Raw genomic sequence first — 72089 nt, 5'->3', positions numbered from 1 at the left:
AAGTGACAGTATGCCAAAAAGAAAGTGTCATGGCAAAGTGGTTTGGTGAAAGTAAGAAAGGTAGTGACTGCATGAGAAGAAATGCGGCAAAGCAGCTTGAGTGGGCGGGATTGCAGTTGAATCCCTTCAGCAATGGCACTGGAAGCAGATTCAAGTGAGAAACTGTAGAAGCTCGTGCATGAGTTTGAGAGGCGTGCAAAGATAGAGGAAATGCAGAGAGAGAGAGAGAGAGAGACAGATTAGTTTGGTTGTGAGATTGAAAAAAGAGAAAGGACATGAAATGTTTTAGATATGTGCGAGTAGATATGGCAGCAAATGAAAGTGTGGATGCAGAGGTGGGTGTGAGGTTAAAGGTCGAGGGATGGAAATAAAGGTCACAATCTCGGAGGAGGAAGATGTGTATGTCTGATGGTATAATGATCCCAACGGTGCTCCACACATGCGAGGCAAAAGCTGTAGATAAGAATGGAGATGAGAAGGTTAAAATGTTTTAAATGTTTTAGTACATTATGGGGCATGAGGAGAAATGAGTGACTTCGAGATGATAAAGAGAAAGAGGATGTTGCGCCGATGCAGTTTAGACATAGGAAGAGAATGAGTGAGAACAGTTCAGAAAGAGAAAAGATGAATAAATAATGTCTGTGAGAAGTGGAGGGGCAAAGTGAAGGGGGAGACCTAACTTGGCGATGGAAATATGGAGTAGAAAATGTTCTCAGTGCTTGGGGTCCTGAGCATATGTAGGACGGGGAAAGACCGCAAAGGATAAGAGTGAACTGGTGTGATAATGTGCGAGGGCAAGATGCTGTCAGTGAACTAATCGAGGGTATAGGAAAGGATCAAGGAAACCATGGAAGGGTTGGATGAGTCTGGCTGCGGATGGGGGCTGTGATATTGGTGCGTTACACTGTAGTCGACAATGGATGTGTGCACGTGTGGCTTTTTCCTTTGTCCATTCATGGCTCTGCCCTGCTGAAACAGGATATATAGGGGAGAAAGAATACTTGCCACGTATTCCCTGCGTGTCGTAGAAGGCGACTAAAAAGGGGGATGGAGCTGAGGGGGGATGGAAATCCTCCCCTCCCGTTTTTTACTTTTCCAAAAAATAAACAGAGAAGGGAGCCAAGTGAGGATATTACCACTCAGGCTCAGTTTTCTGTTCTTAACACAACCTTGCTAACGCGTGAGATAACGAATATATGTATATATCTATATATCTATTTATATATATATATATATATATATATATATATATATATATATATATATATATATACACGACAAACTATCACTGGATTGAACTAGGGCATGTGAAGCGTCTGGGGTAAACCATGGAAAGTCCTGTGGGGCCTGGATGTGGAAAGGGAGCTGTGGTTTCGGTGCATTACACATGACAGCTAGAGACTGAGTGTGAGCGAATGGGGCCATTTTTGTCTGTTTTCCTGGCGCTACCTCGCTAAAGGGGGAATGCTGTTTCCTGTGGGGCGGGTGTGGCGCCAGAGATGGATGGAGGCAAGCATGAAAATGTTCATGTGTATACATGTATGTCTGTGTATGTATATCTATGTATATGTATGAATATATGCCTGTGTGGGCGTTTATTTATATATGATGTGAGCCATGGAAGGTTGTGTGGGGCCTGGGTGTGGAAAGGGAGCTGTGGTTTCGGGCATTATTGCATGACAGCTAGAGACTGAGTGTGAACGAATGGGGCCTTTGTTGTCTTTTCCTAGCTCTACCTCGCACACATGAGGAGGGAGGGGGATGGTATTCCATGTGTGGCGAGGTGGCGATGGGAATGAATAAAGGCAGACAGTGTGAATTGTGTGCATGGGTATATATGTATGTGTCTGTGTGTGTATATATATGTGTACAGTGAGATGTATAGGTATGTATATTTGCGTGTGTTGACGTGTATGTATATACATGTATATGGGGGTGGGTTGGGCCATTTCTTTCGTCTGTTTCCTTGCGCTACCTCGCAAACGCGGGAGACAGCGACAAAGCAAAATAAAAATAAATAAATAAATATATATATATATATATATATATATATATATATATATATATATATATATATATATATATATATATATATATATAAAGAAGGAACAGAGAAAGGGACCAGTTGAGGATATTCCCACAAAGGCCCAGTCCTCTGTTCTTAACGCTACCTCGCTAACGCGGGAAATGGCAAATAATATGAAAGATATATATATATATATATATATATATATATATATATATATATATATATATATATATATATATATATATATATATATATATATATATATATATATATATATATATATATATATATACATACGCCCAAGCACGCACATATACATATATAAACATGTCAACATATACACATTTACATACATATACATACACAGTGATCATACTTCCCACGTGAGCGAGGTTGTGTCAAGAACATATATTTGAGCCTTAGATGAGAAACTCCTCACTTCGCTCCATGGTCTGTTCCTTCTTTTGGTAAGTAATACAAGATGGAATATCCGTCCACCCACCGCTCACAATCACCCTCTACAACATGGAAGGAATGCGTGGGCAGTACTGTTTCTCCACTAACTACAGGGATATATATATATATATATATATATATATATATATATATATATATATATATATATATATATATATATATATATATATACATACATACATACACTGTGCCGTTAGACGGCAACTGAAGGGAATGGGAGCAGCAGGCTGGAAACCCATCCCTTGTATTTTGGTTTCTGTGAGGTGGTATTAAAGGAGGAGCCAACTAGGCACAGGCTGGGATGTATGTATGAATATGTATGGTTGTAACCAAGATGAAGGGAAAGGAGAGATAGTTCGTACGTCTAAGTGAGTGAAACAGTTAAAAAAAAAAAAGACTAAGAGCAAAGGGGAAGAATGGATTGGGAATGTCTTAGGAGTAGAGTCAGGGGTTGGTGTGAGGGTGAGAACTCACGGAGGGGGTTGCACTACTGCTGAAGCAAGAGTTGTGAGAGTGTTTGACATTGTGTCAGGACATGAACTCCAGATTAATATGGGTAAATATGAGAGATGGGTCATTATCAGCGCTTATGCATCTGGCCTCGAGACGGACAATGAAGAGAGGCAAGTGTTGTGGGATCAGCTGAGTGAGTGTGTTTAGCAAGAAGTTGTGACAAGAGACTGGGTTTTTGTGACGGATGATTTAAATGTGAAGGTATGTAAGGTGGCAATTTAGGGTATTTGGGGGAAGGGGAAGGGACCTGATATTGTGAATACGAATGGTGTACAGCTTGTTGAGTTGTGTGCTGAAAAAAAGAAAAAGGGGTGGTGATGGTTTAGAAAAAGGGAAAATATATAGGTATACATGGTGGGTATATATAGGTATACATAGGTGAGCATATGTAGTTATACATGGGTGAGTGTGTATAGGTATACATGGGTGAGTATATATAGGCATATATGGGCGAGTAGGACAGATAATCACTAGGTATCACTGTTTTACAAATTGATTTGATAGACATTTGGCTGTGGATATAATGAAAAGGGCAGCTGGTTAGATATCCGATATTCACCTTGTGGAGGCAAGGGTCAAGATATCTGTAGGTTTTTAGAAAAGAGGACGTGATATGAGTGAGAAGAGAGGGTTGTTGAAAGCAATCAAGATTGGACAAGAGACCCGTGTGAAAAAATATCAGTAGAGATTGAGGACAGAATGGGGAAAGATGCGAGTAAACGCAGCGAAGGGAATGGGCGTGGAATGGAAGGTGTTTAGTGAAGCAGTGTGAGGAAATGTGTGGCGTGCGAACATTGGGGGGCAGGTGAGCGCAGGGAAGACCTAGTAAAGTTACTAATGAAAGAGAAAAGGCAGGTGTCGAGGCAGTACATACAGGAAAGAAAGGGCAAATGATTGGGGAATACACAAGACAGAATCAGCAGGTACTACTGGTCAACTACTGGTTAGGCAGTCAAATGACCAGAGAGGCATGTGGTTGCACTGCTCTGACCCACGTCTTTTCCTTCCAGCCTCACCACCCACACATGGACTGCTGGCACTCTGTCATATGAAACACCCGACGCCACTTTACTCCCGCTACTCATTCTTCGCAACCATATTTTCCGACCGTGAGCCATGATGGTGCTAGTCGTACCTTTTTGACAAAATGGTTGGAGCGGTAGATAGAAGTAGTAGGTAGGAACATGAGGTAGAAGTAGATAAGAGCCTCTGCAAACACATTGCCAGAGGTGGCCCTGTGTTAAGGGTGGGGCGCTAAGGGCTAAGAAATGACACTGGACTTCATTACTTATGGAGAGACTCTATTGCTGTGGCCATCCCCTTTGAGGGAGTCCCGGGGACTTAGATAGATAGAGAAACACATACAAACCAGCAGGAGGTGAAGAAGAAGGTTGAGGGGCTGAAGAGGGCAAATGAAAATTTGGGGGAAGAAGTATCAGCAGACTTCAGGGAGAATAAGATATATGGAAAGTTATTAGTGTGAGGCAAACTTCAGGGAGAATAAGATATATGGAAAGTTATTAGTGTGAGGCAAACTTCAGGGAGAATAAGATATATGGAAAGTTATTAGTGTGAGGCAAACTTCAGGGAGAATAAGATATATGGAAAGTTATTAGTGTGACGCAAATTAAAGAGCAAATCACAACATGGCTGAAAAGTGCAAATGGGGAAGTGGTATAGCAAACACTGATAAGGTGAAGAGGAGAGGACATGTTCTGGATTAATGTTGAATGTGTTGGATGACAGGAGAACGGCCTGGGTGAGGGTGGTGTGCGAAGTGAGGGGTCATGGCTCATGGTTTGGTGAAGAGAAGAGAGGCAGTGGAATCCTTGGAAAAGGCGGCTTGAGTGCATGGCACTGCTGTTGAATTTCTGGTTGTGGGATGACTCTATCGTTGATTGGTCGGTTAGGATATATTTTGCGTATGTGTGGGTCATGGTAAGGAGCCTGAGGATTGGCAGAGCGCCTATATAGAGTCACCGTACGAAGGCAAGAGGCGGGTATAGATAGTGAGTGTTCAAATTTCAGATATGCCAGTGTGTTGCTTGGACCTGGTAAGTCGTATGGGAGAGTGAGGAACGAGATAGTTGCTGCAGACTGGAACAGCAACATTATCCAGTTTAGACTTCCATCATTCACCCCGTTCACCGCCACGTCCAGTGGATCAGATCTTAACACCGAAGGTGTGCCACATACAAAAGGATTTGTTTGTGGCATTTATACCTCTGGAGAAAACGTAAGATAGGGATGTTTTGTGGAGGGTGTTTGCAAGGTTTGGAAGGAAAGTTATCAGAAGCAGTGAGGAGTGTTTTTATTCAGAGAGGAAGGGAGTTGGTGGAGAGGAGGGTGGACGGTTCCCTGCAAGTCCATGAAAGGGGTGATGTCACCATGACTGTTTAATATGCTTATAGATAGGGAAGTGAGGGAGATAGATGCAAGGATCTAGGTGAAAGGGGCAGGTATGTAATCTTTAGGGGGGGCGTGTGAGGACAGGGGAGTGAACTCGTCCATTGTTGTTTGATGATGGTACAGCATTGGTGGCAGATTTGATGGAGAAACTGCAGAAGTTGATGGCCGAGTTTGCGAGAACATGCAAAAGGAGGAAGTTAAGAGTGAATATAAATAAAGACAAGTTGGGGTGTGAGTATGAATGGATTGTTGTTATCGATACTTGGGAATGGATGTGGCAGCGAATGGAATTATGGAAGTTGAGGTGAGCCACAATGGGTGAAAGGGGAATGGTTCTGGGGGCACTGAGGAATGTGTAGAAAGATAGGTAGATATCTGGGAGGGCAAAAACGAGTATGTTTGAAGATAAAGTAGTCCCAATTATGTGTGGGTACAAGGCATGGACTGTGAATAAGAATTTACGGAGGAGGGTGGATGTGTTAAGGATTAAACATTTAAGAACTATGTGTGAAGTAAGGAGGGTTGATTGAGTAATGTTAGGGTGAGAGAGAGAGAGAGAGAGAGAGAGAGAGAGAGAGAGAGAGAGAGAGAGAGAGAGAGAGAGAGAGTAATAAGAAGAGTATGGTTGTTAGAGAGCTAGAGAGGATGAGCAGAAATGGTTTGGAAATATGGAGAAAATGAGTGAGGAGAGGTTCAGAAAGAGGATACAATGTGTCAGAAATGGAAAGAACAAGGAGACTCAGGAAACCAATTTGGATCTGGAGGGATGTGGAGTGACAACCCTGGATGCTCATGGTCTCAACATGCAGGAGGGTGAGAGGCATGCAAGAGGTAAGAGTAAACTGGAGCAGTGTGGTATATAGAGGAATATATGCTGGTAGTGGACTGAATCAGGGCATATATTGTGGATCCATTTTTTCAGAGTTTGGACACTAAATACAAAAGTGATACAGGATGGTAGAAGGAGGTGAAAGTTGGGTGGTTTTGGAGGTCTTTGGGATTAGTGTCATGTTGGAAAATTTCCAGGAAGTTAGGAATTTTGTTACGTAACCAAGAATAAATGAAAATGTCTGTAAGTCCATGCATTGCAACTGGGCCAGAGTGTTGTATGTGAAGTTTGGATATGTTGTCAAGGGTTGTTGCTAGTTAATTCTCTAGAGGTTTTGAGTGTATTGCTTGTATCAGTGTTTTAGGATGGATTTTATGTTGATTTTTCACGACCTTCTTGTTTAGAGGGAAGGTCGGTTTGTTGTGGTGTCTCACGAGTATGTTCTGCTTGTTCTCTGGGAAAGGGGACGTCATCAGAATTGTTCAGAAGTGTCTCATGAAAAGGGGGGATGGTTTAGTACAATGAATGCGTATGGATCGTCTTTCACCTGCACTAAGGTTGGTGGTTGAGGATCCTGTGGTTCTTAGTGTTGAGGATGGAGTGCCAAATTTCAGATTGCCTTTGCTGTGATTAGGTTTGTCATGGTTTGGCTCAAGAGTTTGGATTTGAAGTGAAAGGTATGCAACGCTGAATGAACGGCAAAAGTGCAAGAGGGGTTCAGAGTGGGAACTGAGGAGGAGTAGGAAGAAGATAGGAAATAGAAGGAGAGAGAGCCAGAAGAAATTCGTGTTGGAGGTCTACATCTAGTATGGAGATGGTAATGTTTACATACATGTAAAAACATGGGAATGGGGTGTAGGGGAAACCAAGGTTGAAGTGGAGTGATAGGTGAAGGGAGGAGTACGAGAATAAGGAGAATATTGTGCTAAAGAACTCATATGCATAAAGAAATTTCTGCTCAAAACTGTCGTAATAATTGATAGTGAGCAATAGCTTAGTGGCTGAAGACTGACATGTTTAGGAAATGAATTGAAATATGAGAACGTTTGAAAGGAAGTCACGACAGAAATTTTAGAGGATTGGTTGTCGTGTGTACTGATGAACTTCCTTTTTTTTATTTTTTTATTGTGATGGTCTAGAAAAGATAAGAATTATGAATAAAAATCAAGGTTTCCTGCATTAGGTCATTCATCAGACAACAAACAGTATTTTCCAAAAACACATAATGCCATTTCCTTTTCTTCTTTCAAATACATTGTCATAAAAGTTTCCTTTCACTGACATATCTTAATTCCCGCAGCTGAGTGTTGTGGACAACAGACTACCAGAAAGCCAGTCCTCCATTCCCTGAGACCCTTTCTTGTGAAGGAAACAGTTCACAAGCAAGGTGCTCAGGCATGGATGGCTGTGCTACATCCTCGAGGGATCATCATGGATGGCTGTGCTACATCATCGAGGGACCATCATGGATGGCTGTGCTACATCCTCGAGGGACCATCATGGATGGCTGTGCTACATCCTCGAAGGACCATCATGGATGGCTGTGCTACATCATCGAGGGACCGTCATGGATGGCTGTGCTACATCCTCGAGGGACCATCATGGATGGCTGTGCTACATCCTCGAGGGATCATCATGGATGGCTGTGCTACAAATTCAAAAGTGACTGTAATCGAGTTTCCTACAATATGCAAGCTCATCTCGACTATGCCACACCACAGAATCCTTTCCATGTCCCAGTAAAAGAATTCCAGTGAAAGATCTTCTAGCCACTTGGGCTTGCTAAGATCTTCATTATTAGATACATAGATTGTCCAATGACTTGTTGGTACTCTCATGATTTTGTTATAAAAGCAAATGTTGATTGGTAAGTTAGTAACAGTTGCACACGAGCTTCACAGATCTTGTGGTTAACATAGTATTACTTCGTGTACTGACACCTTTTTCTGATTCAAAGAAATATGAATTATCCTCTTTTAACTTCTCAAACACTTTCAACATGAACTAATATTAGTCTCGAGTTTAAATACTATTATAGATGGTATAATATTAGGTCAAAGTAACACTCATCAAAATATTTCCCTATCAATCAATTATCCATTTCCCATTTCTAAATTAATGTGTTGAATTGGGTACATACATCCTTAGCACCGTCACTCACACAAGTACTTTCACACACACACACACACACACACACACACACAATGAACTTGGTATGATCTCTGTATTCAGAGTTTTTATACTGAGTTAGGACAGCAGTGTGATGGCAAAGAAAGTTCAACACCTGTGCCCGAACAAGCATAGAGAGTTCCTTTACATACCTTTGGCAAAATGGTAGAAAGATCAAGTGAAAGCAGTTCGTAAAAACACTGACAGGAAGCGTTACAGCAAGAACATTAGACAGGAACCTATGAAAACACTGCACTGAAGTTGCCCTCTGCCATGGACATGTTAAGGGCGACGTATTGAAGGGGTAAGAAGTTCAACATTTATGGGAATTCTTTTGCCCTGGCTTTCCCCTTGATGGAGTTCCCAAAGGAAATGGTCATGCTGGCCTGGAGTCAACTCCCACTCTCGCAGTATTTCTATAATGTAATTTTTTTCTATGTGAAATACATGCACAAGCGGGTCAAACATTATATAGAGATACCCATCTCAAGGACTTGACTAGTAAGTTTACATAAACAAGACTTGCAAAAACTGTGATTCACTTAGTATCAAACAATGTAGCACATCATATCGAAGACTTTTGCCTTGCTCGCCACCGATTTTGCGTCTTATGTCTCTCAAAGTGGTCAGAAAACTTAAGAAAATGGGGAGGCACAGGGAGGAATGAGGCTTGACTCCCCATTTTTCTTTCGCAAATTTGTAAGTATTCTTCTATGAGTAGTTCAGGCGCACCAAATTTCACAACAGTTATGATAAAACAAACTTTCAAGGTAAACATGATATTCCGTCTCTGGTACTGAAATTGCTTTTACACAAATGATGATTAAAACTAAAAAGAATATGTTTCACTAAGTGGAAGTAAGGTGAAGACATTAATTCTGATGTTTTCATATTCATCTCTTAACAAATGTTTCCTGTAGGGACCCCATCAAGGGGATGGCCAGGGCAAAAGAATGCCCATCACTGGTGAACTTCTTACCCTTTCATTGCAACACCTTTAACATGTCATTGGCAAAGAGGTAACTCTTAGTGCAGTGTTTTCAGAGGTCCCTGCCTAATGGTCTTGCTGAGTACTTCAACATGTGTCCACCTAATGTTCCAATCAATTACTTTTACTCAATGCTCCTACCAAATATTCCTACCTACTTCTTATAGTTAATGCTCCTGTCTTATCTTTGTACCTACTACTTCTATCTACTTCTACCATTTTTCCAAAAGGCAGGGCTAGCACATAGCGCTCACCAAACCAACAACGTTCCTTTTCCCCAAAGATAAACTAACATACTCAAGAAATACTGTTCAAAAATTTCCCATAAACCAACTACCTCCCTGAACAGAACATGAGATATATACTGGGGAGGAGCAATGTGGTTTCAGAAGTGGTATAGGATGTGTGGATCAGGTGTTTGCTTTGAACAATGTTTGTGAGAAATAATTAGAAATACAGATGGTTTTGTATGTGGCTTTTATGGATCTGGAGAAGGCATATGATAAGAGTTGATAGAGATGCTTTGTGGAAAGTTTTAAGAGTATATGGTGTGGGAGGTAGGCTGCTAGAAGCAGAGAAAAGCTTTAACCAAGGATGTAAGGCATGTGTAAAAGCAGGAAGAGAGGAGAATGATTGGTTCCCAGTGAAGTTCGGGCTGTGGCAGGGGTGTGTGATATCCACATGGTCGATTCATTTGTGTATGGATGGGGTAGTTAGGGAGGTGAATGCAAGAGTTTTGGAGAGAAAGGCAAATATGCAGTCTGTTGGAGATGACAGGGCCTGGGAAGTGAGTCAGTTGTTCTCCGATGATACAGCACCTGATGGCTGATTCGAGCGAGATACTGCAGAAGTTTGTGACTGAGTTTGGGAAAATGGACTGAGTGTGAACAAATACGGCCTTTTTTGGTCTGTTTTCTTGGCGCTACCTCGCTGAAGCAGTGGTTTGCGATGGCACCCTACTCCCCCCACGCGCGCGCGAGGTAGCGCTAGGAAAAGACAACAAAGGCCACATTTGCTCACTCAGTCTCTAGCTGTCATGTGTAATGCACCGAAACCACAGCTCCCTTTCCACATCCAGACCCCACAAAAGTTTCCATGGTTTACCCCAGACGCTTCACATGTTCTGGTTCATTCCACTGACAGCACGTCGACCCCAGTATACCACATCGTCCCAATTCACTCTATTCCTTGCACGCGTTCCACCCTCCTGTATGTTCAGGCCTCGATCGCTCAAAATCTTTTTCACTCCATCCTTCCACCTCCAATTTGGTCTCCCACTTCTTGTTTCCTCCACCTCTGACACGTATATCCTCTTTGTCAATCTTTCCTCACTCATTCTCTCCATGTGACCAAACCATTTCAATACACTCTCTTCTGATCTCTCAACCACACTTTTTATTACCATACATCTCTCTTACCCTTACATTACTTACTCGATCAAACCACCTCACACCACATATTGTCCTCAAACATCTCATTTCCAGCACATCCACCCTCCTCCGCACAACCTTATCTATAGCCCATGCCTCGCAACCATATAACATTGTTGGAACGACTATTCCTTCAATCATACCCATTTTTGCTTTTCGAGATAACGCTCTCGCCTTCCACACAATCTTCAACGCTTCCAGAACTTTCGCCCCCTCCCCCACCCTGTAACTCACTTCCACTTCCATGGTTCCATCCGCTGCTAAGTCCACTCCCAGATATCTAAAACACTTCGCTGCCTCCAGTTTCTCTCCATTCAAACATACCTCTCAATTAAATTGTCCCTCAACCCTACTGTACCTAATAACCTTGCTCTTATTCACATTTACTCTCAGCTTTCTTTTCACACACTTTACCAAACTCAGTCACCAACTTCTGCAGTTTCTCACCCGAATCAGCCACCAGCGCTGTATCATCAGCGAACAACAACTGTTCTCAAGCCCTCTCATCCACTGCAGACTGCATACTTGCCCTTATCTCCAAAACTCTTGCATTCGCCTCCCTAACAACCCCATCCATAAACAAATTAAACAACCATGGAGACATCATGCACCCCGGCCACAAACCGACATTCACTGAGAACCAATCACTTTCCTCTCTTCCTACTCGTACACATGCCTTGCATCCTTGGTAAAAAAAATTCCACTGCTTCTAGCAACTTACCTTCCATACCGTATATCATTAAAGCCTTCCACAAAGCATTTCCCAGGAATACTCAACAAATTTATGCTTATGTAATTTGAACACTCACCTTCATCCCATTTGCCTTTGTACAATGGCACTATGCATGCATTCCACCAATCTTCAGGCATTTCACCATGATCCATACATACATTGAATATACTTACCAACCAGTCAACAACACAGTCACCTCCTTTTTTTGATAAAATCCACTGCAATACCATCCAAACCCGCCGCTTTGCTGGCTTTCATCTTCCGCAAAGTTTTCACCTCCTCTTCTCTGTTTATCAAACCATTCTCCCTGACCCTCTCACTTTGCACACCACCCCGACCAAAACACCCCACTTCTGCCACTATCATCAAACACATTCAACAAACCTTCAGAATACTCTCTCCATCTCCTTCTCACTTCATCACTCCTTATTACCTTCCCATTTGCCCCCTTCACCGATGTTCCCATTTGTTCTCTTGTCTTACGCACTTTTTTACCTCCTTCCAAAACATCTTTTTATTCTCCCTGAAATTTACGATACTCTCACTCCAACTCTCATTTGCCCTCTTTTTCACCTCTTGCACCTTTCTCATGACATCCTGCCTCTTTCTTTTATACATCTCCAAGTCATTTCCACTACTTCCCTGCAAAAGTCGTCCAAACGCCTCTCTCTTCTCTCTCACTAACAATCTTACTTTTCATCCTTTCTAATCTGCCCACCTCCCACCTTTCTCATGCCACATGCATCTTTTGCTTCCCTAAATACATCCCATTCCTCTCCCACTCCCCTTACGTCATTTGCTCTCACCTCTTGCCATTCTTCATTCAATCTCTCCTGGTACTTCCTCACACGTCTCCTTTCCAAGCTCACTTGCTCTTACCATTCTTTTCACCCCAACATTCTGTCTTCTTTCCTGAAAACCTCTAAAAATCTTCACCTTCGCCTTTACAAGAGAGGGTTCAGACATCCCTGGGCTGTCCCTCTCAGCACATTAACATCGAAAAGTCTCTCTTTTACACGCCTATAAGTTAACACGTAATCCAGTAACGCCCTATGGCTATCTTTCCTGCTCGACTACGTATACCTATGTATATCTCTCTTTTTAAACCAGGTATTCCCAGTCACCAGATCTTTTTCAGCACACAAATCAACAAGCTCTTCACCATTTCCATTTACAACACTGAACATCCCATGTACACCAATTATTCCCTCAACTGCCACATTACTCACCTTTGCATTCAAATCACCCATCACTATAACCCGGTCTCGTGCATCAAAACTACTAACACACTCACTCAGCTGCTCCCAAAACACTTGCCTCTCATGATCTTTCTTTTCATGCCCAGGTGCATATGCACCAATAATCACCCATCTCTCTCCATCCACTTTCAGTTTTACCCATATCCATCTTCAGTTTGCTCTCTTACACTCTATCACATATCACATATACATGCATATACATACATATACATATCAACCTATACATTCACATACGCAGACATTACATACATATACATATCAACATATACATTCACATACGCAGACATTACATTCATACACATGTACCTATTCATACTTGCTTGTTTTCATCCATTCCTGTCACTATCCCGCCCCACGGGGAAACAGCATCACTATCTTCTGCTTCAGCGAGGTAGCGCCATGAATACAGACAACAAGGGCCACATTCGTTCACACTCAGACTCTAACTGTCGATGTATAATGCACCGAAACCACAGCTCCCTTTCCACATCCAGGCCCCACGAAAGTTTCCATGGTTTACCCCAGACGCTTCACATGCTCTGGTTCATTTCATTGACAGCACGTCGACCCCGGTATACCACATCGTTCCAATTCACTCTATTCCTTACACTCCTTTCACCCTCCTGTATATTAAGGCCTCGATCACTCAGAATCTTTTTCACTCCATCCTTCCACCTCCAATTTGGTCTCCCTCTTCACCTTGTTCCCTCCACCTCTGACATATATATATATATATATATATATATATATATATATATTGTCCTCAAACATCTCATTTCCAGCACATCCACCCTCCTGCGCACAACTCTATCCATAGCCCACGCCTCGCAACCATACAACACTGCTGGAACCATTATTCCTTCAAGCATACCCATTTTTGCTTTCCGAGATAATGTTCTCGGCTTCCAAACATTCTTCAAGGCTCCCAGAATTTTCGCCCCCTCCCACACCCTATGATTGACTTCCACTTCCATGGTTCCATCCGCTGCCAGATCCACTCCCAGATATCTAAAATACTTTACTTCCTCCAGTTTCTCTCCATTCAAACTTACCTCCCGATTAACTTGATCCTCAACCCTACTGTACCTAATAACCTTGCTCTTATTCACATTCACTCTCAACTTCCTTCTTTCACACACTTTACCAAACTCAGTCACCAGCTTCTGCAGTTTCTCACATGAATCAGCCACCAGCATTGTATCATCAGCGAACAACAACTGACTCACTTCCCAAGCTCTCTCATCCACAACAGACTGCATACTTGCCCCTCTTTCCAAAACTCTTGCATTCATCTCCCTAACAACCCCATCCATAAACAAATTAAACAAACATGGAGACATCACACACCCCTGCCGCAAACCTACATTCACTGGGAACCAATCACTTTCCTCTCTTCCTACACGTACACATGCCTTACATCCTCGATAAAAACATTTTATGGATCTGGAGAAGGCATATGATAGAGTTGATAGAGATGCTCTGTGGAAGGTATTAAGAATATATGGTGTGGGAGGCAAGTTGTTAGAAGCAGTGAAAAGTTTTTATCGAGGATGTATGGCATGTGTACGTGTAGGAAGAGAGGAAAGTGATTGGTTCTCAGTGAATGTAGGTTTGCGGCAGGGGTGTGTGATGTCTCCATGGTTGTTTAATTTGTTTATGGATGGGGTTGTTAGGGAGGTGAATGCAAGAGTTTTGGAAAGAGGGGCAAGTATGAAGTCTGTTGGGGATGAGAGAGCTTGGGAAGTGAGTCAGTTGTTGTTCGCTGATGATACAGCGCTGGTGGCTGATTCATGTGAGAAACTGCAGAAGCTGGTGACTGAGTTTGGTTAAGTGTGTGAAAGAAGAAAGTTAAGAGTAAATGTGAATAAGAGCAAGGTAATTAGGTACAGTAGGGTTGAGGGTCAAGTCAATTTGGAGGTAAGTTTGAATGGAGCAAAACTGGAGGAAGTAAAGTGTTTTAGATATCTGGGAGTGGATCTGGCAGCGGATGGAACCATGGAAGCGGAAGTGGATCATAGGGTGGGGGAGGGGGCGAAAATTCTGGGAGCCTTGAAGAATGTGTGGAAGTCGAGAACATTATCTCGGAAAGCAAAAATGGGTATGTTTGAAGGAATAGTGGTTCCAACAATGTTGTATGGTTGCGAGGCGTGGGCTATGGATAGAGTTGTGCGCAGGAGGATGGATGTGCTGGAAATGAGATGTTTGAGGACAATGTGTGGTGTGAGGTGGTTTGATCGAGTAAGTAACGTAAGGGTAAGAGAGGTGTGTGGAAATAAAAGAGCGTGGTTGAGAGAGCAGAAGAGGGTGTTTTGAAATGGTTTGGGCACATGGAGAGAATGAGTGAGGAAAGATTGACCAAGAGGATATATGTGTCGGAGGTGGAGGGAACGAGGAGAAGTGGGAGACCAAATTGGAGGTGGAAAGATGGAGTGAAAAAGATTTTGAGTGATCGGGGCCTGAACATGAGGAGGGTGAAAGGCGGGCAAGGAATAGAGTGAATTGGATCGATGTGGTATACCGGGGTTGATGTGCTGTCAGTGGATTGAATCAGGGCATGTGAAGCGTCTGGGGTAAACCATGGAAAGTTGTGTAGGTATGTATATTTGCGTGTGTGGACGTATGTATATACATGTGTATGGGGGTGGGTTGGGCCATTTCTTTCGTCTGTTTCCTTGCGCTACCTCGCAAACGCGGGAGACAGCGACAAAGCAAAAAAAAAAAAATATATATATATATATATATTCCATTCTACACTCAGTCTCTCCTGGTACTTCCTCACACAAGTATTTGCAGTCCAGAGTTTATTGATGATGAGTTTGAGAAAATATATTCTATTGGATCTAAGTTAAAGTACCCTAGATCTTTCAGTGATAAATCCCTTAAGATAGCAAAGAGATCATTTTATAGAGTTGAGCTCAAACCTCCCATTGACACCAAGAATCTTTTAGTTCTCCCTTTTAATAATAATTTTACTTTACTTCCCATGTTGCTTAAATCCTTTAATGTAAATATTGCCTTCAGCAACAATAGTATTAGAAAGAATACCTTAATCAGGAATTCACCAGAAAATCTCCTGGATGCATCTATAAAGTGCCATGTAGAAATTGTGATAAGTTTTGTTGGGCAGACTGGTAAGGATCTTTTTGTTAGACTTAAGCAACATAAATATAGTATAAGAACGGGACAAGAATCAAATGCCTTGTTTAATCACGTTAAAAACTATGATTATTGTACTGCCTGGAGTAATGCTTTTTAGTTATTAAGTCTAACTGTTTTACCACGAGAAATATCATTGAATCTTCTATTATCAAATACACAAAGAATTATTATCTTAATGATGGTGATGGTCTATACAAATTAGATAACTTTATTGTTGATGAAATTTGTAAAATGATGTTTATGAACGCTCGTTGTCTGTCTTGGACAATCACATGTTTACCAAATGGCGTCCTAGCTTCGTCTCTTCGTTGTATATCAACTGACTGTTATATTTCTCTCTTGTGTCTCCCCTGATGATGTGATTATTAAACGAAAGTGCCCTTGGGAACTTACCGTGTTTCATTTTCCCGTGGACTCATAGGAATATCTTGATCACGCGCAAAATTGTGATCCTTTCCAATATATATATATATATATATATATATATATATATATATATATATATATATATATATGAAATGTCCCTGGGGATAAGGGAGAAAGAATACTTCCCACGTATTCCCTGCGTGTCGTAGAAGAGGACTAGAAGGGGAGGGAGCGAGGGGCTGGAAATCCTCCCCTCTCGTTTTTAATTTTCCAAAAGAGGAACAGAGAAGGGGGCCAAGTGAGGATATTCCCTCTAAGGCTCAGTCCTCTGTTCTTAACGCTACCTTGCTAACGCTGGAAATGGCGAATAATATGAATACACACACACACATATATATATATACCAGTGGATGGCACCATCTACCACAAAAGTCTAAAAACCTCGCAACTGACACTGTGTTAATCTCCCCACAATACCGCTAATGGCTACATGTCTTCACTCATCTACATCTATCATATCTAAATTCGGAGTTCCAGTGTCGCACAACACACTTGCTGGGGGGGGAACCCCCCAGAAACTGTAAAATATGAACATGCTAAAGAACCTTATAGTGGATACGATGTTTGTTATCATGCAAAGACAAGACATTATTCATTGTGAAGTGGACTAGACAATCATAAACAGAAAATAGATATTATCTTTAGCATTCCACGAGTCACTACCTTCAGCAGGTCCGATAGAAATATAGAAATGACTTAAAAGTGGACGCCAGAAAAGAAAAGAGTACCTTTCCATGCGTTACCTATTCATGCACATTTGCAATACATGCTCTTAGATATGCGGTAGACATAATAACTGCATTATTCTTTATCAGATTGAGACCTAACTGCTGAATAAAGATTAAACATAAATGAGATTGGCCTTGTAATTACACCAATAACTGTGGTCATTTTGGCCCACCGTTCTATACTTCATTATATTTACCCACTAGTCCCTGGCAACACATTGGTTTTAGGAGGTAAGAATTCACAAAAAGTAAGATAAGTACGGACGGCACGCAAGTAAATTAAAAAACGTGCTGTTAAGTACCAATACTCACACATACACACACACACACACACACACATACACACAATAGTCACCCATGCAAAGGGTAGCTATAACCATTTTCTCTACTAGCTGCCTGCATGATAGAAAACGACTATATTTTCTTTAGTTACCCTTTATCTTAGCTATCTCATGGTTCAATGTATTTATCGGTTTTATATATCATACTTAATCGCCGTCTCCCGCATTAGCGAGGTAGCGCAAGGAAATAGACGAAGAATGGCCCAACCCACCCACATACACATGTATATACATAAACGCCCACACACAGCACATATACATACCTATACATTTCAACATATACATAAACATGCACAGACATACACATATATACACATGTACATATTCATACTTGCTGCCTTCATCTATTCTCGTAACCACCCTGCCACATACGAAATAGCATTACCCCCCTTTCCCAAGTGAGGCAGTGCCAGGAACAGACAACAAAGGCCATATTCGTTCACAGTCTCTAGCTGTCATGCGTAATGCACCGAAACCACAGCTCCCTTTCCATATCCAGGCCCCACAAAACTTTCCATGGTTTACCCCAGACGCTTCACATGCCCTGGCTCAATCCATTGACAGCACGTCGACCGCAGTATACCACATCGTTCCAATTTGCTCTATTCCTTCGCCTTACACCCTCCTGCATGCTCAAGCTCCGATCACTCAAAATCTTTTTCACTCAATCTTTACACCTCCAATTTGGTCTCCCACTTCTCCTTTTTCCCTCCACCTCTGACACATACATCCTCTTTGTGTCCAAACCACTCCAATACACCCTCTTCTGCTCTCTCAACCACACTCTTTTTATTACCACACATCTCTCTTACCCTATTATTACTTACTCGATCAAACCACCTCACACCACATATTGTCTTCAAACATCTCATTTCCAACACATCCACCCTCCTCCGCACAACTCTATATATAGCCCACGCCTCGCAACCATATAACACTGTTGGAACCACTATTCCCTCAAATATACCCATTTTTACTTTCCGAGATAATGTCCTCGCCTTCCACACATTCTTCAACGCTCCCAGAACTTTCACCCCCCTCTCCCACCCTGTGACTCACTTCCGCTTCCATGGTTCCATCCGCTGCCAAATCCACTTCCAGATATCTAAAACACTTCACTTCCTCCAGTTTTTCTCCATTCAAACTTACTTCCCAATTCACTTGTCCCTCAAACTTACTCTACCTAATAACCTTGCTCTTATTCACATTTAGTCTCAGCTTTCTTCTTTCACACACTTTACCAAACTCAGTCACCAGCTTCTGCAGTTTCTCACATGAATCAGCCACCAGCGCTGTATCATCAGCGAACAACAACTGACTCACTTCTCAAGCCCTCTCATCCACAGCAGACTGCATACTTGCCCCTCTCTCCAAAACTCTTGCATTCACCTCTCTAACAACCCCATCCATAAACAAATTAAACAACCATGAAGACATCACACACCCCTGCCGCAAACCTACATTCACTGAGAACCAATCACTTTCTTCCTACTCGTACACATGCCCTCTAAGGCTGTCCTGTCCTTAACGCTACCTCGCTAACGCGGGAAATGGCAAATATATATATATATATATATATATATATATATATATATATATATATATATATATATATATATATATATATATATGTGTGTGTGTGTGTGTGTGTGACTATGTGACTAATAGCAATGTCCAGGCTCCGCCCTTCTCATGACGTCACCAGGGTAGCTCAACGCAGCAACCCAACCTTATGATCTGCTGTTTGGCGCCTCTTCCGCTCACGGAGGCCTTTTTCTCCTCGCTCTGGACATGTCGTCTACCTTCATACATTGAAGTTCTGTCGCATTTTCCTGCCTAAAGCATTCAGAGAGCAGATCATAAGGTACGGTTGCTGCCCTGAGCTACCCGGATGACGTCATGAACAGGGCGGAGCCTTGGGCACGTCATATAGTTTGCTGCTGGTTGATTGGTTGATACATTTGGGGTAAATGAAAACTCAGTTGCTGACAGACGCACGCCAGATACGGACCGAAATGTACAGAGCTGTAGCCATTCTTTCAAGAGTTAGGTTGTGTACCTCATCCTCCTTGCGTTAGCGCTACCCTCGACTTATTTTCAAGGTTTGTGGAAAGTTATTGTTGATCAGTATCTATTATAAGGTCGTTTTGTGCAGAAAAGACATTTCGTTAACGGGTGTCCGAAGGAGAACTTCATCTGACCTTTGCGTGGCTGGCTCCGCCATGAAACCCTTTTTTGTATAAAACAATTGCGTGATTTTTTTTTTGAGGGGGAAGCTAGTGTTTTTTTTTTTCCCTATTATGTGGAGTGGTTTGTCACCCCAGATTTTGGACTCGGGTAAGCCATCCACTGGCCCTGTAGGGAGGTAGTGGTGATAGACCATCTATTAAGAACGAAAAAATGCTGATTTTGTATTGGGGTCATGCGACCAGGGCAAGGACCTTCGCCCTCCCACAATCCTTTCCTAATCAGGAAGGTCATTGATGGATGGTCTGGGCATGTTGAAACGATCAGGAAACTAGTGGGTGGTGATTTGCTGATAAGATGACGAAACAGGTTGCGGAAATATCTGGGCAATTGATTTATCCTGGTCATGGCGGCCGGATATATTCAGTAGATTATTTCAACAACAAAGAAATCTGTTTTAACATTGTCAATATACTCTGGGACAACTCGAGTACTATTGTCTTGCTAAGAGAAACAGAATTGATCCAGATGATGTAAGGTGGTTCGTGGGTTGTTTTCTGTGGCGATGTTGGCTTCGGTGTGAAGCTGCTCCTCCTACTTGGGCTGATCGCATGGTAGGTGGACATGTCCACACATTAGACGGTCGGCCTTGAGGGGAGGTGGTTATCCTCCGGGTCAGCTGCTCCATGGTGTTGAGCCGGTGGATCTACGAATAAATTATCATCTATGTGCATGTCGTGGTGGAGGACTATCTTTCGTCTGTCCTATCTCTTCTCACTCTTGGGTCAACTGCAACTGTGGCTGCTGTGCCGACTGGGCTGTGTTTGCCGCCACGTTGCCTCAATACCCAAAAAATCTTTTCTCATTATTCATAATTAGATTTATCTTTATCATATATAAATTATACTTTGTCTATTTCTTCTATTATTCTTTATTAGAATAGGTATTTAGGGGTGACTTTAATCGTATATCAGATAGGGTTGTAGGACCTAATGACCTTCCTCATAGGTCGATGGCTGTAGAAGCCAACAAAACAAACGTAATCTGCCGGCTTCGTGTTCTCCACTTAGAGTTGATTGCTCTATAAAAAGTGGTCTTGTTTATAGCCAGGTTAATGAGTTATGGGAGACCATTGGCTGTAACCACAGGTGAATGACTGGTCAACTATAGGTGAACATGGAGGTGTAGACAACTCTGTAGTTCCCACAGCAAGAAAATATAGATTGAAGTCATTAGTCAGAAACTTTGGTTTATATTACGACTCGTTTTAATTGCTCACAGTCTTTTGGAACGTCTTACGCCGCCATATAGGTTATTACAGTTATATGGTTGTTTGTGTCAATTACTAGTTTAGCTCAACATTGGAATAATGACTACCTATGTTTTGTATTGTAGTATACAAACAATAAGAGACCAGCTTTTGAAGCTCCTTGTGCTGGTAAATGATGACATACAATTGCATCTTGTTTACCCTAAAGTTTCACAGAACAAGAATTGTAAGGATAACATTGCTAGTGAGAGGCTTTTGGCCTCACAGTTGCCACCAATTTTAAGCATAAATCTAAAGATGGATGATAATAGATTAACTTAGTGTACCCATGACTTAATCTGTATCATGACCCACACATAAACACTGGTAGATGTTTTATAAAACATGTCGTAATTCAACTTAATGTTAATAAAAGATATGCCTTAATGTGTTTAAATTGAAATGGAAATTAAGACACCGTTCATTTCCAGAATTCCAGTCAAACAACGGGTTGGATATGATGACCTTACGACCAACGTCGAGGACCACGTCACCCTCAGTCGCCTGCTGACATCGCAAGAGGGAGGGAGGAAGCCGTCATGACAGCACTCAAGTGTCTTGCCTCAAGGAGGGTGGTACCTCCTTCATGTGTAAGTTTGATAGTGGGGTAAACCTTCGTCGAGTCAAGGAGGGTGGTACCTCCTTCATGTGTACGTTTGATAAGAGGTAAATCTTCGTCGAGTCGAGGCGTGAACCACCGACATAAATGATTGACATGACGGTATGTGGCAGACTGGGACCCTCCCTCTCCGACTTGTGTCAGGGTAGGGAGAATTTGGGAGCGCTGTGCCCTCAGGGTATTATCAGCCGGGAGGCCATAGTTTTGTGTCGGGGAGTGAGGGGCTGTAGCACCCTATGGAGGGAGAGAGAGAGAGATTAAACCCGGCGCGTGGCAGTAAGACACCGTTGTGTGTTAGGGAATGACTCGCTCGTTATGATGTGTCATGCGTCTTCGTCTGTCTTGGAGTGATCTGCCGCCGTGTATCAGGAAGGGACGTGCCAATGCGCCAGGCTGTGAGGTGCTGACGTATGTCAGCTGGTGAGACATCATTGGAAAAAAGCCGTTCTGATGCTACGTACAGTCGTTTTTGTTTAACTGGGAGGCAATACCTTACGTTTCTCAGAGAAGAGACCGTCGTAGTGCATTGTCGTACATGAGGACGTATGTATATATACTCGTGAACAAGATGCTTTGATTACGACATCCAGGTGACCCCCGCTGCCTCGGACACCGTACAAAAAATACAAATCGATCACGACATTTCCCATACGTGTCTTAGAAATTCGCGTCGACAATGGTTGTTTTTGGTAACACTCCATTAAAAGCAGGACGAGCATATTGCTCATGTTTTAGTCTGGTCTGTTAACATTCTTGTGTTGATTCTGTGTCCACTTATTATTACACGTTAGGGAAGTACTATAAATACATATGGGGGTCATTGTAAACCATCGAGGCAATTCCATTTTCAATGGCGAGTGTGGTAAATGGTGATATAGGTTGGTAGTCCTAGCTACAGCCGTCCTGGGAAATGTTCTATCTACAATCGTGATAAAAATGTCGTTGAATTTCCATCATTAAGGACAAAATGTGTTCTTAAGATCACATTTTTTTTTTTGTCTCAGTCGTGGTTGACCATAGAAAGGCAAACAAGTGAAACATTGTTCAGAAATTGACTGACGTCTGAAGAGTCGGGATAGATTATAAACGTAGACGATGTTTGAATCCGAAATGTTACATTGGCTCTGACATGGACGGACTCACGTTTACAATATATTTATATATTCTTTATTATGCAACAAAAATAATTTTCCTGCATAGATTTTGTAGTAACATGTGCATGTAGTACAAATACGTGGAATACTAGTAAGTATATAGTCAAAAACGAACGTTACAAAAATGATAAAAGGCCATGCAAGTCATTTCACTGGATTGAGACGACGCTTTGCCATACAGCGAAGCCCTGCTTCTGCTTCGAGATGGCGGACGAGCGCGTTTATTGTGGAATCGAAGATTACTATGTTTCTGGTTCATACGTTCATTTCCTGGGTTGTTGTGGTGAGTGACGGTATCGCGTTAAGGGTTCCGTGAAGTGTAGTGGTGGAGGAGACTTCAGGAGACTAGAGAAGAGGTAAGGTATTGGTCACTGAGATACCCGGGTCAAACTCAATATGCTGACACAAGTCTTGTGGTGGTGGAAAGGTGAGGATATGTGGCCACAGGTGTCAGGTCGCCGCCGGCTCGGTAGCTGCCAGCTGGCTTCGTGCTCCCGGCTCGGAGTTGAATGATGTTTGCATAAACAAAGTGTCTTATTTCTAGCCAGGTATGAGTAACATTTGGAGATCAATGGTTGTAACCAATGTAGAGTGAGTGGTGAACTATAGTTAGGTGTACTTGATATAATTACCATAGCTAGAAGATGTAGAAAACCTATGAATTCGGTAGACAGACACTTCGAAGTATATTATTATTCACTCAGATGAGAGCTTATGATTATTCATCTTGGAATGTGTCACTCGACATTCACATTATTACAGTTAACATGGTTTTGGTAAACTGGTGGTTTAGCTCATTTGAAAAACTTTTTTTCCCTTTTAGATTTCCAACCTACAAACAGTAACAGACCACCGGGTCCTTTTGAAGCTTCATGTTTCCAGTGAAAGCAATTAGAAATTGCTGTAAGAGTTCGCCCCACTGCCAAATATCCCTTATACGTGGCTACTACATGCGTTCTCACACCAGCAGACCACAAAAATAATGGTACATATCCATTATAATCATGTATTTCTGGGGATGTTAGGTAAGATTTTCATAAGCTACGGTCGGCTGGGCGGGGAGGTACTGCACTGGGTCACGGTGAGGGAGGTTAGTCTAAGCGAGTGAGTGTTGGCGACTGTACGTACTGGGTCACGGTGAGGGAGGTTAGTATAAGCGAGTGAGTGTTGGCGACTGTACGTACTGGGTCACGGTGAGGGAGGTTAGTATAAGCGAGTGAGTGTTGGCGACTGTACGTACTGGGTCACGGTGAGGGAGGTTAGTCTAAGCGAGTGAGTGTTGGCGACTGTACGTACTGGGTCACGGTGAGGGAGGTTAGTCTAAGCGAGTGAGTGTTGGCGACTGTACGTACTGGGTCACGGTGAGGGAGGTTAGTATAAGCGAGTGAGTGTTGGCGACTGTACGTACTGGGTCACGGTGAGGGAGGTTAGTATAAGCGAGTGAGTGTTGGCGACTGTACGTACTGGGTCACGGTGAGGGAGGTTAGTCTAAGCGAGTGAGTGTTGGCGACTGTACGTACTGGGTCACGGTGAGGGAGGTTAGTATAAGCGAGTGAGTGTTGGCGACTGTACGTACTGGGTCACGGTGAGGGAGGTTAGTCTAAGCGAGTGAGTGTTGGCGACTGTACGTACTGGGTCACGGTGAGGGAGGTTAGTCTAAGCGAGTGAGTGTTGGCGACTGTACGTACTGGGTCACGGTGAGGGAGGTTAGTATAAGCGAGTGAGTGTTGGCGACTGTACGTACTGGGTCACGGTGAGGGAGGTTAGTATAAGTGAGTGAGTGTTGGCCACTGTACGTACTGGGTCACGGTGAGGGAGGTTAGTCTAAGCGAGTGAGTGTTGGCGACTGTACGTACTGGGTCACGGTGAGGGAGGTTAGTCTAAGCGAGTGAGTGTTGGCGACTGTACGTACTGGGTCATGGTGACGTAGGGTAGGTTCGGTCAGCCGCGAAGATGTGGCTAGTATACTGGGTCACGGTGAGGTGGCCCAGAGATGGGCGATGAGAGTTGTGGCTACTGTACTAAGTTATGGTGAGGTAGGCTAGGGTCGGCTGGCCAGGGAGTGGCAGCTTGTCTACTGGATCGCGTTGAGGTAGGCTGGGGTCGGTTGGCCAGGGAGTGGCAGCTTGTCTACTGGATCGTGGTGAGGTAGGCTGGGGTCGGTTGGCCAGGGAGTGGCAGCTTGTCTACTGGATCGCGTTGAGGTAGGCTGGGGTCGGTTGGCCAGGGAGTGGCAGCTTGTCTACTGGATCGCGTTGAGGTAGGCTAGGGTCGGCTTGCCGGGGAGTGGCAGCTTATCTACTGGATCGCGTTGAGGTAGGCTGGGGTCGGCTGGCCAGGGAGTGGCAGCTTGTCTACTGGATCGTGGTGAGGTAGGCTAGGGTCGGTTGGCCAGGGAGTGGCAGCTTGTCTACTGGATCGCGTTGAGGTAGGCTAGGGTCGGTTGGCCAGGGAGTGGCAGCTTGTCTACTGGATCGCGTTGAGGTAGGCTGGGGTCGGCTGGCCAGGGAGTGGCAGCTTGTCTAATGGATCGTGGTGAGGTAGGCTGGGGTCGGCTGGCCAGGGAGTGGCAGCTTGTCTACTGGATCGCGTTGAGGTAGGCTGGGGTCGGTTGGCCAGGGAGTGGCAGCTTGTCTACTGGATCGCGTTGAGGTAGGCTAGGGTCGGTTGGCCAGGGAGTGGCAGCTTATCTACTGGATCGCGTTGAGGTAGGCTGGGGTCGGCTGGCCAGGGAGTGGCAGCTTGTCTACTGGATCGCGTTGAGGTAGGATAGGGTCGGCTGGCCAGGGAGCGGCAACTCGTCTACTGGATCGCGTTGAGGTAGGCTGGGGTCGGTTGGCCAGGGAGTGGCAGCTTGTCTACTGGATCGCGTTGAGGTAGGCTGAGGTCGGCTGGCCAGGGAGTGGCAGCTTGTCTACTGGATCGTGGTGAGGTAGGCTAGGGTCGGCTGGCCAGGGAGTGGCAGCTTGTCTACTGGATCGCGTTGAGGTAGGCTAGGGTCGGTTGGCCAGGGAGTGGCAGCTTGTCTACTGGATCGCGTTGAGGTAGGCTAGGGTCGGCTGGCCAGGGGAGTGGCAGCTTGTCTACTGGATCGCGTTGAGGTAGGCTAGGGTCGGCTGGCCAGGGAGTGGCAGCTTGTCTACTGGATCGCGGTGAGGTAGGCTAGGGTCGGCTGGCCAGGGAGTGGCAGCTTGTCTACTGGATCGCGTTGAGGTAGGCTGGGGTCGGCTGGCCAGGGAGTGGCAGCTTGTCTACTGGATCGCGTTGAGGTAGGCTGGGGTCGGCTGGCCAGGGAGTGGCAGCTTGTCTACTGGATCGCGTTGAGGTAGGCTAGGGTCGGCTGGCCAGGGAGTGGCAGCTTGTCTACTGGATCGCGGTGAGGTAGGCTAGGGTCGGTTGGCCAGGGAGTGGCAGCTTGTCTACTGGATCGCGTTGAGGTAGGCTAGGGTCGGCTGGCCAGGGAGTGGCAGCTTGTCTACTGGATCGCGTTGAGGTAGGCTAGGGTCGGCTGGCCAGGGAGTGGCAGCTTGTCTACTGGATCGCGTTGAGGTAGGCTAGGGTCGGTTGGCCAGGGAGTGGCAGCTTGTCTACTGGATCGCGTTGAGGTAGGCTAGGGTCGGCTGGCCAGGGAGTGGCAGCTTGTCTACTGGATCGCGTTGAGGTAGGCTAGGGGTCGGTTGGCCAGGGAGTGGCAGCTTGTCTACTGGATCGCGTTGAGGTAGGCTAGGGTCGGCTGGCCAGGGAGTGGCAGCTTGTCTACTGGATCGCGTTGAGGTAGGCTAGGGTCGGCTGGCCAGGGAGTGGCAGCTTGTCTACTGGATCGCGTTGAGGTAGGCTAGGGTCGGCTGGCCAGGGAGTGGCAGCTTGTCTACTGGATCGCGTTGAGGTAGGCTAGGGTCGGCTGGCCAGGGGAGTGGCAGCTTGTCTACTGGATCGCGTTGAGGTAGGCTGGGGTCGGTTGGCCAGGGAGCGGCAACTCGTCTACTGGATCGCGTTGAGGTAGGCTAGGGTCAGTTGGCCAGGGAGTGGCAGCTTGTCTACTGGATCGCGTTGAGGTAGGCTAGGGTCGGTTGGCCAGGGAGTGGCAGCTTCTCTACTGGATCGCGTTGAGGTAGGCTGGGGTCGGCTGGCCAGGGAGTGGCAGCTTGTCTACTGGATCGCGGTGAGGTAGGCTAGGGTCGGTTGGCCAGGGAGTGGCAGCTTGTCTACTGGATCGTGGTGAGGTAGGCTAGGGTCGGCTGGCCAGGGAGTGGCAGCTTGTCTACTGGATCGCGTTGAGGTAGGCTAGGGTCGGTTGGCCAGGGAGTGGCAGCTTGTCTACTGGATCGCGTTGAGGTAGGCTAGGGTCGGCTTGGCCAGGGAGTGGCAGCTTGTCTACTGGATCGCGTTGAGGTAGGCTAGGGTCGGCTGGCCAGGGAGTGGCAGCTTGTCTACTGGATCGCGTTGAGGTAGGCTAGGGTCGGCTGGCCAGGGAGTGGCAGCTTGTCTACTGGATCGCGTTGAGGTAGGCTAGGGTCGGCTGGCCAGGGAGTGGCAGCTTGTCTACTGGATCGCGTTGAGGTAGGCTAGGGTCGGTTGGCCAGGGAGTGGCAGCTTGTCTACTGGATCGCGTTGAGGTAGGCTGGGGTCGGCTGGCCAGGGAGTGGCAGCTTGTCTACTGGATCGTGGTGAGGTAGGCTGGGGTCGGCTGGCCAGGGAGTGGCAGCTTGTCTACTGGATCGCGTTGAGGTAGGCTAGGGTCGGCTGGCCAGGGAGTGGCAGCTTGTCTACTGGATCGCGTTGAGGTAGGCTAGGGTCGGCTGGCCAGGGAGTGGCAGCTTGTCTACTGGATCGCGTTGAGGTAGGCTAGGGTCGGCTGGCCATGGAATGGCAGTTTGTCTACTGGATCGCGTTGAGGTAGGCTAGGGTCGGCTGGCCAGGGAGTGGCAGCTTGTCTACTGGATCGCGTTGAGGTAGGCTAGGGTCGGCTGGCCAGGGAGTGGCAGCTTGTCTACTGGATCGCGTTGAGGTAGGCTAGGGTCGGCTGGCCAGGGAGTGGCAGCTTGTCTACTGGATCGCGTTGAGGTAGGCTAGGGGTCGGTTGGCCAGGGAGTGGCAGCTTGTCTACTGGATCGCGTTGAGGTAGGCTAGGGTCGGCTGGCCAGGGAGTGGCAGCTTGTCTACTGGATCGCGTTGAGGTAGGCTAGGGTCGGCTGGCCAGGGAGTGGCAGCTTGTCTACTGGATCGCGTTGAGGTAGGCTAGGGTCGGCTGGCCAGGGAGTGGCAGCTTGTCTACTGGATCGCGTTGAGGTAGGCTAGGGTCGGCTGGCCAGGGAGTGGCAGCTTGTCTACTGGATCGCGTTGAGGTAGGCTAGGGTCGGCTGGCCAGGGAGTGGCAGCTTGTCTACTGGATCGCGTTGAGGTAGGCTAGGGTCGGCTGGCCAGGGAGTGGCAGCTTGTCTACTGGATCGCGTTGAGGTAGGCTAGGTCGGCTGGCCAGGGAGTGGCAGCTTGTCTACTGGATCGCGTTGAGGTAGGCTAGGGTCGGCTGGCCAGGGAGTGGCAGCTTGTCTACTGGATCGCGTTGAGGTAGGCTGGGGTCGGCTGGCCAGGGAGTGGCAGCTTGTCTACTGGATCGCGTTGAGGTAGGCTAGGGTCGGCTGGCCAGGGAGTGGCAGCTTGTCTACTGGATCGCGTTGAGGTAGGATAGGGTCGGTTGGCCAGGGAGTGGCAGCTTGTCTACTGGATCGCGTTGAGGTATGCTAGGGTCGGCTGGCCAGGAGTGGCACTTGTCTACTGATCGCGTTGAGGTAGGCTAGGGTCGGTTGCCAGGGAGTGGCAGTTTGTCTACTGGATCGCGTTGAGGTAAGGCTAGGGTCGGTTGCCAGGGAGTGGCAGCTTGTCTAACTGATCGCGTTGAGTAGCTAGGGTCGGTTGGCCAGGGAGCGGCAACTCGTCTACTGGATCGCGTTGATGTAGGCTAGGGTCGGTTGGCCAGGGAGTGCAGTTTGTCTACTGGATCGCGTGAGGTAGGCTAGGTCGCTGGCCAGGGAGTGGCAAGCTTGTCTACTGGAACGCGTTGAGGTAGGCTAAGGGTCGGCTGGCCAGGGAGTGGCAGCTTATCTACTGGATCGCGTTGAGGTAGGCTAGGGTCCGGCTGGCCAGGGAGTGGCAAGCTTGTCTACTGATCGCGTTGAGTAGGCTAGGTCGGCTGGTCAGTACACTAAGATCAGTGAGCCATCCCCTACACTGGTTAAGGTGGGCTGGTCAGTACACTAAGAGTAGTGGGTCATCGTCTACACAGGTGAGGGTGGGCTGATCAGTACACAGGCATGAATGGACTAACCATAGCACAGACAGTGACTCCCCTTGACCACTCCAACTGTCACGCTAAGTGAAGGCCACTTTGTTCAATTCACGTTAATGTAAAGCACATCATTCTCCTGTGGAAAGAAATATTTTCATAATACACTGTGGTGATTGTACTTTAGATAACTATCAGCATTTATCTCTAGGTAAATAAACAGGTACTCGTCTATGTAAGAGAATTTGATTTTCTGTAGATTATCCAAGGGCTTAATATCCTGGGCGGCTCTGAAAATGAGATGATCCGACTTTCCTTTGATTATCATTCCTTTATGATTTCATGATAATGTTTAACTTGCCAAGTATTTGGAAGTGTTCCAAGCTTGTGTAGTTACATTTGAAAATAAATGCTGTGTATCTTAGACATAGTCTCATTATATCCTTCAAAGAACTCAAGGAAGGTGAGTGGAAGGTGAGCAAGAATATTCTAGCTTTAGGGTCCTACAGTCTTTAATACACCACTGATGACAGGAAGCTGTTACAATCCAAGGATTGTACACTTATGACCTGTGCCAAAGTGTATGACATTGCTTGCATAAGAGAGAGATTCGTTCTCACTGTTGCAGCTACGACCCGGAAGGTGAGTTGTTAGTGGAGGATAAGGAGTATTAAGGAAAATATAAGCACAACTCGGCCACAATCAGCAAGAAGCCAATTTCACATCAGTGTCTTTTACACCATCGACTGTATAACTGGACCGAGATGAGCCTTTTTATAAGCTGTCAATACCAGTGTCGGTGTACTGACTGACGTGAGCATTGTTGAAGGAAAATGATGCCACTGAAATACGTCAAATGGCTGCAGGGTTGCAACAGGCATATCCAGAGGACCTGGAGGACTACTTCCCTGATGAGTTCCTTCATTATGTTCAGTGCACAAAGGGCAAGTCACATGTGATGACAAGACCCTTTAATGCACTTCCTGAACTAGACACTTCACAACTGGATATGCTTTTGCCCAACAGATGAGTTGCTTTGAATACTTGTGACTATTATGGCGCTAAATGCTGTAGGTGATCGAGCTATCAAAATATCTAGAAACATGCATTCCACATGAACGTTACTGAATGTTAACCCAGCATGCTATCGACTCCGTGATCAGCTTATATAAGATTTGTGTATAGTGTTATAATTTCATGCTTTAAGTGTGAGGAATTAATGGTTTTAATATAGTGCCTGGGGCCTCAAGGTAGCTTAACTCTCGCAGGGGTTCCACACGTGAACGGAGGTATGAGGTGTCATGTGTTAAGCTTCTGGAGTTGTTTTGTATCTGGTTTTCATACGTGTTACCTACGTCTTTAGAGGATGGAACTTTGATCATATGGCTGGCATATCCGTCCAATCGAGCAAGATCAATTTGGGAAATATTACTCTCCCAGGCTGGTATGGTACCAGTCTATCAAGAAAGTAATATATAGTACTGTACCTCAGCGATCAGGTAGCGTCAAAATAATCACCTGCTCTGCGTGGTGTTAATGGTCACAATAACACCGTAAAAGATAGTATACATATTAATACAATGATCAAAATCAAAGCACATGATTATCAGTATAAGATCGCTTTACCATTAAGGACATTTTACTTCATGTGTCACCTACGAGAAAGTTTAGTTTACCCTAACCGTTCTCTACACGTTTTCCTTTACAAGTTCAAATGTGTGACGTCACATTTTTGTCAGTTAACCCGGAGCACCGGTGGCTTGAGGATGTATCCAGTGTGTCTCTGTGTTTGTACAATGGTTTTAAGCCCGTTTTTTGGACAGTGCAACGGTGTGAGAACTGTTGACATACCAGTGGATATAAGAACAATGACTAATGATCCTAAAACGTCTTCATCTGATGTACAGACATTCAGAGAGTGTAAAATTCAGTTGTCGACGCCGTGAAAATCACCCACACACACAAGCGTTGAGCACAAGAGGCAGCCAAGTGGAGGGCAAAGTATCATACTGCTATACATTTGGATAGAGAGTCATACTGAGGATGTTGCATGACCTGGACGAGGTAAGCAAATTTTCGTTGAAATCATAAGACGTGTTTGAGGCCAGCGGTGAATCACTGAACGGTACCTAGGACGCCAGTGGGTGGTGGAGCTGTTTGCCGTGTGATTTTATCGTCAAATCTTTATTATGCTTTACTTCTGGTGAAATTTATAGACGAAATGAGTGAATAGTTATGTTATCTATACGTAGAAGCTGTACATTTTTACATATGAACATTAAGAATATACTTTGATTACGCGATTACGTATAGAAATATTTAGTTTTTCATATACGTCTATCTAAAAGAAATTCTAAATGAGGTTGTATGATCATTTTGATGAAGAAATAGATAATTTTATCTGAGATAGATCGTATATTATCAGAAAAGACGTCAACATGTTTGGTTGGTAGGGTGAAGTACATGGAGACACCGAGACCGTGAGCGGGTGGGAGGGTGGAAGTCGCCGGCCTTAGACGTGAGTGTTAACACGCCTCTGGATTCCAGCCCAAGTTTTCACCTCAACTTTTTTACACATTGTATGTATATATGTAGGTGACGTCACCTGATGTTGTGACGTCACTGTTCCATGATTAGGTCAGCCTGGTGATGATGGCTTCGAAATGGTTTTGACGTCAGCACAGAAATTTTAGGAAGATTTGATCATATATTTCTTACAGTTCACTATTAATGTTTCCTTCTGTGCTACGTTACATAGGCTGAGTGTATCATCATCTTTTAGACCTGTGGATTTCACTCACGTGTACGTTTTTCTTTTGTTTCATATACAAGGTTTATATTAAGTCTTTATAGTATCCTATAACGTGTAATAAGATGGGATCTTATATAATGATAATTCTTCTTTCTTAACAATACTGCCATTATTTATGACCCCTTGATATACCTTACTATATAGTAACCTGTTGCCCCTTATTGAACCTACAGTACGTCTACAACTGTACCTGTAGGTTGTGTTTCGCTGTAACTACTGGTTATCTTCTGCTGTACCTAATCTTCGTCTTCTACTGTACCTACAGGTCGTCTTCTACTGTGCCCACATGTTATCTTCTACTGTACCTCCAGGTTGTCTTCTACTGTACCTGCAAGTCGTTTTCTGTTGTACCTACAGGTCTTTTTTTGTACCCACAGGTCGTCGTCTTCTGTACCTACAGCTCATCTGCCGTACCCCCAGGTTGTCTTCTACTGTACCTACAACTCATCATCTACTGTACCTACGGGTTGTCTTCAACTGAACCTACAGGTCGTCTTCTATACCTACAGGTCATCTTCTGTACCTACAAGTCGTCTTCTGTATCTACAGGTCTTCTACTGTACCTACAGGTTGTCTTCTACTGAACCTACAGGTCGTCTTGTGTGCCTACAGGTCCTCTTCTGCTGTACCTACAGGTGAGTCTTATACAGTACCTCCAGGTTGTCTTCTACTGTACCTACAGCTCCTCTTCTGGTGTACCTCCAGGTTGTCTTCTACTGTACCTACAACTCATCTTCTACTGTTCCTACAGGTTGTCTTCTACTGAACCTACAGGTCGTCTTCTGCACCTACAGGTCATCTACTGTACCTACAGGTTGTTTTCTACTGTATCTACAGGTGGTCTTCTATTGTACCTACAGGTCGTCTTCTAATGTACCCACAGGTCGTCTTCTACTGTACCTACAGGTCGTCTACTGTACCTCCAGGTTGTCTTCTACTGTACCTACAGGTCATCTTCTAGTGAACCTCCAGGTTGTATTCTACTGTAACTCCAGGTCGTCTTCTACTGTACCTCCAGGTCGTCTTTTACTGTACTACACGTCGTCTTCTGCTGCACCTCGAGCTTTTCTTCTGCTGTACCTTCAGGTTGTCCTCTGCTGTACCTCCAGGTTGTCTTCTGCTGTACCTCCAGGTTGTCTTCTGCAGCACATCTAGGTTGTCTTCTGCTGTACCTTCATGCTGTATTCTGCTGTACCTCCACGTTGTATTCTGCGGTACCTCAAGGTTGTCCTCCGCTGTACCTCCAGGTTGTCTTCTGTTGCACCTCCAGGATGTAATCTGCTGTACCTCCAGGTTTTTCTTCTACTGGACCTCCAGGTTGTCCTTCGCTGTACCTCCAGGTTGTTTTCTGCTGCACCTCCAGGTTGCATTCTGTTGCACCTCCAGGTTGTTTTTCTACTGGACCACCAGGTTGTCTTGTGTTGCACTTACAAGTTGTATTCTGCTATACCTGGATGTTTTCTGCTGTATCTCCAGGTTGTCTTCTGCTGCACCTCCAGGTTGTCTTCTGTGCCCCCAGGTTTTCCTCTGTTCCACCTTCAGGTAGTCTCTGCTAGCACTTACAGGTTGTATTCTGCTGCACCTCGAGGTAGTGCTTTTTTCACTTCCCGATAGTATTATGCTGTACCTCAGGTTGTTTCTGATGTGTACCCCTCTAGGTATCTTTGCTGTACCTTCCAGGTTGTCTTCTGCTGTCCCCCTCAGTTGTCTTCTGCTGTCACCTCCAGGTGTCTGTGACCTTCAGTTGCTTCTGCTGCACTACAGGTGTTTCTCTGCCTCAGTTGTCCTTACCTCTCAGGTGTTCTCTTCTGCACCTTACAATTGTCTTCTGCTATCTCCAGTTGTCTTCTGCTGACTTCCAGGTTGTCTTCTGCTGTACCTCCAGTGTTTTGCTTCACTAGGTTTCGTGTTGACTTTCTACCTCGGTTGTCTTCTCTGTACCTCCAGTTGTCTCGCACCTCCAAGTGTTTCTGCTACCTCAGGTTTCTTCGTGTACTTTAGTTGTCTTGTTACCTCCAGGTTGTCCTCTGCTGTACCTCCAGTTGTCTTTGCTGAACCTCCAAGTTTCTCTGCTGAGGCTGTATTCTGCTGTGCCTTCAGGTTGTCCTCCACTGTACCTCGAGGGTGTCTTCTGCTGCACCTCCAGGTTGTATTTTGTTATACCTCCAGGTTTTTTTCTACTGGACCTCCAGGTTGTCCTCTGATGTACCTATAGGTTTTCATCTGCTGTACTTCCAAGTTCTCCTCTGCTATTCCTCCAGGTTGTCTTCTGCTGCACCATCAGGTTGTCTTCTGCTGCACCTCCAGTTTGCCTTCTGCTGTAACTCAAGGTTCTCTTCTGTTATAGCTCCAGGTTTTCTTCTGCTACATTTTCAGGTTATCTTCTACTGCACCGCCAGGTTGCCTTCTACCTGACCTCCACGTTGCTCTGCAATACCTCCAGGTTTTCTTCTTCTCCATCTTCTGGTTGTTTTCTGCTGCACCTCCAGGTTGTCTTCTGCGATACCTCCAGGTTGTATTCTGCTGTACCTTCAAGCTGTTTGTTTCATCCCCAGGTTGTAGTCTGCTGTACCTCCAGGTTGTCTTTTGCTGCACCTCCAAGCTGTTTCCTCCTCCTCCTCTAGGTTTTCTGCTGCTGTAACTTCAGGTTGTCCCCTGCTGTACCTTCAGGTTGTCCCCTGCTGTACCTTCAGATTGTTTCTGCAATACCTTTAGGTTGCCTTCTGCCGCACCTGTAGGTTGTTTGCTGCACCTCCAGGTTGTCTTCTGCTGTACCTCCGTTGTCTTCTGCTGTACCTCTATGTTGTCTTCTACTGTAACTTCAAGCTGTTTGCTTCACCCCCAGGTTGGCTTCTGCTGTAACTCCAAGTTGTCTTCTGCTGCAACTTTAAGCTGTTTGCTTCACCTCTAGGTTTTTGTCAGCATTACCTCCACGTTCTCATCTTCTGCACCTCCAGGCTGTCATCTGCTGTACCTTCACGTTGTTTTCTGCTGTACCTTCAGGTTGTCTTCTGCTATAAATCTAGGTTTTCTTCTACTCTATCTTCAGGTTGTCTTCTGCTCTACCTCCAGGTTGTCCTCTGCTGCATCTTCAGGTTGTCTTCTTCTCTACCTCCATGTTGTATTCTGCTGTACCTCCACGTTGCATTCTGCTGTACCTCAAGGTTGTCCTCCACTGTACCTCCAGGTTTTCTTCTGCTGCACCTCCAGGCTGTATTCTGCTGTACTTCCAAGTTTTTTCTACTGGACCTCCAGGTTATCCTCAGCTGTACCTCTAGGTTGTCATCTGCTGTATATCCACGTTGTATTCTGCTGTACCTTCAGGTTGTCCTCCACTTTACCTCGAGGTTGTCTTCTGCTGCACCTCTAGGTTGTACTCTGTTGTACCTCCAGGTTTTTTTCTACTGGACCTCCAGGTTGTCCTTTGCTGTACTTTCAGGTTGTCATCTGCTGTACTTCCAAGTTCTCCTCTGCTGTACTTCCAGGTTGTCTTCTGCTGCACTAAGAGGTTGTATTCTGCTATACCTCCTGATTGCTGCACCTCCAGGTTGACTTCTTCTGTACCTCCAGTTTTCCTCTGTTCCACCTTCAAGTTGTCTTCTGCTGCACTTACAAGCTGTATTTTGCTGAACCTCCAGGTTGTCTTCTGCTGCACTTCCTGGTTGGCTTCTTCTGCACATCCAGATTGTATTTTGCTGTACCTCCAGGTTGTCTTATACTGGACCTCCAGGTTGTCTTACAATGCACCACCAGACTGTCCTCTGCTGTACCTCTAGGTTGTCTTCTGCTGAACCTTCAAGTTCTCTTCTGCTATACATTCAGGTTATCTTCTGCTATACCTCCAGGTTGTCTTATACTGAACCTCCAGATTGTCCTCTGCTGTACCTCTATGTTGTCTTCTGCTGAACCTCCAGGTTGTCTTCTGCTGTACCTTCAGGTTGTCTTCTTTTGTAAATTCAAGCTGTTTGCTTCACCCCCAGGTTGTCTTCTGCTGTACCTCCATGTTGTCATCTACTGTACCTTCAAGCTGTCTGCTTCACCTCCAGGTTTCTTCTGCTTCACCTCCAGGTTTTCGTGTGCTGTACCTACAGGTTTTCTCCTGCTGCACCTTTAGGTTTTCTTCTGCAGCACCTCCAGTTTGTCTTCTGGTGCACCTCTAGGTTGTCTTCTGTTAAACCTCTAGTTTTATCTTCTGCTACATTTTCAGGTCATCTTCTGCTGCACCGCCAGGTTGCCTTCTACTGGACCTCCAGCTTGTTCTGCTATACATCCAGGTTGTTTTCTACTCCATCTTCAGGTTGTTGTCTGCTGCACCTCCAGGTTGTCTTCTGCTGTACCTTCAAGCTGTTTGATTCAACTCCTGGTTGTCTTCTGCTGTACCTCCAGGTTGTCTTTTGCTGCACCTCCAAACTGTTTCCTTCTCCCCCAGTTTTTCTGCTGCTGTACCTTCAGGTTGTCCTCTGCTGTACTTTCAGATTGTCTTCTGCTATACCTTTAGATTGCCTTCTGCCGCACCTGTAGGTTGTTTGCTGCATCTTCAGGTTGACTTCTGCTGCACCTCGAAGCTATTTCCTCATCCTCCATGTTTACTGCTGCTGTATCTCTAGGTCGTCTTCTGCTGTACCTTACTCCAGGTTGTCTTCTGCTGTACCTCAATGTTGTCTTCTGCGGTAACTTCAAGCTGTTTACTTCACTCCGACGTTGTCTTCTGCTTTACCTCCGAATTGTCTTTTGCTATACTTTCAGGTTTTCTTCTGCTATAACTTTAGTTGGTCTTCTTCTCCATCTTCATATTGTCATCTGCTGCACCTTCATGTTGTCTTCTCCTTCTCCTCCAGGTTGTCTTCTGCTGTAACTTCAAGCTCTTTGGTTTACCCTCAGCTTGTCTTCTGCTGCACCTCCAGGTTGTCTTCTGCTATACCTACAGGTTGTCTTCTGCTGTAACTTCAGCTGTTTGCTTCACCCCGAGGTTGTCTTCTGCCGTACCTCCAAATTGTCCTCTGCTATACCTTCAAGCTGTTTGCTTCACCTTCAGGTTTTCTTCTGCTTCACCTCCAGGTTTTCGTCTGCTGTACCTCCAGGTTGTCTTCCACTGTACCCCCAGGTTGTCATCTGCTGTACCTCCAGGTTGTTCTCTGCTGTACCTCCGGGTTGTCTTCTGCTGTACCTCCAACTTGGCCTCTGCTGTACCTCCATGTTGTCTTCTGCTGCACTTACAGGTTGTATTCTGCTGTACCTCCAGGTTGGCTTCTTCTGTACCTCCATGTTGTCTTCTGCTGTACCTGCTGGTTGTCTTCTGCTGTACCTCCCAGATGTATTCTGCTGAACCTCCAGTTTGCCTGCTGCACTTTGAAATTGTCTAATGTGAAACCACGTTGTCTTCTGCTGCACCTTCAGGCTGTCTTTACCTTTACCTCCATGTTGTCTGCTTTACCTCCAGGTTGTCTTCTGCTGTACCTCCAGGTTGTCTTCTGCTGTACCTTCAGGTTGTCTTTTGCTGTACCTTCAGGTTGTCTTCTGCTGTACCTTCAGGTTGTCTTTTGCTCTAAATTCAGTTGGTTTTCTGCTCCATCTTCAGATTGTCATCTGCTGCACCTTCATGTTGTCTTCTCCTAAACCTCCAGGTTCTCTTCTGCTGTACCTCCAGGTTGTTTTCCGCTGAATCTCAAGGTTCTCTTCTGCTATACCTCCAGGTTGTCTTCTGTTGCACCTCCATATTTTCTTCTGGTGCACCTCCGGTTTCTCTTCTGCTGCACCTCCAAGTTGTCTTCTGTTATACCTCCAAGTTTTCTTCTGCTCCATTTTCAGGTTACATTCTACTGCACCGCCAGGTTGCATTCTACTGGACCTCCAGGTTGTTCTGCTATACCTCCAGGTTGTCCTTTGCTCCATTTTCAGTTTGTCTTCTGCTGCACCTCTTGGTTGTCTTCTGCTGCACCTCCAGGTTGTCTTCTCATATACCTCCAGTTTGTCTTCTGCTGTGCCCTCAAGCTGTTTGCTTCACCCTCAGGTTGTCTTCTGCTGTACCTCCAGGTGTTCTTCTGCTGCACCTCCAGGCTGTCTTCTGTTGTACCTTCAGGTTGTCTTTTTCTGAACCTCCAGGTTTTCTTCTGCTACACCTCCCGGTTGTATTCTACTGCACCTCCAGATTGTATTTTGCTGTACCTCCAGGTTGTCTTATACTGGACCTCCAGGTTGTCCTCTGCTGTACCTTCAGGTTGTCTTCTGCTGAACATCCAAGTTTTTTTCTGCTGCACCTCCAATTTGTCTTCTGCTGTACTTCCAGGATGTCTTCTGTTACACCTCCAGGTTTTCTCCTGCTCCATCTTTAGGTTATCTTCTGCTGCACCGTCAGGTTGTCTTCTACTGGACCTCCAGGTTGTCTTTTGCTGCACCTCTTAGTTGTCTTCTGGTGCACCTCCAGGTTGCCTTCTGCTGCACCTCCAAGCATTTTCCTCCTCCTCCAAGTTTTCTGCCACTGTATCTTCAGGTTGTCTTCTGGTTTACCCCAGGTTGTTTTCTGCTGTACCTTCAGGTTGTCTTCTGCTCTAACTTTAGGTTCCCTTCTGCTCCATCTTCCGGTTGACTTCTGCTGCACTTCCAGGTTGTCTTCTGCGATACCTCCAGGTTGTCTTCTGCAATACCTCCAGGTTGTCTTCTGCAATAACTCTAGGTTGTCTTCAGCTGTACCTTCAAGCTATTTGTTTCACCCCCAGGTTGTCTTCTGCTGTACCTCCAGGTTGTCTTTTGCTGCACCTACAAGCTGTTTCCTCCCCTTCCTCCAGGTTTTCTGCTGCTCTACCTTCAGGTTGTCCCCTGCTGTATCTTCAGATTGTCTTCTGCTATACCTTTAGGTTGCCTTCTGCCGCACCTCTAGGTTGTTTACTGCACCCCCAGGTTGTCTCCTGCTGCACCTCCAAGCTGTTTCCTCATCCTACAGGTTCTCTGCTGCTGAACGTCCAGGTTGTCTCCTGCTGCACCTCCAGGTTGTCTTCTTCTGTACCTCCGTTGTCTTCTGCTGTACCTCCATGTTATCTTCTACTGTAAGTTCAAGCTGTTTCTTCAACTCCAGGTTTATCGTCAGCGGTACCTCCACGTTGTCTTCTGCTACACCTCCAGGCTGTCATCTGCTGTACCTCCATGTTGTCTTCTGTACCATCAGGTTGTTTTCTGCTATAAATTTAGGTTGTCTTCTACTCCATCTTCAGGTATCTTCTCCTGCACCAACAGTTTGTCTTCTGCGCTACCTCCAGGTTGTCCTCTGCAGCGCCTTCAGGTTGCCTTCTTCTGTACCTCCATGTTGTATTCTGCTCTACCTCCACGTTGTATTCTGCTGTACCTCAAGGTTGTCCTCCACTGTACCTCCAGGTTTTCTTCTGCTGCACCTCCAGGCTGTTTTCTGCTGTACTTCCAAGTTTTTTCTACTGGACCTCCAGGTTATCTCCAACTGTACCTCCAGGTTGTCATCTGCTGTATATCCACGTTGTATTCTGCTATACCTTCAGGTTGACCTCAGCTGTACCTCGAGGTTGTCTTCTGCTGCACCTCTAGGTTGTATTCTGTTGTACCTTCAGGTTTTTTCTATTGGACCTCCACGTTGTCCTTTGCATTACTTTTAGGTTGTCATCTGCTGTACTTCCAGGTTGTATTCTAATGTACCTTCAGGTTGTCTTCTGCTGCACCTCTAGGTTGTATTCTGTTGTAGCTCCAGGTTTTCTTCTAATGGACCTCCAGGTTATCCTTTCCTGTACTTTTAGGTTGTCATCTGCTGTAAGTCCAAGTTCTCCTCTGCTATATCTCCAGGTTGTCCTCTGCTGCACTAACAGAACAGGTTGTATTCTGCTATACCTCCTGGTTCTTTTCTGCTATACTTGCAGGTTTTCTTCTGCCGTACCTCCAGGTTGTCTGTACCTCCAAGTTTTCCTCTGTTCCACCTTTAGGTCGTCTTCTGCTGCACTTACAAGCTATATTCTGTTGTACCTCCACGTTTTTCTTCTAGTGGACCTCCAGGTTGTTTTTTGCTGTACTTTCAGGTTGTCATCTGCTGTACTCCCAAGTTCTCCTCTGCTATACCTCCAGGTTGTCGTCTGCTGCACTAACAGGTTGTATTCTGCTATACCTCCTGGTTCGTTTCTGCTGTACCTCCAGGTTGTTTTCTTCTTTACCTCCAGGTTTTCCTCTGTTCCACCATTGGGTTGTCTTCTGCTGTACGTACAAGCTGTATTCTGCTTTACCTCCAGGTTTTCTTATGCTGTACCTCTAGATTGTCTTATACTGGACCTACAGCTTGTTCTCTGCTGTATGTCCAGGTTGTCATCTGCTGAACCTTCAAGTTCTCTTCTGCTATACATTTAGGTTGTCTTCTGCTGAACCTTCAGGTTTTCTTTTGCTGCACCTCCAGTTTGTCCTCTGCTGCACCTCCAGGTTGTCTTCAGTGATACCTCGAGGTTTTCTTCTGCTCCATTTTCAGGTTATCTTCTGCTGCACCGCCATGTTGCCTTGTACTGGACCTCCAGCCTGTTCTGCTATAACTCCAGGTAGTCTTCTGCTCCATCTTCAGGTTGTTTTCTGCTGCACCTCCAGGTTGTCTTCTACTATGCCTCCAGGTTGTCTTCTACTATGCCTCCAGGTTGTCTTCTGCTGTACCTTCAAGCTCTTTGTTCTGCTATACCTTTAGGTTGTCTTCTTCCGCACCGGTAGGTTATTTGCTGCACTTCCAGGTTCTTTTCTGCTGCTCATCCAAGCTGTTTCCTTATCCTCCAGGTTTTCTGCTGCTGTTGTACCTCCAGGTTGTCTTTTGCTGCACCTCCAGGTTGTCCTCTGCTGTACCTCCAGGTTGTCTTCTGCTGTACCTCCATTTGTCCTCTGTTGTACCCACAGGTTTTCTTCTCCTGTACCCTTACGTTGTCCTCTGCTGTACCCCATACGTGACCTCTGTTGTACCGACAGGTTGTCTTCTGCTGCACTTACAGGTTGTATTCTGCTGTACTTCCAGGTTGTCTTCTGCTTTACCTCCAGGTTCTGTTCTTCTGTGCCTCCAGGTTGTCCTTTGCTCCACCTTCAGGTTGTCTTCTGCTGCACTTACAGCTGTATTCTGCTTTCCCTCCATGTTCTCTTCCGATGCACCTCCAGGCTGTCTTCTCTTGTACCTTCAGGTTGTCTTCTTCTGAGCCTCCAGGTTTTCTTCTGCTACACCTCCAGGTTGTATTCTACTGCACCTTCAGATCGTATTTTGCTGTACCTCCACGTTGTTTCATACTGGGCCTCCAGGTTGTCCTTTGCTGTACCTCCAGGTTGTCTTCTGCTGAACTTCCAGGTTTTCTTGTGCTGCACCTTGAGTTTGTCTTCTGCTGTACCTCCAGGTTGTCTTCTGTTATACCTCTAGGTTTTCTTCTGCTCCATCTTCAGGACTACTTCTGCTGCACCGGCAGGTTGTCTTCCACTGGACCTCCAGGTTGTTCTGCTATACCTCCGGGTTATATTTTGCTGCACATCCAAGCCTTTTCCTCCTCCTTCAGGTTTTCTGCTGCTGTATCTTCAGGTTGTCTTCTGCTTTACCCCAGGTTGTATTCTGCTGCACCTCCAAGTTGTGTTCTGCTATACCTCCAGGTTGTCCTCTGCTCCATCTTTAGGTTGTCTTTTGCTGTACTTACACGTTGGATTTTGCTGTATCTCCAGGTTGTCTTCTGCTGCACCTCGGGGCTGTATTCTGCTGTACCTCCAGGATTTCTTCTACTAGACCTCCAGGTTGTCCTCTGCTGTACCTCCAAATTGTCATCTGCTGTACTTCCAAGTTGTCATCTGCTGTACCTACAAGTCGTCTTCTGCTGCGCTTACAGGTTGTATTCTGCTGTACCTGCAGGTTTTCTTCTACTGCACCTCCAGGCTCTAATCTCCTGTACTCTCAGGTTGTCTTCTTCTGAACCTCCACGTGTTCTTCTGCTACAACTCCAGGTTGTCTTCTACTGCACCTCCAGATTGTATTTTGCTGTACCTCCAGGTTGTCTTACACTGGACCTCCAGGTTGTCCTCTGCTGTACCTCCAGATTATCTTCTGCTGAACCTCCAGGTTTCTTCTGCTGCACCTCCAGTTTGTCTTATGCTGCACCTCGAAGCGGTTTCCTCCCCCTCCAGGTTGTCTGTTGCTGCACCTCCTAGGTGTTTCCTCCTGCTGCAGGTTTTCTGCTGCTGTACCTTCAGGTTGTCTTCTGCTATACCTTTAGGTTCTCTTCTGCTCCATCTTCAGGTTGTCTTTTCCTGCACCTCCAGGCTGTGTTTTGCTATACCTCCAGGTTGTCCTCTGCTCCACCTTTAGGTTGTCTTCTGCTGTACCTCCACATTGTATTCTGCTGTATCTCCACATTGTCTTCTGCTGCACCTCCGGGTTGTATTCTGCTGTACCTCCAGGTTTTTTTCTACTGGACCTCCAGGTTGTTTTCTGCTGTAAGTCGAATTGTCAATTGCTGTACTTCCATGTTGTCTTCTGCTGTACCTCCAAGTTGTCTTTTGCTGCGCTTACAGGTTGTATTCTGCTGTACCTCCGGGTTGTTTTCTGCTGTACTGGCTCCAGGTTGTCTTCTGCTTTACCTCAAGGTATTCTTCTCCTGTACCTCCAGGTTGTCCTCTGCTGTACCTCCAAGTTGTCTTCTGCTGCACTTACAGGGTGTATTCTGCTGTACCTCCAGGATTTCTTCTGCTGTCACCTCCAGGTTGTCTTCTGCTGCACCTTCAGGTTGTCTTGCGCTTTACCTCCTGGTTGTCTTCTGCTGCACCTTCAGGTTGTCTTGTGCTTTACCTTCAGGTTGACTTCTGCTATACCTTTAGGTTGCTTCTGCTCCATATTCAGATTGTCTTCTGTTGCACCTTCAGGTTGTCTTCTCCTGCACCTCCAGGTTGTCTTTTGCTATACCTCCAGGTTGTCCCCTCTTCCACCTTCAGGTTGTCTTCTGCTGTACCTCCAGGTTGCATTCTGCTGTATCTCCACGTTGCATTCTGCTGTACCTCCAGGTTTTCTTATGCTACACCTCCATGTTGTCTTCTGCACCTCCTGATTGTATTTTGCTGTACCTCCCGGTTCTCTTATGCTTTACCTCCAGGTTGGTTTCTGCTGCACCTTCAGGTTTTCTTCTGCAGGACCTTCAATTTGATTTCTACTGCACTTCCAGGTTGTCTTCTGTTAAACCTCCTGGTTTTCTTCTGCTATATGTTCAGGTTATCTTGTGCACCGCCAGGCTGCCTTCTACTGGACCTCCAGGTTGTTCTGCTATACCTCCAGGTTGTTTTCTGCTCCATCTTCAAGTTGTCTTCTGCTGCACCTCCAGGTTGTATTCTGTTGCACCTCCAGGCTTTCTTTTACTGGACCTCCAGGTTGTCCTCTGCTGTACCTCCAGGTTGTCATCTGCTGCAACTCCAACTTGACATCTGCTGTACCTCCAGGATGTCTTCTACTGCGCTTACAGGTTGTATTCTAGTTGTACCTCAAGGTTGTCTTCTACTGTACTTCCATGTTGTCTTCTGTTTTTACCTCCAGGTTGTCTTCTTTTGTACCTCCAGGTTTTTCTCTGCTCCAGCTTCAGGTTATTTTCTGTTGCATTTACAGGTTGTATTGTGCTTTATTTCCAGGTTTTTTTTTTTTTTTTTTTTCTCCACCTTCAGGTTGTCTTGTACTGCATTTACTGGTTTTATTCAGCTGTACCCCCAGGATTTCTTCTGCTGCACCTCCAGGTTGTCTTCTCCTGTATCTTCAGGTTGTCTTCTTCTAAACCTCCAGGTTTTCTTCTCCTACACCTCCAGGTTGTCTTATACTACACCTCCAAATTATATTTAGCTGTACTTCCAGGTTGGCTTATAATGGACCTCCAGGTTGTCCCCTGCTGTACCTCCAGGTTGTCATCTGCTGTACCTTCAACTTGACCTCTGCTGTACCTCCAGGTTTATCATCTGCTGCACTTACAGGTTGTATTCTGCTGTCCCTCCAGGTTGTCTTCTGCTGTACTTCCAGGTTGTCCTCTGCTTCACCTCCAGGTTTTTTATCTTCTGCACCTCCAGATTGTCCTGTCCTCCACCTTCAGGTTGTCTTCTGCTGCGCCTACAGGTTGTATTCTGCTTTACCTCCAGGTTTTCTTCTGCTCCGCCTTCAGGTTTTCTTTTGCTCCACTTACAGGTTGTACTCTGCTGTACCTGCAGGTTGTCTTCTGCTGCATCTATAGTTTGTCTTCTAATGCACCTCCTGCTTGTATTTTGCTGTACCTCCAGGATGTCTTATACTGTACCTCCAGGTTGTCTTATACTGGACCTCCAGGTTGTCCTCTCCTGTACCTCCAGGTTGTCTTCTGCTGAACCTTCAGGTTTTCTTCTGCTGCACCTCTAGTTTGTCTTCTGCTGTACCTTCAGGTTTTCTTCTGTTATACCTCCAGGTTTTCTTCTGCTCCAACCTCAGGTTTATCTTCTGCTGCACCGCCAGGTTGTCTTCTGCTGGACCTCCAGGTTGTTCTGCTATACCTCCATGTTGTCTTTTTCTGCAACTCTTGGTTGCCTTCTGCTGTACCTCCAGGTTGTCTTCTGCTGCACCTCCAGGTTGTCTTCTGCTGCACCTCCAGGTTGTCTTCTGCTGTACCTCCAGGTTGTCTTCTGCTGTGCCTCCAGGTTGTCCTCTGCTGTACCTCCAGGTTGTCTTCTGCTGTACCTTCAAGCTGTTTGCTTCACCTCCAGGTTTTCTTTTGCTTCACCTCCAGGTTTTCGTCTGCTGCACCTACAGGTTGTCTTCTACTGTACCTCCAGGTTGTCATCTACTGTACCTCCAGGTTGTCTTCTGCTGTACCTCCAGGTTGTCTCCTACTCTACCTCCAGGCTGCCTTCTACTGTACCTGGAGGTTGTCTTCTACTGTACCTCCAGGTTGGTCATCTGCTGTACCTCCAGGTTGGCTTCTTCTGTACCTCCAGGTTGTCTTCTACTGTACCTCCATGTTGTCATCTGCTGTACCTCCAGGTGTTTTCTGCTGTACCTCCAGGTTTTCTTCTGCTGTACCTCCTAGTTGTTCTCTGCTGTACCTACAGGTTGTCCTCTGCTGTACCTCCAGGTTGTCATCTGCTGTACCTCCAGGTTATCCTCTGCTCTACCTCCAGGTTGTCTTCTGCACTTCCAGGTTGTCTTCTGCTATACCTACAGGTTATCTTCTGTTGTAACTTCAAGCTGTTTGCTTCGCCTCCAGGTTGCCTTCTGCTGTACCTTCAAGCTGTTTGCTTCACCTTCAGGTTTTCTTTTGCTTCACCTCCAGGTTTTCGTCTGCTGTACCTACAGGTTGTCTTCTGCTGTACCTCCAGGTTGTCTTCTGCTGTACCTTCAGGTTGTCTTCTGCTCAACCTCTAGGTTGTCATCTGCTGTACCTCCTGGTTGTCTGCTGTACCTCCAGATTGTCTTCTACCATACCTCTGGGGTGTCTTCTGCCCCATCTTCAGGTTGGCTTCTGCTGCACCTTCAGGTTGTTTTCTGTTATACTTCCAGGATTTCCTTCTGCCCCATCTTCAGGTTATGTTCTGCTGCACCGCCAGGTTGTCTTCTACTGGACCTCCACTTTGATCTGCTATACCTCCAGGTCGTCTTCTGCTGCACCTCCAAGCATTTTCCTCCTCCTCCAAGTTTTCTGCTACTGTATCTTCAGGTTGTCTTCTGCTTTACCCCAGGTTGTTTTCTGCTGTACCTTCAGGTTGTCTTCTGATATAACTTTAGGTTGTCTTCTGCTGCACCTTCAGGTTGTCTTCTGCTGTACCTCTATGTTGTATTCTGCTGTATCTCCACGCTTCAGGTCATCTGCTGTACCTCCAACTTGACATCTGCTGTACCTCCAGGTTGTCTTCTGCTGCGCTTACAGGTTGTATTCTGCTGCACATCCAAACTGTTTCCCCATCCTCCAGGTTTTCTGCTGCTGTACTTCCAGTTTATCCTCTGCTGTACCTCCAGATTGTCTTCTGCTGCACCTAGAGGTTGTTTTCTTTTGCACCTCCAGGTTTTCTTCTACTGGACCTCCAGGTTGTCCTCTGCTGTACCTCCAGGTTGTCATCTGCTGTACCTCCAACTTGACATCTGCTGTACTCCAGGTTGTCTTCTGCTGCGCTTACAGATTGTATTCTGCTGCATCTGCAAGTTGTCTTCTGCTGCACATCCAAGCAGTTTCCCCTTCCTCCAGGTTTTCTGCTGCTGTACTTCCAGTTTATCCTCTGCTGTACCTCCAGATTGTCTTCTGCTGCACCTAGAGGTTGTTTTCTTTTGCACCTCCAGGTTTTCTTCCACTGGACCTCCAGTTTCTCCTCTGCTGTACCTCCAGGGTGTCTTCTGCTGCACCTACAGGTTGTCTTCTGCTACACCTCCAGGTTGTCTTCTGCTGCACCACCAGATTGTATTTTCTGTACTTCCAGGTTGTCTCATACTGGACCTCCAGGTTGTCCTCTCCTGTACCTCCAGGTTGTCTTCTGCTGAACCTTCAGGTTTTCTTCTGTTGCACCTCCAGTTTGTCTTCTGTTGTACCTTCAGGTTGTCTTCTGTTATACCTCCAGGTTTTCTTATGCTCCATCTTCAGGTTTATCTTCTGCTGCACCGCCAGGTTGTCTTCTACTGGACCTCCAGGTTGTTCTGCTATACCTCCATGTTGTCTTTTGCTGCACCTCTTGGTTGTCTTCTGCTGCACCTCCAGGTTGTCTTCAGCTGCACCTCCAAGCTGTTTCCTCCTCCTCCAATTTTTTTGCTGCTGTACCTTTAGGCTGTCTTCTGCTTTACCTCCAGGTTACCGTATGCTATACCGTCAGGTTGTCTTCTGCTATACCTTTTGGTTGTCTTCTGTTCCACCTTTAGGTTGTCTTCTGCCGTACCTTCAGATTGCCTTCTCCTTCACCTCCAGGTTGTGTTCTGCTATACATCCAGGTTGTCTCCTACTCCATCTTCAGCTTGTCTTCAGCTGTACCTCCAGGTTGTATTCTGCTGTATCTACACGTTGTCTTCTGTTGCACCTTCAGGTTGTATTCTGATGTACCTCCAAGCTTTTCTTCTACTGGACCTCCAGGTTGTCCTCTGCTGTACCTTCAGGTTATCATCTGCTGTACTTCCAAGTTGTCCTCTGCTATACCTCCAGAGTGTCTTCTGCTGCACTTACAAGTTGTAATCTGCTGTACTCGCAGGTTATCTTCTGATGTATCTCCAGGTTGTCTTCTGCTGCACCTCCATGTTGTCTTCTTATGTACCTGCAGGTTGTCCTCTGCTGCCCCTCAAGGTTTTCTTGTTCTGTACCAACAGGTTGTCCTGTGCTTTACCTTCAGGTTGTCTTCTGCAGCACGTACAGGTTGTATTCTGCTTTACCTCCAGGGTTACTTCTGTTGCACATCCAGGTATTTTGCTGTACCTCCAGGCTGTCCTCTGCTGTACCTTCAGGTTGTCTTATACTGGACCTCCAGATTGTGCTCTGTTGTACCTTTAGGTTGTCTTCTGCTGAACCTCTAGGTTGTCTTCTGCTGTACCTTCAGGTTGTCTTCTGCTGTACCTTCAGGTTGTCTTCTGCTGTACCTTCAGGTTGTCTTCTTCTGTAACTTCAAGCTGTTTGCTTCACCCCCATGTTGTCTTATGCTGTACCTCCATTCGTCTTCTACTGTACCTTCAAGCTGTTTGCTTCACCTGCAGGTTTTTGTGTGCTGTAACTACAGGTTGTCTCCTGCTGCACCTTCAGGTTTCTTCTGCAGCACCTCCAGTTTTTCTTCTACTGCCCTTCTAGGTTGTCTTCTGTTAAAGCTCCAGGTTTTTTTTTCTGCTCCATTTTCAGGTTATCTTCTGCTGCACCGCCAGGTTGCCTTCTACCGGACCTCCAGGTTGTCCATCTTAAGTTTGTCTTCTTCTGCACCTCCAGGTTGTCTTCTGCTGTACCTTCAAGCTGTTTGCTTCACCCCAGGTTGTCTTCTGTTGTACGTCCAGGTTGTCTTCTGTTGTAACTTCAAGATGTTTTATTCACCCCCATCTTGTGTTCTGCTATACCTCCAGGTTGTCTTCTGCTGTACCTTCAAGCTGTTTGCTCCACCTCCAGAGTTTCTTCTGCTTCACGTTCAGGTTTTCTTCTAGTGCACCTTCAGGTTGTCTTCTGCTGCACCTCCAAGTTGTCTTCAGCTATACCTCCAGGTTGTCTGCAGCTGTACTTTCAAACTGTTTGTTTCAACCCCAGGTTTCTTCTGCTGTACCTCCAGGCTGTCTTTTTCCGCACCTCCAACCTGTTTCCTCCTTCTCCAGGTTTTCTGCTGCTGCACGTACAGGTTGTATTATGCTTTACCTCCAGGTTTACTTCTGTTGCACCTCCAGGTTGTCTTTTTCTGCACCTCCTGATTGTATTTTGCTGTACTTCCAGGTTGTCTTCTGCTATACCTCCAGGCTGTCTTATACTGGACATCCAGATTTTCCTCTGCTGTACCTCTAGGTTGTATTCTGGTGAACCTCCAGTTTGTCTTCTGCTACACCTCCAGGTTGTTTTCTGTTGCACCTCCAGGTTTTCTTCTTCTACTGGACCTCCAGGTTGTCCTTTGCTGTACCTCCAGGTTTTCATCTGCTGTACCTCCAACTTGACCTGTGCTGTACCTCCAGGTTGTCTTCTACTGCACTTACAGGTTGTAATCTGGTGTACCTCCAAGTTGTCTTCTGCTTTACTTCCAGGTTGTCTTCTGCTTTACCTTCAGATTGTATTCTGCTTTATCTCCAGGTTTTCTTCTGCTCCTTCTTCAGGTTGTCTTCCGCTGCACTTACAGGTTGTATTCTGTTGTACCTCCAGCTTTTCTTCTGCTGCACCTCCAGGCTGTCTTCTTCTGTACCTTCAGGCTGTCTTTTTCTGAACCTCTAGGTTTTCTTCTTCTACACAACTGGGTTGTCTTGTATTGCACCTCCAGATTGTATTTTGCTGTACCTCCAAGTTGTCTTCTGCTATACCTCCAGGCTGTCTTATTCTGGACCTCCAGATTTTCCTCTGCTGTACCTCTAGGTTGTATTCTGCTGCACCTCCAGTTTGTCTACTGCTGTACCTTCAGGTTGTCTTCGGTTATACCTTCAGGTTTCCTTCTGCTCCACCTTCAGGATTATCTTCTGCTGCACCGCCAGGTTGTCTTCTACTGGACCTCCAAGTTGTTCTGCTATACCTCCATGTTGTCTTTTGCTGCACCTCTTGGTTGTCTTCTGCTGCACTTCCAGGTTGACTTCTGCTGCACCTCCAAGCTGTTTCCTCCTTCTTCAGGTTTTTTGCTGCTGTACCTGCAGGTTATCCTCTGCTGTACCTCCAGGTTGTCTTCTGCTGCACCTGCAGGCTGTATTCTGTTGCACCTCCAGGTTTGCTTCTACTGGACCTCCAGGTTGTCCTCTGCTGTACCTCCAGGTTGTCATCTGCTGTACCTCCAACTTGACCTCTGCTGTACCTCCAGGTTATCTTCTGCTGCTCTTACAGGCTGTAATCTGCTGTACCTCCAGGTTGTCTTCTGTTGTACTTCCAGGTTGTTTTCTGTTTTACCTTCAGGTTACATTCTGCTTTACCTCCAGGTTTTCTTTTGCTTCTTCTTCAGGTTGTCTTCTGCTGCACTTACAGGTTGTATTCTGCTGTACCTCCAGGTTGTCTTCTGCTGCACTTGCAGGTTTTATTATGCTGTCTCTCCCGGTTGTCTTCTGCTGTACTTTCAGGTTGTCCTCTGCTTTACCTCCAGGTTGTCTTCTGTACCTCCAGGTTGTCCTCTGTTCCACCTTCGGTTTGTCTTCTGCTGCACTTACAGGTTGTCTTCTGCTGTACCTCCAGGTTATGTTCTGCTGCACCTTCAGGTTGTTTTCTGTTAAACCTCCAGGTTTTCTTCCACTCCATCTTCAGGTTATCTTCTGCTGTACAGCCAGGTTGTCTGATATCCCACCATGTTGTCTTTTTCTGCACCTCTTGGTTGTCTTCTGCTGCACCTCCAGATTGCCTTCTGCTGTACCTCCAAGCTGTTTCCTCCTCCCCCCAGGTTTCCTGCTGCTGTACCTTCAGGTTGTCCTCTGCTGTACCTTCAGATTGCCTTCTGCTATACCTTTAGGTGTCCTTCTGCCGCACCTGTAGGTTATTTGCTGCATCTCCAGGTTGTCTTCTGCTGCACATGCAAGCTGTTTCCTCATCCTTCAGGTTTTCTGCTGCTGTACCTTCAGGCTGTCTTTTGCTTTACTTCCAGGTTGTCGTCTGCTGTACCTCCAGGTTGTCTTCTGCTAAACCTTCAGGTTGTCCCCTGCTCCCCCTTAGGTTGTCTTTTGCTGTACCTCCAGGTTGTATTCTGCTGTATCTTCACGTTGTATTCTGCTGTACCTGCAGGTTGTCCTCCACTGTACCTCAAGGTTGTCCTCCACTGTACCTCAAGGTTGTCTTCTGCTGCACCTTCAGGTTGTTTTCTGATGTACCTCCAGGATAATTTCTGCTGCACCTCCAGGATAATTTCTGTTGTACCTCCAGTTTGTCTTCTACTACACCTCCAGGTTGTCTTTTTCTGTACCTGCAGGTTGTCCTCTGATGTACTTTCAGGTTTTCTTCTGCTGTACTTCCAAGTTGTCATCTACTGTACCTCCAGATTGTCTTCTGCTGCACTTACAGGTTGTATTCTGCTGTACCTCCAGGTTATCTTCTGCTGTACCTCCAGGTTGTCTTGTACTACACCTCTAGGTTTTCTCTTTCTGTACCTCCAGGTTGTCTCGTACTACACCTCTAGGTTGTCCTCTGCTCCATCTTCAGGTTTTCTTCTCCTGCACGTACAGGTTGTATTCTGCTGTACCTCCAGGTTTTCTTTTGCTGCACCTCCATGTTGTCTTCTTTTGCACCTGATTGTATTTTGCTGTACCTCCAGGTTCTCTTCTGCTTTACCTCCTGGTTGGTTTCTGCTGTACCTTTAGGTTTTCTTCTGCAGCTCCTCCAGTTTGTCTCCTGTTATACATACAGGTTGTCTTCTGCTCCATCTTCAGGTAGTCCTGTGCTGCACCTCGGTTGTCTTCTGTTATACCTACAGGTTGTCTTCTGCTCCATCTTCAGGTAGTACTGTGCTGCACCTCCAGGTTGTCTTTTGTTATACCTACAAGTTGTCTTCTGCTCCATCTTCAGGTAGTCCTGTGCTGCACCTCCAGGTTGTCTTCTGTTATACCTACAAGTTGTCTTCTGCTCCATCTTCAGGTAGTCCTGTGCTGCACCTCCAGGTTGTCTTCTGTTATACCTACAAGTTGTCTTCTGCTCCATCTTCAGGTAGTCCTGTGCTGCACCTCCAGGTTGTCTTCTGTTATACCTACAGGTTGTCTTCTGCTCCATCTTCAGGTAGTCCTGTGCTGCACCTCCAGGTTGTCTTCTGTTATACCTACAAGTTGTCTTCTGCTCCATCTTCAGGTAGTCCTGTGCTGCACCTCCAGGTTGTCTTCTGTTATACCTACAAGTTGTCTTCTGCTCCATCTTCAGGTAGTCCTGTGCTGCACCTCCAGGTTGTCTTCTGTTATACCTACAAGTTGTCTTCTGCTCCATCTTCAGGTAGTCCTGTGCTGCACCTCCAGGTTGTCTTCTGTTATACCTACAAGTTGTCTTCTGCAATACCTCCAAGCTTTTTCCTTCATCTACAGGTTTTCTTCTGCTTCACCTCCAGGTTTTCGTCTGCTGTACCTATAGGTTATCTTCTAATGTATCTCCAGGTTGTCTTCTGCTGTACCTCCAGGTTGTATTCTGCTGTACCTCCAGGTTGTATTCTGCTGTATCCCCACTTGTATTCTGTTGTACTTCCAGGTTGTCCTCCACTGTACCTTCAGGTTGTCTTCTGCTGCACCTTCAGGTTGTATTCTCATGTACCTCCAATTTTCTTCTTCTGGACCTCCAGGTTGTCCTCTGCTATACCTTCAGATTATCATCAGCTGTACTTCCAAGTTGTCCTCTGCTATACCTCCAGATTGTCTTCTGCTGCACTTACAGTTTGTAATCTGCTGTACCTCCAGGTTGTCTTTTACTGCACCTCCAGGTTGTCTTTTTCTGTACCTCCATGTTGTCCTCTGCTCCATTACAATGGCATAGCGGCATCCCAAAGGAAAGATACAAAGTGAAGGTTTAATTCAAAGACGCCTTGGGGGTGTCAAAGGCTAATATAGTGGCGTGGAGGCATCCAAAAATAAAGTAGAGATAAGTAAGATTTACTTTCATCCACAGAGGATAATGACACTATGTATAGTTGTATACATACACCACAAATATCTATAGATAAACATTGCTTTCGTAGACTTACTGAACCAAAAAGCGGAAATAAGTTATATGAAGGAACTGGAAGCAAATATTTCAGTACAATATTGAAACAGTGGTTATAACAGTGGTTGTGCAAATGCTTATGAAATTTTGCAAAAAGACAAATGTGAGTATAGAGATAGACTTGTGTTTTCCCAACAGTGTATTAGGAAAATCTAAATTACAATGAATTACCAGCACAAACCGAAGATAGGCCCAGGACTTATATACTTAAATATCAATTTATATCAACACTAGCATAACGAAAATAAAGGAAAGATATATGGTTCTTGAACCATGAATAAAATTCTGTGTCATTTAAGAAAATGTCAAGTTCATATCAAGTTTTCCATTGCAAAAGCAAAATATAAGATTTGTATCACACAAAGTAGAACAAAGGACTTTATTCCCTGTAGAAATTATGGCAGACTTGAATATCTAAGAACTACCTTTAAGTTTTCCGTTTTCTCTGGTAGTTAAGGTATATATTTCCCGTTTTCTAATGGTTTTAATCGCTCCTCCAGATGGCGGTACTGCAACCATCACAAAAATTAGTTTAACAAATTCTTTTAATTGCGCTTCTTTGTATGTGTTTTTCTTGAGCACGGCCGCCATTTGTAGTCTTCTATGTGTCGTCTCCCAAGACGGATGTGTTCTTACGCTCTGTATTTCAAGTTTGTGTTGCCTGATGTCTTAGTGTCTACTCATCTTTTCGGTAAGTCAGACTTTATTTAGTGTTATGGCAAAGTTTCTATGCATTTTTCCTTGACATGTGGGCTTCCATGAGCTTTTATTCCGCGTATAGATACGGAGGAAGGATCATACTGCTGCTAGCTAGGAAGCCATTTTGGTTTCGTTTAGAATGCCATGATCAACACTCTTCTTCCGTTAACCTTCACTGCTTTCTTTGGATTATTCACATGTATGTAAATTTGGTGTCGTATGTTTATTAATGTTAGATATATATGAAGTGCTGCTTCTGGTAGTGTTGTACATTCATTGTCTTCTATGTGTAGAGCAGTGTTTATTGGGGTGTTTTTCACTCGGTGAAGTGTCTACAAAGGAAATGTTTTTAAAACTTAATGCAATGCAAAACTTAATGCTCAGGGCTGGGGAGGTCAGGATAAACATATTGAGAGACGTCAGTCAGGCAAGCCACCACTGCTCCCTAGCGGCGGTAGCCATAACTAAATGCGCAGTGACATTGCGCATGGCAATGTGCAATCGTATCTGTGCCGACCACAGTCTTGTACCTGCTACTGACCTGTACGGAGCTGTTGCCCTCCTTTCATTGTAGGTTGTAGCCATTCCTCCCTGCGTTGTCGCTACCCTTGCTTTGTTTTGAAGGTATTTTTGAAAGTTATTGTTCATCGATATCTTTTATGAGGTTGTTTTATGAAAAATTGATCTTTCATTGACGGATGTCTGCAGAACTCCGCCTGGCCTTGGTGCTACCGGCTCCGCCCTGAAGGCTTTTTCTGCATGAAACAATTGTCTGATCTCTTTTTGGGGGTAGCTAGTTTTTTCCACTGTCTGGGATGGCTTGCCACCCCAGATTTTGGGGTTAGGCTCCTTTTGGATGGACCTAGAAAAGCTATCCGCTGCCCCCATAGAAGGTAATTGTGACGATCCTTCCATGAAAAGTAGGAATGCCGATTTTGTTTTGGTTCATACGACTGGAGCAACGATTCTCTCCTCCCTCAATCCATTTCTAATCAGGAAGGTCATTGATGGATGGTCTGGGCATGTTGAAACGATCAGGAAACTGGTTCGCGGTGATTTGCTGATAAGTTGACGAAACAGGTGGCGGAACTACTTAAGATGACGAAGTTCTATATTCATGACGTGGTCTCGATACCCATTGATCATGAATTCATGCAAGGGAGTCATATACTGATATCATGGATATGTCAGAGGACGACATTGTGAAGGAACTAGCAAAGAGGACGTTATCGCTGCCTGGTTCATCACCAGATTTATCAATGGCGAACGGCGTAGAACTCCCCTAATTAACCTAACCTTGGGTAAAGTTTGACTACCGGACAATATCTCTATTGGTTACATGTGATGTCAAGTTCGTCCCTACATTCCGAATCCCTTACGTTGCTTTAAATGTCAGGAATGTGGACGCCCCTTAAAGCGTTGCACTCTTTCTGCTAAATGTGGGAGGGAAGTGTGCTAAGGAGGGTCATACCGCTGAGGTGTGTATGGCTAATAGGATGTTGTGTGTTAACTGCAATGGCAGCCACCCAAGCTGGGACCGGGCCTGTCCCCAGTTCCAGTTTGAGGAGGACGTCTGTGCAGTCAAGACACAAAATGACATATGGTGAGGCTAGGAGGAGGGTGAAGGAGTCTCGTGAGACCCCTAAAGCTAATGAATCCTACGCGTCGGCTTTGAATTGTAAGTCTTTTATGCAAACAATCTCGACGCAGACTCCTTCTGACACCCCGACCATCAGTTCCAAATACCCACCTCCATCTACACCTAATCCTCCAACCACAGTCCATAAATCCTATGCCAATACCACATCCTCTCTCCGTCCTAAAGGGACTCGCTCAAGTTCCGACATACACTAGGCATAAGCAAGGACAACTACAACTGTTGCTTGCACTGTACAGGCCACCTGTGATCTGTTTACAAGAGACACTTCTAAATGGCACAGTCGAAGACTGTTCCGTTGTAGATAGCTATCACTCGTATAGAAGAGACGAGAATCGTGGGGTAGCTATCTATGTACACCAAAGTTTACCTCACACACGACTGACACTAAATTCTACTCTAGACGGTGGCGCATGTAGAGTAAGATTTGATGACACATACCTGGCCGTATGTACGTAGATATATTGCTCCGGTTCCAATGAACTCGATAATGATGAGTTCAACTGGCTCGTTAATCAGTTACCTCAGAGTAAAGTAGTTTTAGGAGACTTCAATGTTCATCATTATCAGTGGGGAAGCATGCGGGCAGACGCCAAGGAGGAACAAATGGTTAATTTTATGATCAATGCCAACCTCGCTCATCTGAACGATGGTAGTGGAACTCGTGAGATGACCGGACTGGCAATATCTCGGCAATTGATTTATCCTGGTCATGGCGGCCGGATATATTCAATAGATTATTTCAACAACAAAGAAATCTGTTTTAACATTGTCAATATACTCTGGGACAACTCGAGTACTATTGACAAACTCATGGTCTTGCTAAGATAAAACAGAATTGATCCAGATGATGTAAGGTGGTTCGTGGGTTGTTTTCTGTGGCGATGTTGGCTTCGGTGTGAGGCTCCTCCTCCTCCTCCTTGGGCTGATCGCATGGTAGGTGGACATGTCCACACATTAGGCGGTCGGCCTTGAGGGGAGGTGGTTATCCTCCAGGTCAGCTGCTCCATGGTGTTGAGCCGGTGGATCTACGAATAAATTATCATCTATGTGCATGTCGTGGTGGAGGACTATCTTTCGTCTGTCCTATCTCTTCTCACTCTTGGGTCAACTGCAACTGTGGCTGCTGTGCCGACTGGGCTGTGTTTGCCGCCACGTTGGCTCAATACCCAAAAAATCTTTTCTTTTTATTATTTCTAATTATAATTGATAATTATCATAATATTAGAATTATAATTTTTCTATTTTTCTATTCTTTATTCGAATAGGTATTTAGGGGTGACTTGAATCACAGATAGGGTTGCAGGTCCGTAGAAGCCAACAAAACAAACGTAGTCTGCCGGCTTCGTGTTCTCCACTTAGAGCTGATTGCTCTATAAAAAGTGGTCTTGTTTATAGCCAGGTTAATGAGTTATGGGAGACCATTGGCTGTAACCACAGGTGAATGACTGGTCAACTATAGGTGAACATGGAGGTGGTGTGGACAACCCTGTAGTTCCCACAGCAAGAAAATATAGATTGAAGTCATTAGTCAGAAACTTTGGTTTATATTACGACTCGTTTTAATTGCTCACAGTCTTTTGGAACGTCTTACGCCGCCATATAGGTTATTACAGTTATATGGTTGTTTGTGTCAATTACTAGTTTAGCTCAACATTGGAATAATGACTACCTATGTTTTGTATTGTAGTATACAAACAATAAAAGACCAGCTTTTGAAGCTCCTTGTGCTGGTAGATAATGACATAAAATTTCATCTTGTTTACCCTAAAGTTCCACAGAAGAAGAATTGTAAGGATAACATTGCTAGTGAGACATTGCAGTTGCCACCAATTTTAAGCATATATTTGAAGATAGATGGTAATAGATTAACCTATAATGTACCCATGACTTCAGATCTATCATAACCTCACACATAGTCACTGATAGATGTTACATACAACATGTAATTTAACTTACTGTCTTCAAGTTGAAATGGAAATTAAGACACCGTTCATTTCCAGAATTCCAGTCAAACAACGGGATGGATATGATGACCTTCCGACCACCGTCGAGGACCACGTCACCCTCAGTCGCCTGCTGACATCGTAAGAGGGAGGGAGGAAGCCGTCATGACAGCACTCAAGTGTCTTGCTTCAAAGAGGGTGGTACCTCCTTCACGTGTAAGTTTGATAGTGGGGTAAACCTTCGTCGAATCAAGGAGGGTGGTACCTCCTTCATGTGTAAGTTTGATTAGGGTTTAAACCTATGTCGAGTCGAGGCGTGAACCACCGACATAATGATTGACATGACGGTATGTGGCAGACTGGGACCCTCCCTCTCCGACTTGTGCCTGGATAGGGAGCATTTGGTCTGTCAGGGTATTTTTAGCCAGGAGGCCATAGTTTGTGTCAGGCAGTGAGTTTCCGTAGCAGCCTAGGGAGAGAGAGAGTAAACCCGACGCTTGGCAGTGAGTATGACTCGCTCGTTATGATGTGTCAGGCGTCTTCGTCTGTCTTCGAGTGATCTGCCGCCGTGTATCAGGAAGGGACGTGCCAATGCGCCAGGATATGAGGTGCAGACGCATGTCAGCTGGTGAGATGGTCGTTTGAAAGTGAACGGCTTTGATGTTAGGGGACGAGTAGGCGTTTTTGTTTGTCATTGTTGAGGGGGGATGGAAAACATCTCGTCGTGTGCCAGACAACAACAGACCGCCGTGGTAAACTATCGTACATCGGGGCATAAGCCCACGACGTGTGGTCGAATCGAAGCCACTGACGTCTGTCAGGGAGTGAGTTGGGTTCCTCCACCGTCAGATAGGAAGCCGCCCTTGTGTGCCAGGGAGTTAGTGGGAATAGTGTGTCCTAGAGTGAGGTGCCAACATGTGCTAGAGACAGAGCCAGAGAATCTGTCAGTGTGAGCAGCCATTCTTTGCCACGGTAGTGTGATAGGAAGTGAGCAGCGGTTTTGTGTTGTCGCCACTGTAGTAGTGTGAGGCAGGAAGCCAGCCTTGTGCATCAGGGAGTTAGTCATGTATTGTGGCTTCCAGAGGGTCAGAGACTCGGTACACAGGTCTCTGGTGTCAGCTTCGCGCTTTCAGCTGCACATGAAGACAAGTGCAGCTATTACGGCACCTCGGAAGTCCTTAGGGGCGTACGGGATCTAACCGGGAAAGACACCGTGCAGGTAACATCTGCCATTCTCAACTGGCCTAGAGTATGGTGTCAAGAAAGCGCGACTGCTCTCCGTAAAAGCCCTAACCTGGACCCATACCCTTTACAGGATGTGGTCCAAGAGCACAGGCTAAGGTCAGCAGCCCGCTCTGTGTGCTTGTGGGTCACGGTTGGCTGTTCTTCGCCTCGCGGGCTACAGGCGGAGCTGCCCTCGTCCAAGAGACCGCAGCGGGTGGTTGAGGCGTCGGTGACTGCCACAAGTATGCGAGGAAGATGAGATTGAGCTCCTCCAACCATATGCGCACACTTAACAGTTGGAAATATTCAAACAACAAAGGGTAAGTTCGGTCAGCCGCGAAGCGGTGGCAGGTGAGTGGTAAGGTTCTATACTGAGTTATGGTGAGGTAAGCTAGGGTCGGCTGGCCGGAGAGTGGTAGCTCGTCTACTGGATTCCGGTGAATAGGAGAGACGAGAGGTTGGTTCTCAGAGGTCGCATGATCACTCTCCTTGATAATGTGTTCTCCATCACCATGAAGTGGAATAGAAAGCGGTGGAGAGCGGCAACTTTAACGATCTATGTAAGTTATAAGTGTGTGTGAAAAGGAGTAGGACATGGCAGCAATGATGAAGGATGTATGGAGAATGAAATATCTCCATTAGAGTTTATCAGCAGCGAAATCCTACGTCTCTGTTCGCGGGTAAGTATATATGGGTATGGTTAAGTTTTGATAATAATGAAGTATGCAATATATCTGGAAATATTATTGTAACCACATTTTCATATTAAGCAACTGATTTTGTCCATTCCTTGCGAACATGGTTGTGTTCTACTGCTGTAGAGAGAAAATGAGCAGCAGAGGCAACCTCCTCCAGCGAACGTGATGGCGAATATTTCACGACAAAGGAACAGACTACAGAACTCCCAGGAGGAATGAAAGTCTGAGGGAACAGCACACATTCCGAGCAAAACTAAGATTCTGGTCTGAAGCAGTGTTTCAGGAGGAGATATGTGTATCCAGCTCTCGTGGCAAGGTTCACTGCTGGAGGAGGAACCGTACCAGGTAAGAAGTTAATGATTTCTTGCTGTTCAAAGACTTAGAACGTCATAGTTATGGGAACAAGAAATTCATGTGGATAACCAAAAGTTAATGATGTACTTTTTATACACCACAAATCATACCGAGCCACTATTATTAACGTTAAACTCATAATTTTTCAGAGGGACAAGTGATCGAGGGAGGAGGTCCGTTCATCACTCTACATGGCGCTTTACTGCAACCACTGTTGCAGTAACTGATAGAAGAATGTGGTTTTTACTGCGTTTGGGCGAAGAGGCGGAGAGTTTACCTCTTCATACTATTAAGGACAGGAGCCCTGTCTACTCTGTTCAAGTTTTTCGACACTGCTCCATAGGAACAAGAAACCGTTCACCTCCTGGACTACGACAACAAAGGAACGGACGCAATCGTCATTCAACATGTACACCTGGCAACTAGGAGAAGAGAAGTGCAGTCATCAGGTGCTGTACATTACTGCAGGCCGGACGGAGACTACGGTGATTCAAATAGTATATATAGTTTTATTATTGCTTGAGTGTATATAATGAAACGATATGTACATTTGTTTCACCGTTGCTTTAATATATATATATATATATATATATATATATATAATAGTGGTATGCACCAGTAAATAGAATGCTTATATCATATGCTGTTAAAGCTTTGAAAAAAAAAATATATATATATAATCGTTTTTCATATATACAATATACCATAAAAAAGTTATATATATATATATATATCACTGTATTGCCTGAAATGAATATTACATCATTTCTTGCTATTACCAAAATGAAAATTTATGGTTGTTCAATCATGAAAAATCAAAAAACCATAAAATTAAAGAATTATCTTCAAGTTTCCCTCTTTCTCTTAGCCGTCACATGGGTCATATTATTTCTCCTTTATGGAAGGAAATAATATCGAAGTCCTCCCTCGTCCTGGTTGCATGCCGTAGTAGCTCCAGTAGTGACTCTCTGTCAACGTTCCCGAGGCTAAAAAACATGTTGCTCCACTGCGCCGACGACTTCTCTTGCTGCCGTTTCCAGTCCTTCCTTTTCATTGACTCCAACTCCACCAATGGCCGGATGAGGATGTAGTAGTAGTAGTCCTGAAGGGTAACCAACATCTTGCTCCGCTGCCTTAACGATCTCAGGTTGCTGCCGCCGCTTCCAGTCCTTCTTCTAAAGTCACTCCAGCGCCACCTATAGACACAATACCTTTAGGCTCAATTGGACTTTCATCGGTTACGACTTTGCTACAAATGTTCCAGTGTAAAAAAATTATTACATGGAAGAATGTAACGTTCATTTGCCACAACTCACCTTTAGGGGTAATCCAACGATATTGTAATGAAGCGTCTCTTGTCAATTTTATGAGATTATAATAAAGTTGGTCGGCACTTCATCTGAACAACGGCTACACCCAGGCAAGGATGAGGATGTAGCAGATACCCTGGAGGTGCTGGAGGGTGAGGAACATGTTGGTCCGCTGCTCCGACAACTCATGTTGCTGCCGGTTCCAGTCCTTCTCCTTCAGTGATTCCATCTCCACCTATAAATACAATACCTTTAAGCCCAATTGGAATGAGTGGACTTTTCATAGGTTTACGACTTTGCTACAAATGTTCCAGTGAAGCAAATTATTACATGGAAGAATATAACGTTCATTTGCCGCTACTCACCTTTGGGGGTAATCCAACGATATTGTCATAATGCGTCTGTCTTCAATCTTCTGAGGTCAATACAGTCCTGAAATGTATGATAATGTTGGTCATGATGGCCGGCACTTTGTCTGAACAACGGCTACAAATAATAATCCTATCAATCTGTCTTCATATACTTACAGAAATTTTTATTTTTTATGAAAAGCTTTGTATCTCTGACCATCTCCAGCAGTGCCTGGTTCTTAGCAGCGACGCTGAGGATGTAGAAGTTACCCTGGAGGGTGAGGGACATGTTGGTCCGACAACTCATGTTGCTGCCGGTTCCAGTCCTTCTCCTTCAGTGACTCCATCTCCACCTATAAATACAATACCTTTAATCTCAATTGGAATGAGTAGAATTTTCATGGATTATTCCTTTTCTGCTAACTTCTTTGATTACGACTTTGTTACGAATGTTCCAGTGGATTAAATGGTTACATGGAAGAATATAACGTTCATTTGCCACAACTCACCTTTGGGGATAATCCAACGATATTTTCATGCGTCTCGTGTTCATCTTCTGAGGTCAATACAGTCCTGAAATGTATGATAATGTTGGTCATGATGGCCGGCACTTTGTCTGAACAACAGCTACAACTAATAATCCTATAAATATGTCGTCTTATATTTATAGAAAATTTCAGTTTTTATGAAAAGCTTTGTATCTGAGCATCTCCAGCAGTGCCTGGTTCTTAGCGACCCAGGCGAGGATGTAGCAGATACCCTGGAGGTGCTGGAGGGTGAGGAACATGTTGGTCCGCTGCTCCTGTTGCTGCCGGTTCCAGTCCTTCTCCTTCAGTGATCATCTCCACCTATAACTACAATACCTTTAAGCTCAAGTAGAATGAGTGGACTTTTCATAGGTTATTCCCTTTCTGTTAACTTCTTTGATTACGACTTTGTTACGAATGTTCCAGTGGATTAAATGGTTACATGGAAGAATATAACGTTCATTTGCCACAACTCACCTTTGGGGATAATCCAACGATATTTTCATGCGTCTTGTGTTAATCTTCTGAGGTCAATACAGTCCTGAAATGTATGATAATGTTGGTCATGATGGCCGGCACTTTGTCTGAACAACAGCTACAACTAATAATCCTATAAATATGTCGTCTTATATTCATAGAAAATTTCAGTTTTTATGAAAAGCTTTGTATCTCTGAGCATCTCCAGCAGTGCCTGGTTCTTAGCGACCCAGGCGAGGATGTAGAAGATACCCTGGAGGTGCTGGAGGGTGAGGGACATGTTGGTCCAACAACTCATGTTGCTGCCGGTTCCAGTCCTTCTCCTTCAGTGACCATCTCCACCTATAACTACAATACCTTTAAGCTCAGGTAGAATGAGTGGACTTTTCATAGGTTATTCTCTTTCTGTTAACTTCTTTGATTACGACTTTCCTACAAATGTTCCAGAAGGAAATTATTACATGGAAGAATATAACGTTTATTTGCCGCTACTCACCTTTGGGGGTAATCCAACGATATTGTCATGATGCGTCTCTCTTCAATCTTCTGAGGTCAATACAGTCCTGAAATGTATGATAATGTTGGTTATGATGGCCGGCACTTCGTCTGAACAACAGCTACAACTAATAATCCTATAAATATGTCGTCTTATATTCATAGAAAATTTCACTTTTTATGAAAAGCTTTGTATCTCTGAGCATCTCCAGCAGTGCCTGGTTCTTAGTGACCCAGGCGAGGATGTAGAAGATACCCTGGAGGTGCTGGAGGGTGAGGGACATGTTGGTCCGCTGCTCCGACAACTCATGTTGCTGCCGGTTCCAGTCCTTCTCCTTCAGTGACCATCTCCACCTATAACTACAATACCTTTAAGCTCAAGTAGAATGAGTGGACTTTTCATAGGTTATTCCCTTTCTGTTAACTTCTTTGATTACGACTTTCCTACAAATGTTCCAGAAGGAAATTATTACATGGAAGAATATAACGTTTATTTGCCACAACTCACCTTTTGGAGTAATCCAATGATATTGTCATGATGCGTCTGTCTTCAATCTTCTGAGGTCAATACAGTCCTGAAATGTATGATACTGTTGGTCATGATGGCCGGCACTTCGTCTGAACAACGGCTACAAATAATAATCCTATAAATCTGTCGTCATATATTCATAGAAATTTTTAATTCTAATGAAAAGCTTTGTATCCCAGAGCCTTTATGATATGTGTACATATATATTTCTAACCTTGAGTCACCCAACCATGTAGTTATAGCGTGCTGGTAGCACACAATAAAATAGTCATACAACTAATATCTCTTCAACAATATCTAATATTCTTGGGTGACGTTTTGCTGGTCGCCCATATTTAGCTGAGCATGATATAAGAGAGATTATTGCAGGGAGAATACGGTTACTGACTGACTGAGTTTTGCCACAGATCCTGAAGTATGGCCGGGAAGCCATCGTCCATAGAAGTAAATGTTTCTTTATCATTTTGTCATAAGGAATTCTATGATGTGTTCATCGACACGTGAAGTTCAGGTACTGAACTGCACTATTACGAGTAGAGATATTCCCACACCAATCTTCAAGGATATTGACCGTTAAATCATGAACACTGAAGGAGCCACTTTCACACTCACTGAGCTATTTCGCGCCATCAATTATGAGCAAATCAAAGTCAATGGTGGTGTGTGTATGCGCCACTTCAGACCGCGCATGGGCAAGAGGCAAAAAATGTTACACTGAGCATGCATAGAAAAGGTAAAACTTACGTTGAGCATCAATACTAACTGGAACCTTAGGGTATGATACTGTTGCGTAATAAATGTACGTTGGCGTTGGCTAGCGACCAAGTTGTCGTCGGGGATGCAGCTTGGGCCACGACCATTACCTGGGCCTTTATCAATTTCCAGAGTCTGTATACCTGAAAAATAGCGTTCCAACTCGTGAAACGGCATCATATAAATACATATATACCTTTCATCAGGTTGTGTAACAATGAAATGATGAATATAAAGGGACTAGGGTGGTCAAATAAATGGTGCGAGACGAAGCGGTTGTTTCTCACTTTTACCTTGAATCTTAGAGCACGAAAACATGGTCGGACGTTCTCACTGGTGCTGTGTGCGGGAAAATCCAAACACACACACACACAAAATTTGTATATCACCAATCCCCTAAAGACAATAAGATGGATAAGTACTGCTATTTGCTCTCAACGTATTCTTATTGACCATTAAACCCGGAGTGATAATCTAGGATAGGCCAACCCGGTAGCTGTGAATGTATGATACCATGCCAAGTTTAGTTCATTCATATTTGTCAATTTCTCTTAATTTGGAAGAATTCCCGATTGTGGCCATTGTTTCTGTAGCTGTATCATGTGTGGCAGAATGTGTGCCTCATGTATCCTGTGTGGGGAAAATATGTGCCCCAGCACTCTTAATAGCATCTACACTGAAATTTTCAAGAAGATCCGTGACATCAAAAAAATCACGAAAATTCTCAGGCCTTGCATTGGCCTCAGATTTTTGAGTTCTTCAGATTGTAATGAAAATATAAGTGTAGATGGTATTCCATATGCTGATTACGTAATTCGAATCACAACACTACATTTCCTAAAAAAACCCTGTTAAAAGCACTTAAAATTACTTTAAAAAATTCGTCGCTAATTAATCCACTAATTTGAAAAAATTTTAAAAAATTTTTAACACAGATTCCAAATTTAGCATTTTTAATAGCTTTTAACGAAATTTTTAAAAAAACCAAAAGAAAAAAAAATCACAAAAAATTTTCCCCCAGATTTTCATTTTTTCAGATTTTAAAGGAAAAAATTTTTTTTGATGGTATTTTTTGCTGAAACTTTTTTTGAATCAAAACACTACATTTCCGTTTTTAAACGTTTATTGCAAATTTAAAATTCATTTTTTAAATTTGTTTTGCTAATTACTCCCTAATTTAAAAAAAATTTTTAAATTTTACCCAAAATTTTATTCCCCACCTTAATAGCATCTATACTTAAATTTTCAAAAAAATTTCCCAAAAAAAAAAAAAAATTTTAAGGGAACCTTTTTCCCAAATTTTAAAACTTTAGGGTTTTTAAAGAAAACTGTTTTTTAATGGTTTTCCCTTTTTGCGGGGAAAGTATTTTGAATCAAAAAACTACATTTCCCAAATTAACCCTTTATTAAACATTTTAAATTAATTTCATTAAATTCGTGGTTTAATTTCTCCATTTAATTTGAAAATTTTCCAATTTTTTAACCCCAGATTCTTTTTCAAACACGCGTAATGCATCTATACTGAAATTTTCAAAAAAAATTTCCCAAGAAATCAAAAAAAAAGAAAATTCCAAAAACCCCTTTTATTTTTCTTTCAAATTTTTTTAAAAAAAATCAGTTTAGATGGTTTTCTTTTTTGGTTTATTAAGTATTTGAAAACAAAACCACATTTCAAAAAAACGTGGGTTTTTAGCAAAAAATTAATTACTTAATATTCGTTTCTAAATTTTTCCCCTTAATTTAAAAAATTTTTTTTTTAAAACACCCCAAAACCAAATTTAGCATTTTTAATTAAACATCCCATACAGAAATTTTTCCCAAAAAATTAGATAAAAAAAAATCACAAAAAAACCATGGGGATTTTTTTCCCCAGATTTTCAAATTCTTCCCGGTTTTATGAAAAAACTTTTTTTTGATGTTTTTTTAAATTTTCTGACCCAAGTATTTCGAATTTAAACACCACATTTAAAATATTAAACGTTTATTAAACACTTTAAACCCCAAAAGGGGGAAAATTTCTTTCCCCTAAATTTCTTTTAAAAAAAAACCGGGGGGATTTAAATTCCCCCTTTTCTTTTTTTTTCAAAAAATTTTCCCAAAAAAACAGAAAAAGGGGGGAAGGTGGGAATTTTTTTCCCCCAAACCCGTTTTTATTAAAAAAGGTACCCTTTTTGCTAAATTTTTGGGGAAACAAAAATAATTTTAAAAAAGGATTAGCACTTAAATAAATTACATAGATATTTGTGTGCTAAAGACTCCACTAAATAGAAAAATTTTTAATTTTGACCACAGATTCTTATTCAACACTCTTAATAGCATCTATACTGAAATTTCAAGAAAATCCATATCAAAGAAATCACAAAATTCCCAGGCACTTTCATTAATTACATTAGAATTCGTGTGCTAATTACTCCACTAATTAGAACATTTTGCACATTTTCACCACTGATTTTCAAAAGAATCCATGTTCTCTAAAAATCACAAAATTTCCAAGCCTGGTATTTTCCTCAAATTTTCATATTCTTCGGATTTTTATGAAAATTTGTGATTAGATGGTTTCCTTTATGCTGATTCCGTATTTTGAATCAAAACACTACATTTCCTAATATTAAAAAGTGTTATTACAAAAAAATTTTTTTTTTTTTTGAATTTTTTAATTAAAATATTCGTGTGCTAATTACTCCGCTAAATAGGAAAATTTAATTTTGACCACAGATTCTTATTCAGCACTCTTAATGACAGCTATACTGAAATTTTCAAAAAAATCCATGACATTAAAGAAATCACGAAAATTCCGAGGCTATAGCCTTGAATTTTCCTCAAATTTTCAAATTTTACAGATTTTTATGGGAAAACGCGTTTAGATGGTTTTTTTTCTGCTGATTACGGTTTTGATTCCCAAAAAACTACATTTCCTAATATTCCTTTAAAAGCACTTAAATAAATACATTGATATTCGTGTCTAATTTCTCCACAAAAAAAAAAAAATTTTACATTTTTACCACAGATTCTTAATTTAAACATCTTAATAACATCTATACTGAAATCTTTAAAAAAAAACCAATCAAAAAAAATCCCCCGAAAATTCCAAGGCTTAGCCTTGAAATTTTTCCCCAAAATTTTTAAATTCCTTTTTAAATTTTTTTGAAAATCTTTTTTTATAGATTGGGAAATTTATTATCCTGATTACGGGACTTTTTAATCAAAACACTAAAATTTCCTAATATTAAACGTGTTTTAGCACTTAAATTACAAAAAATATTCGTGCGCTAATTACTCCACAAAAAGGAAAACATTTTTAAAATTTTTACCACAATCCATGTCAAAAAAAAGAAATTCCTATTTTCAAATTCCCCTTTGATTTTAAAAAATCTGTTTTTTTTGATGGTTTCCTTTATGCTGATTCCGTATTTTGAATCAAAACACTACATTTCCTAATATCAAACGTGTTATTAGCACTTAGATTACATAAATATTCGTGTGCTAATTACTCCGCTAAATAGAAAAATTTAATTTTGACCACAGATTCTTATTCAGCACTCTTAATGACATCTATACTGAAATTTTCAAAAAAATCCATGACATTAAAGAAATCACGAAAATTCCGAGGCTATAGCCTTGAATTTTCCCTCAAATTTTCAAATTTTACAGATTTTTATGGAAATCTGCGTTTAGATGGTTTTCTTTCTGCTGATTACGGATTTTGATTCAAAACACTACATTTCCTAATATTGACTGTTACTATTAGCACTTAAATAAATCACATAGATATTCGTGTGCTAATTGCTCCACTAAATAGAAAAATATTTACATTTTGACCACAGATTCTTATTTAGCACTCTTAATAACATCTATACTGAAATCTTAAAGAAAAACCATATCAAAAAAGATCACGAAAATTCCAAGGCTATAGCCTTGAATTTTCCTCGGTTTTTCAAATTTCTCATATCTTTATGAAAATCTTTCTATAGATGGTATTGATTATCCTGATTACGTACTTTGAATCAAAACACTACATGTCCTAATATTAAACGTGTTGTTAGCACTTAAATTACATAAATATTCGTGCGCTAATTACTCCACTAAATGGAAAACATTTAAATTTTGACCACAATCCATGTCAAAAAAATGACGTGAATTCCTCAGATTTTCAAATTCCTCAGATTTTTAAGAAAATCTGTTTTTAGATGGATTGTTTTATACTGAGTACGTATTTTGAATCAAAATACCACATTTCTTAATACCAACCGTGTTATTAGCAGTTAAATTAATTACATTAATATTCGTGTACTAATTACTCCACGATTTACAAAAAATTTAAAATTTTGACCACAGATTTTTATTCAACACTATTAATATTATCTATGAAAAATTTCAAGAAACTCCATATCAAAAAAATCACGAAAATTCCAAAAGAGCCTTGCATTTTACTCAGATTTTCAAATTCTTCATATTTTTATGAAAGTCTGTGTTTAGATGGTTTTCTTTATGCTGATTACGTATTTCGAATAAAAACACTACATTTCCTAATAATAATCGTGTTATTAGCACTTAAATTACATAAATATTCGTGCGCTAATTCCTCCACTAAATAGAAAAAAAATAAATTTTGACCAAAGATTCTTATTCTGCATTCATAAAAGCATCTATACTGAAAATTTCAAGAAAATACAAATGAAAGAAATCACAAAAATTCCAAGGCTATAGCCTGGCATTTTCTTAAGATTTTCAATTTCTTCAGATTTTTATGAAAATCTGAGTTTAGATGGTTTTCATTATGCTGATTATGTATATTGAATCAAAACACTATATTTCCTAATATCATTCGTATTATTAGCCCTTAAATGAATTACATCAATGTTCGTGTGCTAACAGCACGAAATATAATTTTTTTCAAATTTTGACCAAAGATTCTTATTCAGCACTCTTAATAGCATCCATACTAAAAATTTCAAGAAAATCCAAGATATCACAAAAAAGAAAAAAAAAAATCACGAAAATTCCTAGGCTATAGTCTGTCGTTTTCCTTAGATTTTTAAAAAATTCTTTAGATTTTTATGAAAAGCTGTGTTTACATGGTTTTCTTTATGCTGATTACGTATTTTGAATCAAAACACTACACTTCCAAATATTGAGCATAGTATCAGCACTTTAATTGATTAATTATATTAAGATTCTTGTGTTAATTACTCCATTAATTAGAATATTTTCCATATTTTGAACACAGATTCTTATTCAGCACGCGTAATAGCATCTATAGTGAAATTTTAAAAAAAATCCATGTCATCCAAAAAAAATCACGAAAATTCCATTTTCCTCAAATTTTGAAATTCTTTAGATTTTTATGAAAATCTGTGTTTAGATGGTATTCTTTATGCTGATTACGTATTTCAGATAAAACACTACATTTCCTGTTATTAAACGTGTTATTAGCCCTTAAATAAATCACATAAATATTCGTGTGCTAATTACTCCACTAAATTGAAAAGTTTTAAATTTTGACCACAGATTCTTATTCAGCACTCGTAATAGCATACTGAAATTTTCAAGAAAATCCATGATATCAAAAATCACGAGAATTTCAGATTTTCATGCTCTTCAGACTTTGATGAAAATCTGAGTATAGATGGTATTTTTTATGCTGATTAAGTATTTCGAATCAAAACACTACATTTCTTAATATCAAACGTGTCATTAGCACTTTAATCACATTAATATTCGTGTGCTAATTACTCCACTGATTAAAATTTCTACATTTTGACCACAGATTCTTATTCAGCACTCTTAATAGCATATATACTGAAATCTTTAAGAAAATCCATGATATCAGATTTTTAAGCTCTTCAGATTTTAATGAAATTCTGTGTATAGGAAGTATTCTTTATGGCGCTTACCTATTTCGAAACAAAACACTACATTTCCTAACATTAACCGTGTTATTAGCACTTAAATGAATTACTTTAATATTCATGCGCTAATTACTCCACTAATCACAGAAAGATTTAAATTTTGACCACAAATTCTTATTCAGGACTCTCAATCGCATCTATACTGAAATTTTGAAGAAAATCCAAGAAATCAAAAAAATATAGAAAATTGCATGGCCTTGTATTTTCTTCAGATTTTTAAGTTCTGATTTTAATGAAAATCGAAGTATAGATGATATTCTTTATGCTGATTACGTATTACAAATCAATATACTACATTTCCTAATAATAACCGTGTTCTTAGCACTTTAATGAAATAGACTGACATTCGTGCTAATTACTTTACTAATTAGAGTAATTTTTACATTTTGACCGCAGACAAAATGTGTGCCTCATATATCGTGTGCGGTAGAATATGTGCCGCATGTATTGTGTGTGGGAGATTGTGCGCCTCACATATCGTAGAATGTGTGTCTCATATATCGTGTGTGGCAGAATGTGTCCCTTATGTATCGTGTGTGGCAGAATGTGTACCTAATGTATCGTGTGTGGTAGAATGTGTGCCTCATGTATCGTGTGTGGCTAATGCGTGCCTAATGTATCGTGTGTAGCAGAATGTGTGCCTCATGTATCGTGTGTGGTAGAATGTGTGCCTAATGTATCGTGTGTGGCAGAATGTGTGTTTCATGTATCGTGTGTGGTAGAATGTGTGCCTCATGTATTTTGTGTGGTAGAATGTGTGTTTCATGTATCGTGTGTGGCTAATGTGTGTTTCATGTATCGTGTGTGGTAGAATGTGTGCCTCATGTATTTTGTGTGGTAGAATGTGTGCCTCATGTATCGTGTGTGGTAGAATGTGTGCCTCATGTATCGTGTGTGGCTAATGATTGACTAATGTATAGTGTGTGGCAGAATGTGTGCCTCATGTATCGTGTGTGGTAGAATGTGTGCCTCATGTATCGTGTGTGGCAGAATGTGTGCCTCATGTATCGTGTGTGGTAGAATGTGTGCCTCATGTATCGTGTGTGGCAGAATGTGTGCCTCATGTATCGTGTGTGGCAGAATGTGTGTCTCATGTATCGTGTGTGGTAGAATGTGTGCCTCATGTTTTGTGTGTGGTAGAATGTGTGCCTCATGTATCGTGTGTGGTAGAATGTGTGCCTCATGTATCGTGTGTGGTAGAATGTGTGTTTCATGTATCGTGTGTGGCAGAATGTGTGCCTCATGTATCGTGTGTGGTAGAATGTGTGCCTCATGTTTTGTGTGTGGTAGAATGTGTGTTTCATGTATCGTGTGTTGTAGAATGTGTGCCTCATGTATCGTGTGTGGCAGAATGTATACCTTATATATCGTGTGAGGCAGAATGTGTACCTTATGTATCGTGTGTGGTAGAATGTGTGCCTCATGTTTTGTGTGTGGTAGAATGTGTGTTTCATGTATCGTGTGTTGTAGAATGTATACCTTATATATCGTGTGAGGCAGAATGTATACCTTATATATCGTGTGAGGCAGAATGTGTACCTTATGTATCGAGTGTGGTAGAACGTGCGCCTCATGTATCGTGTGTGGCAAAATATGTGTCACATGTATCGTGTGTGGCAGAAAGTGTACCTTATGTATCGTGTGTAGTAGAATGTGCGCCTCATGTATCGCGTGAAGCAGAATGTGTGTCACATGTATCGTGAGTGGCAGAATGTTTGCCTCGTGTATCGTTGTGGTAGAATGTGTGCCTCATGTATCGTGTGTGGCAGAATGTATACCTTATATATCGTGTGAGGCAGAATGTGTACCTTATGTATCGTGTGTGGTAGAATGTGCGCTTCATGTATCGTGTGTGGCAGAATATGTGTCACATGTATAGTGTGTGGCAGAATGTGTACCTTATGTATCGTGTGTGGTAGAATGTGCGCCTTATGTATCGTGTGTAGCAGAATGTGTGTCACATGTATCGTGTGTGGCAGAATGTTTGCCTCATGTATCGTTGTGGTAGAATGTGTGCCTCATGTATCGTGTGTGGTAGAATGTGTGCCTAATGTAACGTGTGTGGTAGAATGTGTGTTTCATGTATCGTATGTGGCAGAATGTGTGCCTCCTGTATCGTGTGTTGCAGAATGTGTGCCTCATGTATCGTGTGTGGCAGAATGTGTGCCTAATGTATCGTGTGTGGTAGAATGTGTGCCTCATGTATCGTGTGTGGTAGAATGTGTGCCTCATGTATCGTGTGTGGCAGAATGTGTGTCACATGTATCGTGTGTGGTAGAATGTGTGCCTCATGTATCGTGTGTTGCAGAATGTGTGCCTCATGTATCGTATGTGGCAGAATGTGTGTCACATGTATCGTGTGTGGTAGAATGTGTGCCTCATGTATCGTGTGTGGTAGAATGTGTGCCTCATGTATTTTGTGTGGTAGAATGTGTGTTTCATGTATCGTATGTGGCAGAATGTGTGCCTCCTGTATCGTGTGTTGCAGAATGTGTGCCTCATGTATCGTGTGTGGCAGAATGTGTGCCTAATGTATCGTGTGTGGCTAATGTGTGCCTAATGTATCGTGTGTGGCTAATGTGTGCCTAATGTATCGTGTGTGGCTAATGTGTGCCTAATGTATCGTGTGTGGCAGAATGTGTGCCTCATGTATCGTGTGTGGTAGAATGTGTGCTTCATGTATCGTGTGTGGTAGAATGTGTGCCTCATGTATCGTGTGTGGCAGAATGTGTGCCTCATGTATCGTGTGTGGTAGAATGTGTGCCTCATGTATCGTGTGTGGTAGAATGTGTGCCTCATGTATCGTGTGTGGCTAATGTGTGCCTCATGTATCGTGTGTGGCAGAATGTGTGCCTCATGTATCGTGTGTGGCAGAATGTGTGCCTCATGTATCGTGTGTGGCTAATGTGTGCCTAATGTATCGTGTGTGGCAGAATGTGTGCCTCATGTATCGTGTGTGGTAGAATGTGTGCCGCATGTATCGTGTGTGGCAGAATGTGTGCCTCATGTATCGTGT

At 43.8% G+C, this 72089-nt stretch overlaps 1 protein-coding gene across 3 annotated transcripts; it reads left to right on the top strand.

Moving 5' to 3' along the window:
* The first annotated feature begins 19446 nt into the window (after positions 1 to 19446).
* Positions 19447 to 59528, top strand: LOC139761109 (uncharacterized). Of its 3 annotated transcripts, none has more exons than XR_011715457.1 (5): positions 19447 to 19592; positions 21418 to 21576; positions 32232 to 32489; positions 56505 to 58714; positions 58873 to 59528. XR_011715457.1 is itself a non-coding variant. In XM_071685027.1 (5 exons), the coding sequence occupies exons 1-3, from the start codon at positions 31093 to 31095 to the stop codon at positions 56590 to 56592; spliced, it is 360 nt and encodes a 119-aa protein (XP_071541128.1). In that variant the 5' UTR covers positions 30779 to 31092; the 3' UTR covers positions 56593 to 56663; positions 57763 to 58714; positions 58873 to 59528. The 3 variants fall into 3 exon arrangements, 2 of the variants coding, with proteins under 2 accessions (XP_071541128.1, XP_071541127.1); XM_071685027.1 differs by lacking the exons at positions 19447 to 19592; positions 21418 to 21576 and adding an exon at positions 30779 to 31106 and having other exon boundaries at positions 56505 to 56663; positions 57763 to 58714; XM_071685026.1 differs by lacking the exons at positions 19447 to 19592; positions 21418 to 21576 and adding an exon at positions 30779 to 31106.
* The last annotated feature ends 12561 nt before the right edge of the window (positions 59529 to 72089 follow it).

Source organism: Panulirus ornatus, chromosome 39 (assembly GCF_036320965.1).
Source record: "Panulirus ornatus isolate Po-2019 chromosome 39, ASM3632096v1, whole genome shotgun sequence".
Taxonomy (NCBI): domain Eukaryota; kingdom Metazoa; phylum Arthropoda; class Malacostraca; order Decapoda; family Palinuridae; genus Panulirus; species Panulirus ornatus.
The sequence above is the reverse complement of the archived record's forward strand: the minus strand, read 5'-3'. Positions and strand labels throughout refer to the sequence as shown.

Excerpts from the sequence above, each read along its gene's own strand:
- LOC139761109 (XM_071685027.1), top strand. Across the intron at positions 32,490-56,504 it reads CTCTTCTGCTGTACCTACAG|AATTCCAGTCAAACAACGGG; the intron begins GTGAGTCTTATA and ends GTTCATTTCCAG.